This window comes from Enoplosus armatus, chromosome 6, assembly GCF_043641665.1.
Source record: "Enoplosus armatus isolate fEnoArm2 chromosome 6, fEnoArm2.hap1, whole genome shotgun sequence".
Classification (NCBI taxonomy): Eukaryota; Metazoa; Chordata; class Actinopteri; order Centrarchiformes; family Enoplosidae; genus Enoplosus; species Enoplosus armatus.
Genome location: NC_092185.1, coordinates 18,325,348 through 18,386,295, shown reverse-complemented (window position 1 = coordinate 18,386,295; position 60,948 = coordinate 18,325,348). Strand labels below are relative to the sequence as shown.

At 42.1% G+C, this 60,948-nt stretch overlaps 4 protein-coding genes across 8 annotated transcripts; 2 read left to right on the top strand and 2 right to left on the bottom strand.

Annotated features, from left to right (window-relative positions):
• Window positions 1-5,832: 5,832 nt before the first annotated feature.
• phlda2 (pleckstrin homology-like domain, family A, member 2) lies at window positions 5,833-6,850 on the bottom strand. The gene is made up of 2 exons (XM_070907302.1): window positions 6,306-6,850; window positions 5,833-6,179 (listed from the first exon to the last, which is right to left on the bottom strand). Exon 1 carries the CDS (start codon window positions 6,754-6,756, stop codon window positions 6,340-6,342), a length of 417 nt encoding a protein of 138 aa, XP_070763403.1. The 5' UTR covers window positions 6,757-6,850; the 3' UTR covers window positions 5,833-6,179; window positions 6,306-6,339.
• A 10,134-nt stretch (window positions 6,851-16,984) lies between these two features.
• On the bottom strand, window positions 16,985-28,688 carry nap1l4a (nucleosome assembly protein 1-like 4a). Of its 4 annotated transcripts, XM_070906806.1 has the most exons (15): window positions 28,645-28,678; window positions 27,656-27,693; window positions 27,436-27,508; window positions 26,309-26,453; window positions 25,644-25,730; window positions 25,010-25,144; window positions 24,835-24,906; window positions 24,583-24,722; window positions 24,198-24,343; window positions 21,804-21,823; window positions 21,563-21,682; window positions 20,795-20,830; window positions 20,638-20,691; window positions 19,186-19,220; window positions 16,985-18,787 (listed from the first exon to the last, which is right to left on the bottom strand). In XM_070906806.1, exons 2-14 carry the CDS (start codon window positions 27,669-27,671, stop codon window positions 19,215-19,217), a joined length of 1,050 nt encoding a protein of 349 aa, XP_070762907.1. In that variant the 5' UTR covers window positions 27,672-27,693; window positions 28,645-28,678; the 3' UTR covers window positions 16,985-18,787; window positions 19,186-19,214. The 4 variants fall into 4 exon arrangements, with proteins under 4 accessions (XP_070762907.1, XP_070762904.1, XP_070762905.1 ...); XM_070906803.1 differs by lacking the exon at window positions 19,186-19,220; XM_070906804.1 differs by lacking the exon at window positions 19,186-19,220 and having other exon boundaries at window positions 20,638-20,688.
• Window positions 28,689-40,755: 12,067 nt separating this feature from the next.
• th (tyrosine hydroxylase) lies at window positions 40,756-46,633 on the top strand. Of its 2 annotated transcripts, XM_070906751.1 has the most exons (14): window positions 40,756-40,839; window positions 41,100-41,183; window positions 41,297-41,500; window positions 42,392-42,566; window positions 42,674-42,762; window positions 42,896-42,963; window positions 43,054-43,104; window positions 43,695-43,840; window positions 43,997-44,132; window positions 44,678-44,747; window positions 44,841-44,897; window positions 45,562-45,657; window positions 45,774-45,907; window positions 46,474-46,633. In XM_070906751.1, exons 1-14 carry the CDS (start codon window positions 40,756-40,758, stop codon window positions 46,631-46,633), a joined length of 1,554 nt encoding a protein of 517 aa, XP_070762852.1. The 2 variants fall into 2 exon arrangements, with proteins under 2 accessions (XP_070762852.1, XP_070762853.1); XM_070906752.1 differs by lacking the exon at window positions 41,100-41,183.
• A 2,259-nt stretch (window positions 46,634-48,892) lies between these two features.
• igf2b (insulin-like growth factor 2b) lies at window positions 48,893-54,168 on the top strand. The gene is made up of 4 exons (XM_070908010.1): window positions 48,893-49,031; window positions 49,927-50,081; window positions 51,732-51,909; window positions 53,356-54,168. Exons 1-4 carry the CDS (start codon window positions 48,957-48,959, stop codon window positions 53,593-53,595), a joined length of 648 nt encoding a protein of 215 aa, XP_070764111.1. The 5' UTR covers window positions 48,893-48,956; the 3' UTR covers window positions 53,596-54,168.
• The last annotated feature ends 6,780 nt before the right edge of the window (window positions 54,169-60,948 follow it).

The window sequence follows — 60,948 nt, the reverse complement described above, 5'->3', positions numbered from 1 at the left end:
TTGAACCTCCTGCATGATTGAGATTAAACTTCACACACACACACAAACACACACACACACACACACACACACACACACACTGATGATCAAAACAGACATTTACTAGTATAGAAAATGTTGAGGATTTTAAGTTCTGAGTCTTACATTAGACTTCCAGGCTGGGAAACGTAATGTTATTGTAATCTGCTCTTGGTCATCTCTTCACACACCCACTCAGGCAGGTGCTGGTAACTAAACCCCCCCCAGGAGCCCAGTTACAGTAGGCCGTGATCAGACTCCTGAACCCCAGCTGCTCTGCTCCACTGCTCACAGTCCCATCATCCACTGTGATCCACATCCCTCTGTTACTGACCAGTTAAAGGATGGCCATTACATTTGCTACAGATATTCATGTCCCCCTTAGGATGAATTGGAATAACTTCTGTGATGCCAACTTTTCATCTCGGGCCATCATCCTTTAAATTTGATTTGTCCAATATTTTGGTTTATGACCAAAACTAATGACATTCCCATTAGCCTCAGCTGTTGATTATTCTGAGAATTTACAAGAATGTTTTTGCTTTCAAGTCCAAGTCAAAGCTGAAGTCCTCAAGTCCTTACTTACAGCAACTACAAGGAGCTTTCATTTTGTGTTGATTTTGGCAGCCCCTGTGGACAAAAGCAGTAGTGTTTCACCGCCTCAATTCGTAAAGCTCTTGATCTGGCCAGCGCATGCATTTGTTATCGAAGCGAGTGAAAGAAAGATGCAAAACAACCCTTTCATTAGACTACTTTGCAACAACCAAAACGCAATATGCAATCAATGTGACCGTAGCTTAATTACCTAGTACCTACCAACTAAAGCCAAACATAGCTTTTAACTGGCTCTACTCATTAGCGAAACTTTGCCGTAGATTGTCTCATCTGATTTCACGGGGAATCTGACCTGGAGACATTTATTATTGATTACTATATAGCCAAACTTCTCACTGAAGTTCTTCATTTGCTTTGTAGGTCATATAGAGTGCATCAGTATTAAATTGAGACTGCTCATAACCGGTTAAGAACTCCTGGTTGCTTTAGTCCAACTCGAGTCAGAGTCCAAAGTTTTAAGTCTACCCCGTGTGATACTAATCTTTCGTCCTCAGGCCACAGAGTGCATGTGGAGCTTCCTCGTCCTCGGCCGTCCGCCCCCTCGCTGTCTTGTAGACATTCCTGACAGCGTCTCCTCTCTCTGTCTGAGGCCTCTCTCCGGACAGCTGGGTCTTAAGCAACATGATCCCTGCTCAGCAGTGCAGCCCCTGCCGACACTTTGTATGTATATATACAGCATGTGTGTGTGTGGTTGTGTATATCCAATACACGCATGTCTTAGATATGAGAGGTGCCACATTCATAAGATTCTCGTTGAAAAACAGGCCTACAAATAGAGAGACTCTGTCTATATTTGGGAAAATATCTTCTTACTCTGACAAATGTTGAGTTTGCTTGTTTTGCAGACTTTTCTATATTTATGGAGGAGTGGATGTGGTCTAGACGTAGAGAGCTATTAGGTCACATCCAGGGAATGTCTCACAAACAGAAAACATGGAGTCACCGCTCTGCTGATGTTTTGGTGTCGTAATCTACAAAAAGTGCCACTGATTGATCACTGACTGGCCTGATGTCCCAGCGTATGTGACCTCGTAAATCCCCCTGTTGTTATCTCCATCCAGTGTTGTGTCTGTGCGCCTGAGGTTAATTGAGGTACACGTTTGTGACAATCAGAGAGTGGGCAGATAGAGCTGAAGATGTGGATCTGGGGAGTTCTTTCCCTGTGACTCAGCAGACAGAAATGGATGTCCGATTAAAAAACAAACACTGTTGTCATGGCTACGGACGATCAGGAGAATGACGCCTTTGTGGATATCGGGGGGGGGAGGGGGGATTCGTCCAATTTATCCGTAAGACCAGATCTGGGAATCAGATGACCTTCATTTGGATGGAGGAATGATAAATGAGAAACAGCAGTGAACCACGGAGAGCTGGATTTTGGTCAAGCCCTCTGAGGGTGTGTCTGTCTCCGTGTTTGCTAAGCTATGTGCTGAGATATGCACTCACCTGAGCCATGCGTCACAAAGTGAAATACCTGCCGAGGTTCTTTCCAGTAAAACGAGCCAGTGAATAGCTCTTCTCTGAGGTAATCCCATTCCTATGTTGTGAAAGAAACAAAAGACCAGGTACAGCACTGCCAGCTCTTTTAGACAGCGCCAATGTTTGTCACTCATCAGAGGAAAAATAACAGCAGGTCACCGTGTAACAAAATTAATAGATCATGTATGACACAGATGTTGGAGGTTGTTAGTAATCAGACTATCCCCAGAGGCCTTGCCTAATAACTGCTGTTTGGGTTTTAGGAGGTTTTTATTTACACGAAGCACTAGTGTTGTGTCCTGCTGGCGTCAGATTGGACTCTGACGTGAAGAGCGAGTGAGGAAATGACACAGCAGGTGGAAGTGAAACAAATTCCTACATAGTATTGGTTTACAGGGAGCAGAGTGATACCCTCATTCAGCGCGGGGAGCCGCACTGAGCCGTGACGCATACCTGAGCAAACCTGTAAATTATGCTGCGAAGTGGTGTTAACGTGTCATCAACCTACCAAACCTGAAGTTCTCTCTCTTTGGGATGCCCAGACAAGCTCTTTATGAGTTGTAAGACCACACAAGGTATGACTTTCTGTGAAAGTAGACTCGTGATTACAGTCTGACTCACAACTTCTCTATATTTAAACCTCCCAGATACCAAATTAAGACCCTTTCAATATCCAATTAAAGAAAGATGATTCCACCGTGATTAGATCTTTGCCTCTTTCATCCTTCTGCTTTAAAGTAAATTGATCATGTTTGACAAACTTTTCTAAGCTCAAGGGACCTCTTTTTAGCTTCTCCGAGCTTTCAACTGCATCTTAAAATCTTCTTCAACGTATGGGGCTGGTAGGTGTCATCACTTCAATCAGGAGAGACTTAAATGAGTGAACAAATATTTTACTGACACGTGCATAATAAAGATGAGAAATGTGAAAGTCTTTGGCGATTAGACCCCATCGTGAAGGCATCATATTTTAAGGGAGTAGTGAAGCCTTGAGTTGTATAGCTCTGAAAAGTTAGTAAGTGGACCTTTGAGCCAAAACAGGGCTGTTTCTTTTAGATTTTAGAAATATTGAGGTTATAATTCCAAACACCCCCAACCCCTGAAGAAATGTCTGACTAGCCACCAAAAAATGTCATTTAAATTTTTTATTTTTATTCATTTGTTTAACTGCCCAATTATATTTCTGTACTCCGATTATCTACATAAATGCTGTTTCAAAGCCTTCTCCTCATTATCAGAATATAAATGTGGCAGCAGAAACACTAAATCCATTCATTATATTTAGACTTTTTGTCTAAAAACAATCAAATGTAATGATATTTAGTATTATCAACATTTAAAACCCACAAAGTGTATTTTGTGTGCATCATGTTGAGGCAAACTACTCCACGAAGAGGTCAGAATGAAAGACTTATATCTGCCTCATCAATACAGATTAAAGTCTTGAGATGCTGCTGTTGAAGATGTGCGAGGTGTTTGTGTGGGAGAGCTGTGAGGTATCTCCAGATGACGAAATGGGGTGAGACATGTTTCTTCTGGCCACCAACCTTCACCTCACAGCACCCTGCTCAGCTGTTACTCCATACACACGGCCTCAGCCTGTCAGCACTACGCCTCGTGTTTACGATAAAAACGCCTCTGAATCAGACATTTGTGTCCTGCTCAGTTTAAAAACTGAAGATGTGTATACGGGTCCAGGCCCTGCACACACTTGTCCCACATCCTCTCTATTTACTGCTTTTATTTTTTCCTCAAGAATATAACAATGCATTCCCTGTTGCCCTGTCCACATAATGACGGCCTATGGAGCGATGACGCCAAGGCTTCAAGTATGGCCTGAGTGTGTGCCAGTGCTGCGTCAGAGGATGTTTATACAGCCTGAGATCAGTGTGTGAGTCCCTCTGGTTGGTGGTGGTGGTGTGTGTGTGTGTGTGTGTGTCCAGATGAGCTGAGGAAGTAAAGACAACAACCTTACATTTTGTGGCCAGATGTACATGTGGATTATGACGTCTTTTATCAGCCTCTGAAAACACTGCGTGGAGTCATGTCAGATTCAGGAGTTGGTTAAACAAGAAGCACTTTTTCCTACGTCAGATTGTTTAGGAAAGAATAACACACACTGGTGATGAAACCCCTGGTGTGTATGTGTGTGTGAGATTAAAGTGGTGCCAATTTGTGAAGCAGTATTTTTAGAGAGGAGGTCCGTCCGCTCCGGTAATACTCCTCAGATCAGTATAACCCTTTGATGCGTTCATTGTAGTGTGATCCTACTTCAAAGCTGCGCACAGGGGCGGGATGAGGCGGGGAGGGTGGTGTGACTCTACTATACACTTCATTACTGCAGGCCAGAGAGATTCGGCTTTCTGTCACCTCTGACCTCTGGGCATTTGTGCTCATAACACACTTCCCCTCCACCAGATCCACAACTGGAGGTATTTATGTGCAGGAGGGCTCAGGGCAGAGAGGACCCCTTTTTTTAATGTCCACAAAGTGTTCAGGAAAAACATGTTAGTTCATTTTCCACAGTTTTTGCTCCAACACTGTGTCAGCTGCTTAGACTGACATTTGACTTCTTACTGCAGTGGTTTTATGTTGCTCTTTTTATTTTGTTCCCTTTTTATTCCCAGAAATACTTCATGGTATTGTATCGTATGTGCACCTGTAAAGCACCTCGTAACTCTTGTTTTCAAAGGTGCTATAGAAATAAAGTTAACCTATACTTACTTAACACAACTGTATATTTTAAGGGGCTCCTATCAGTCATGACTGTGTGATTATCGTGGCTGAATGAAATGTTGAGTGTTCTGTCTTCTTCATAGACTATCTATGTAGTTATAAGCATAAGAAACCCCATGTTTTAAAGTGTATGTATCTACTACTGTCAGAAATTACAACACGTACTGTAAGGTACATACACACAAAGCACCTGACTTATTAAATGTGCCTTACCAACATCTAGCTAACATCAGCTACTTTAAGATAACTAATTGTTTCACAACACCTTTTAAACCTGCATTTTGTTATCTACTCTTTCGAAGACCTTATAAGGTCTTCTGAATATGACTAAAGGCCATGCTCACTGGGTTTATAACAGTAATTAAATAGGTGTGGACCAGACCTGGACATTATATCCATTCAAACAGCCTTTATTTCATGATGACAGGGCAGTAGGGTGGACTTCCTGTGTGTTGTCTCGGCGTTGTAAAGAACAGAGGCGTCTGATAAGGAGGCTGAGAGGGATCTATCGTCTGAAAACATTTTTCACAGCTGCCTGAGTAATCAACTCAAACTAGTCGGAAACACCACAAATAACGAATTAAAATGTCAAGTTTTAAATGTAACGTTTTGGCATTTCCATCCCAACAGTGTCTACCTATAACCTACCACACCCTGGAAGCAGTTAAGGTGTGTTCAAAGTGAGGCACTGCTGAGTCTTTCAAGTGTCCCGTGCTGGTTATCAGTCATGACTCAAGCCTGAAACCCTCCCAGTGACAATAAAGAGTCACATTCCACCTGACAGCAGAGAGGAAAGGGACTTTCCTGTCCTCCACCTCCTTTCTACTGTTGCATGTGGCATTTACTAAGACATGCTGCTGGTGAAACGTGTCAAATACACTGTTACAGACGCTATAATGTTGTAATGAGATACTAAACAGACTTTGACAGCAGGTAGAAATGTTTCTAGTAGAGAAATGAAAAATAAAAACGTAGAGGAAAGAGTTATGTCAAAAAATGCAAATTTATTTAAATAAATACACTCAACACACATTGAAATAGTGAATAATTTAAAACAACTCAAGCTGTTTGCCAGTAACAACATATCCTGGAAACAAATAAATTAACGTGATTTTAGGAGTCATTCCTCCCAGGAGAGCGAACTTGAAATAGTTTTTGACAGTTCAAGGGGTTCAGTCCTGAAAAGCATCTGAAATCCCTCCGCCTGCCGGTTTAGATCAGTTGCCCCCTCTCCCCGAGAGCTCAGTCCCGCACAATCCTTCATCTCTGGACCGGATGACCTCGTCTTCCTTTTTGGTCCGCGTATTATTTCTCTATGGTCCACATTGACACTAGAAAGAGAATTAAAAAAAAAACATGGCATTAATTTAAAGATTCTCCCAGTGCGTTCAGCTACAGATAGTGTTTATTTCTTATTAATATATCATGTCAGCTGTATGTCATGGTGCGTCCCTCACCATATTAGGAGGGGTTAAGAGTCCCTGCTGCGGCTCAGGGCGCCCTCGCCATGCGCCGCTCCTGCTGTCCGGGCGACGCGCTCTCATTGTCCTGCCGCGTCTTAAAGTCCTGGATGGCCTTTCTGTTCTGGTAATCGATCAGGGCCATGGTGATCACCGCGTTCCAGCAGTTCTCCTCTCCGGGGCACCGGAAATCGATCTCCTTATTGTCTGTGGTCACGATGGTGAAGTAGACGAACTTGCCGGTGCGCTCCACGCAGTCCACCTTCTTGATGGACTGCAGCTTCAGCTCCTTGCCCTTGGAGCGCTTCTGCGTGTCGGCGTAAATGTTGAGGCTGTCCGTGGTCAGGACGCACGTCTTCCTCTTCCAGAACTGGAGCAGGTTGTCGCTCCTCTTCTCCAGCTCTCCCTCCTTGAGGACCTGGCAGATCTCCTCCGCTGACATTTTCATTGTTGGTGGCGGGCAGTCTCGTGAGCTCCCTGCGTCCCTGCTGTGTCGTCCGAGGAGCCCGAGGAAGGAGCTTCTCTACAGAGGCTTTGGTAATCCAGAGTGGCGTTGTGAATGAACCAAGGTAGCAGGGGACTCTTTATAGTAGCTCTGGCCGGAGCCCTTCCCACTTGACGTCAGATGATTTGAGAATGCATCAACAGTTGCCAGTGGAGTAATTCAAGGCTGCGTGGGCGGAAGCTGTGGCGCTGTGCAGGCGGGGGAGAGGGCAGAGGAAGTCCTAACGTGGACCTAATTACACTGCCAACATGTTAATTACTAATCCACATCCTGCTGCGGAGATTAATCCAAATATTTGCCCACTCTGCAGCGAGTGATTCAGTCTAATATGCTTCATAACCAGATGTGCACTCAGTGAGCTGAGCACATGCGTAAAAAGAAATCAGTCTGCCTTGTAAACTATTATTTTTTTATTCACTTTTTCAAGCCTGGTAATTCATTCCCTTTATAACCCTTCACTGTGCCAAGTAGGTGCTGTGCCACCCAGCTCTCCAGTGATTCTTTGAAAAGGTACTTCAGACTAAACCATGTCTCCCCTCAGTGCTGTTTTACATAAACTCTGCTTTTCCTGTCTGTGGACATAATGCAACCAAACGGCCCACAAGCACAGGGTTCATCAGACTGTGTGCCAGGCAGCTACAGAGACAGAAGGGGTAAAAAGGCATTCATGAAATTATAGAGCCCCAAACAGGCAGAAAGTGTGTTTTTAATGCCCTGTTAAACATTTTAAGTTTCCCTGCTGCCTTAAAAATGCGAGTTAACTGAATTAAACTTGATTATTTAGTTTGAAAGTCGTCTCATGAGAAGAAACAACCCTGACTTATCGTAACCTGTACAAACACCAAGTCTTTCGATAGTTTTAACTCTCAAACTGTGCATGCTAGAATGGCTAGAATTATATTTATTAAAAATGTAATTTATAAAATAAAAAGTATAGGGAGCTCTCAGCATTGTCTTGTGTTTAAACATGCTTGTGATTAAGTAAGTAGCAGAGAAATGCCTCATGTTTGCCAAATTTCGCTCCTTTATATGATAGTACATTAGCTGTCCTAACCCCCCCCCCCCCCCCCCCAAGGTTGTACAGCTTAGTTTAGTGTGCTAGCATGCTAACATTTGCCCCCCCCCCCCCCCCCTTGCTTCTGTGAATCAGCAGGAGGAGGTGGTAAAAAGGCAGATGTCATCGACTCTTCCCCTGCAGCCTGTCCTGTCCTGCTGGGGGATCATCACCCACAACCCTGACCCCAGTGTCCAGTTCAGATACAGTGGCGAACGTGCATCGAGCACCCACTTCAGGCTCTCCTGTCTGCCTTGCTATCAGTCTCCTCTCACAGACGTTTCGGAAACACCCCCCCCCTCAAGTCTCCCTCAGGAAGTTAAACGTCTTTGTGGACTCTCCAGTACTTCTGCAAGTAGCTGGGTGACCTTTTGGGAATCAAACCCCTCAGTGCCCCCGTGAGTTAGAGAGAACCACCCATAAGACTTCACACATCAACACCACTATGATCGTACAGACATTTGACGGCACTAAAGTCGTATCCATGGTGAATCACTTTAAACGGCTCGTCGAGCAGTCTGCTAAGCAACCCCTGCATGTGTGCTGACACTGAGGCGGGATGTGGCAGCCAGTTTAATCCTCCGGTCTCAAAGAAAAGGAAACCACATGTGTGTACTGAGGCAAACAGCATGCCGGCTTCGGTTGAGTGAAGAGGTGCACCGCCACCTCTTCACCACCCCCTTTTGTTTCGGGGGCTTTTCTCTTTGTTGCCTGGCAGTAGGCCTGTGTGTGTGTGTGATGTGTACATGTGTGCAGATATAGGTTTTTGTTTGAGGGAGTATTGTGGTGGAGACTCGCAGACATGCCCAGGCAGTGACTCAGCGTGTGGTGGAGCGACTGACTTTGGAGGAGTTTGCTTGCCAAAGGAGGGCCAGGTGTGTGGACCAATATGTTGTGTCTATCCATGTGTCTAAGGGTCGGCATTCATCTTCCCTATGACGAGGGTTGGAGAATAATGTATTATATGCAGCAGCTTCTGAGAAACGATACAGAAAAAATAAAGAAAAGACTCTTTCTGGACCAACTAAAGTCTGAAGAAGCAGTAATGGTTAACATGCAGAAAGTAGTCCTTACCAGTTATATATAAGAATAAATATGATCCATGTTCAGTCAGCATACCCTCAAATCAAAGAGTTTTGTCATATGCCTTTAATAGGCTCTCCACACATCACACACTGTTGACAGTGGAAGTGGTGGCTGAGCTGAAGAGCTCAAAACTTCACGAACCACATAGTGTGACTGCTGAGTTACAGCGGCGGTACAACTCCGATGTGTCACCGTTTTCCCTGTTTTTCAGGCTTGTGGGAAAGTACAATTATTCCTGGAGGGGGTCAGACAGTGTGATGGATCTCAGGAGGTGTGTTGTGACAGCCTCGGGTTCAAATCAGCGCCCTCCGGTTCTCACTGTCTCCACACAGACAAAACAACCCCTCCTGTAGACACACCGAGAGAGGAAGTAAGATAAAGTGTCATCTGCAACAACTGAGGAGGGTTTTGATTCTAAAATTACAAAAAAAGATCAAATGTGAGTTACTGAACACAAAAACAAATACATGTTTGTTGTTCTTTTCGCTGTGTTTACTTGAGTGGGATTTTCAGCCGTGGGCACATGGGTGTGACGAGACAGGAGGTGGAAGGACCTGAAGGGCCCAGAGTTTGGTAGTCGTGTTGGGGCACGAAGCTGCTGAGTGTTTACTGTGACTCACAGCACACTAAACACCTAAAATACAGAGGAAGTCAACTGACTGCTGGAATTCATTTGTTTAGGTTAAAAATAAGTTAGAGATTAATATTCTATTTATACTCTGATAGAGAGGAAATAAATCCTTGTTTTAAAGATTTGATGATTAATTATTGGACACTTGGAATGCTTTATTATTTCTGCAATAACAGATTCTTTTGGCCACTTGGCTTTGGAAACAGATTGAACAACACTGACATATCATCACCTTTTAAGTTGATATGGCAGACTTGTTAACAAACATACTGCAGAAAAGGAGCAACATTATTTGGAGTTGTGTCCAATATTCACACACCTTTTAGCTCTGTTTTACTCTCCACCAACTCCTGTGAGAAATATCTGGCTCTTTGGCCGTTAAATACTCGCTGACTTTGTCTGTCAGGCAGTGTACAGTCAGTCTATCAGAGCTTTTTCCTGAAAACGAAGCTATGAGAACAGTGAGACTGACAGCAAAACAGTATAGTTGCAGGCTGAAAAAAAAAACAAAACAACGACTTGAAACAAGCTAAAACACTCTGTAGAGTTGAGAGGAGCCACAGCGTCGGGTGATAATAAGGACAGCAGCAGTAAAGGTGTGGACTGTTAACCATTAACTAACTGTCACACCCAGCAATTACATCATCATGAAGACTGTAATGAACTGTAATATCCTGGGTGCAAATGTTTGCCATAACCTCACATTGCCAAACACTAGATGGTAATTACTATAGAGGGTAATCAGTGTTTAAATTCTAATGTGCTATCCATTTCATTTAAAAGGGTGCTGGTTTTGTTGATGCACATTATGTTTGTGTACATTGCCAGTGAAGCCTCCCTCAGATGGTGAACTATACATAGTCAGCCTAACAATGGGGAGCAGTATGGATGAGCTCGCTGTGATGAGCCGCTGACAAGTACAGCAGAGCCCGCAGGTAACAGCTGCATACTGTGACACGTTTATGACTTTGGCCTGCCTCTCTCTCTCTCTCTCTCTCTCTCTCTCTCTCTCTCTCACACACACACACACACACACACACACACACACACACACACACACACACACATCCTCTGCTGCTCTTCTGCTCTTTGGTGACATGTCCTTGTGATGAGACTCCGGAGCTATTTGAGGCATTGTTCTGATAAGCCCTGTGTGTGTGTGTCTGTGGCAGCGTTGGCATTCAGCAGCGTGGGAAAAAGAACAAATGGCTGATGAGGGCAGCGCACAGTCAAATACAATGCTGCAGGAGGAACTGCTGGAGAACAATGCAAACAGACATGGCTGCTGTCGTACACTGCTGCACTGTCTCATGGCCTGTGTGATGGCGAAGAGTTAAGGACGGCAAAGAGGCTCAAATCTACATTCTTTACAATCAATCAGCCGGTTGTCTTGTTATGTTACAGCCAGAGATTTATTTAGTGATGGTAGAACTATTAAGATCCTTTAACTTCAATAACAGTAGCAATACAGGAATGTAAAATACTCAATTACAAGCCGAATTCCTGATTTTTTTCTACCATTCATTATGTAGAATGGCCACTTTCAGAGAATTACATGTTTTAATGGATTATTATTGCATTGGCATATAAGTAGCCGGTTGAGATAGGGTTAATTTCAACTCATTCAAATGCATCATATTTTATAAAATGATCATATATTTTTATTTGAAATAGTAACCTGCAAAATAAATAGTAACTACAGATGTCAGATTCATGTAGTGGAATGAAAAGAACAATGTTTCTCTCTAAGATGTGATGATACTGAAGCACAAAGTGGAAATACTGAAGTACAAGTGTAATTGTATTTAGTGGCATTCCTTCGCTGGCGTTATTACTCCGGTATGTATTCCCAGAATGCTGTTCAGGCAGAGAAAATGTCTCATGAATGTCATTGCATATTAAACACTCTAATTGATGTGTCCCACTATCATTAGCACATACTTCAACACAAAGGTGTGTGAGCCATGCAGCGTGTGATAACCACACCACACGAGCCGTGTGAAGAGACTCAGGTGAGAGTTATGAGATCTAGCGAGTGGCTTGGAGAGCCCGGCACCTCATTCTTGCCAATTTGACTCTGCAAAGAATGGCAGGTATGCAGGTCTGCAATCTCCCTTCCTTGCCAGGAATGTAGCTTCACTGCAGCTTACATGATAAACCTCGAGTCTTTCCATAGAACCGGAACAAATCTGTGGTGGGAGCAGGACCAGTGGACTGGACTTTCAGGCTTGATGGTTTAACCTCTTTTAGGTCTGTGCCGTCCAACTCCACAGCTAAAAGGTTTGCTTTATCTGTGGTTTATCCATCACGTTGTGCAGAAACAATGTGGACTTGTAGTAGAACATTCATTGTTGGATAATCCACATCAAGCCAAGAGGTACAGCGAAAAGATGATGAATGAGTCGGGAAATTCTGCTGAATGTTTGCTCATTTATGCATCAGTGATTCAACAAGTGTGGATTTAACTGGAGGTCATCAATCAAAGTCAAAGGCATCAGATTCATTTAACCTTGAATTACCTTCTTCCTCTCAGGAGTCTTCCCGCAAGACTTAACTAGAAATATGTGATGCAATATTTTGGAGCCAGCCAAGCACAACTCTCTATAATAACAAAAAAATGATTTAACTTGTCACTTTCTGTCATGGCCGTCAGTGTTTACCTGAGCAAAGCTGAGCGTGGCGCAGCATGCAACATTTACATAAATTCAAACCCTCCTGGCCTCTGGTTTTCTTTTCTGTGCCCACTTCTTTGTAACCTATTACATGTTCACACAGCCCAGGTCTGAATGACAGCTCTATCTGTGCTCAGAAGTCAAGCTGCGTGATTCAGGTGAAGCCACACCTAGTTCCCTGTTCATTCACTGAATCATTCATAAATCCAGACGAAGGTGTGCTGCCCTGTCGCCGCGCTGCGATTGGGTGTGAAGCTTTGCTTTCCCACACATACCAGGCAGAAAGGTACCTGGTGATAATGCAGTAAAGCCAATAAGATTAGCTCGATCACAGAGAGCTTTGTTAATAGTCATTCATGTTAAGCACACACAGATAAACATAAAGGAACAAAGTGTGCCGGGTTGACAAGTCACTTAAATGTAACAGATTGTGGAGGACGTTCTGATAACTCTGGTTACATTTAATTTTTTCTGCAATGCCCTTTTTCTTTTCTCCCACAGTAACTCACACCAGCTCCTTCTAATGTTTCCTCAAATGTAGTTTTAGTGCATTTGTGACTCGCCCTCGTCTTTTCTACAAAGAGTTTACACATTCTCCCCATACCGCCATACTGCTTTCCCTCCCACCGTCCAAAGACATGCCAGTCAGGTAGACAAAAAATGTAAAAAGGAATACATGGATTGTGTTTTGGCCAACAGCTGTCAAAATCCCTCCATATTTCCAGCAGTGGAAGGACTGGAGGGATTTGAGAGAGCACTGGCCTGAGACGATATTGAAAAGATATTGTGAAACACACGCTGAAGTTTTAGTCACAGCCTTGTTTGGTCTTACTCCTGGAGCACCGCTCTCCCCAAGGACGCCGCCCTTCCTCAACAGAGTTTCCCATGAGCCCTCTGCAGTGTGTGGCAGGTCATGTTTATGCATGGCAGGTGCTGTCAGGAGAGTTAAGGTGACAGCTGAACTGTCTCCTCTGCATGTTTACCACTCATTCATTGGCTGACCTTCTGATTTAGTACTACGCAGCATCGTTTCCCTAAAGTTTTGCCTTCACTTCCAAATTGTTTTTAGTTTACTTCAAAAGTAAATATCAATCTTTACCCGCTCACCATTACTGCAAAACCTCCACTGGAGTTTGAAGGACTTTTTACTTAAAACTAAAGCGCATAAAATGTCCATTAGAAATTTGCAGGTATTGGTCATCAACCAAAGCATTTGACAAATTAAAATTTTGACTTGATGATGGAGCTAGATGAAAAGCTAAGGGATCACCAAAGTTATCACCATGACTCCTGAGGGGGACACGAATGTCTGCACCAAATTTTATGGAAATCTATTCAATAGTTGTCGAGACATTTCACTCAAAATTACAAATGTCAACCTCATGGTGGCGCTAGAGGAAGAGGTCAGGGGATCACCAAAGTCATTGGGATTCATCCTCTGGGGACCATGAATGTCTGCAGAAAATTTGATGTCGACTGGCTGACGTTGCCATCCATAGAGCCGTGTTGCCAGCGTAGCTAAAAAAAGAAAATAAGGAGACAATAACTTTTTCAGTTTTCGTTCCTCATGCAAGTATCAAAATGTGTGCAAAGCTGTGAGTTCTTGTGTCAACGCCATCAGTAACATTATCAGATCTAAGAGGTAATGGACTCTTTATCAGGCTGCCCGTTCATCTCATTCAGTTCTGCACACCGACCCGGCGTCAGAAGCATAAAGCGCCTCTCTATCCTCGTCTTTCTCTGGAACTCAATCTGGCTCACATCACTTCCGACTGGGAGATGACGATACAAAAGACCCCACACTGACAAACCTAGAGGCTCTGCCAAAAGCACCTTGGGGCCAAGAATGGGACATTGGGTGCAGCTGCAGCTGGGAGGAAGATCGGAGGAAGACTGCACCCTTACACTCCTGCTGGATGAGGATGAGACGATGGCAGACGTTTAGGGATAATCCCAGCAGTCTGAATACTTTCCTTTGTTCTGCTGCACAGCTCAGAGATCATCTCCCCTTGAGTCCACGCTGAATTCTTCTATATGTGCTGTCGATACGTGTTGAACATCCTCTCTGTCCGTCTGTCCACGCACATACACACTTGACAAAACATCAAACGGCTGAGGAGAAGTGTACAGAGGACGTCAAAAAGAGCACAGAAGAGAAAGCCTCACTGTAGTTTCTCTCTTTTCATTCTCCCGTCATTCAACAGGACCAAAGGAGTTGACTTGACATTTGTCTTATGAACAGAGATCCCTCTCACTCTCTGGATCTTAAGAAGATGTCAGTGACTGGTGCTACACCTGCGTTAACTTGAATGTCTAAATACTAAAATAGGCAGAAGCCAGTCTAATGTAGCTTCAGGGGGCAGAAAGACACACTGCTTTACTGACCTACTTCTCTAAATATGGATTCATCTATAAAAATCTGCAGCGGTGGAAGAAGGACTCATATATTTTAGTTAAGTAAAAGTAGCATTACCACAGTACTACTCTGTTACAAGTAAATGTCCTGCATTCATAAAAGTAAAAAAGTATTAGCATCAAAATATATTGAAAGTACCAAAAGTAAAAGTATTCATTCTGCAGAATGGTTCATTTCAGAATTACATATATTATATTATTGGATTATAATTATTGATGCATTGTGTTCATCACATGGGGCTAATTCTAATTACTTTATATACTGCTGGGTAACTTTTGAATTTCAGATCAATGATGTATTTTCTTGTCTTAAACTTTAATAATATATACATATATATTTGTTGGTTATGTTTTGTTTTATTACTCTGAATCTGCAAAGTAAAGTAACTTAAGTTATCAAATAAATGAGTGGAATAAAAAGTACAATATCTCTGAGTTGTAGTGGAGTAGAAGTATCAAGTAGCAGAAAATGGAATTACTCAAGTAAAGTACAAGTACCTCAAAACGTCTTAAGTACAGTACTTGAGTAAATGTACTTAATAACTTTCCAACGCTGGTAATTTGAACATCCAGCAGTCTGACTGTTATCTAAAAAAGCATTAATCTGAGACTGAGGCTGTAAAAACGTTGAGCATTGTCGAGTGTGTTGTGTATTAGCGCTTAATTACTGAATTAGTCTCTGACGTTCTGTTGGCACGCTGCAGGTTTACATAGCAAACTGACTCCTCAGATATGAGTTTCCAGTCCAACACCACTGTGCAGTTCCTGGCCGTGTTACAGAAAGCACAAAAATGAGTGTTAAGACACAATTGGACTCCTTGTTACAGTGAAGCAATCCTCAAACCCCCCACACAGCAGCCACAGCATGAATAGTGTCTTGTTCACAAGTCTGTAGAGCAAAATCCCCAAAAGACAGAAAGAGACTGGAGAGAGATTTCAGTTTGTGGTTTGTCTGCTGCGGAGGATTCGCTGCCGCCTAATTATTCCCTCCAAATCGTCTTTTATTATTGAACAACATTCATCGTGGACTCCGTGTTGACAGTGGTCCTTATTATGAACTTGATCTAATCCAGACTTCTGTTTTCACATGTCACATGTTGTCACCTCTGTTCCCATGAAGATAGACGCATAAACACACACGGCTGAAGTGATGCTGGACGAGGTGACAGGATAAGAAAGCACCTGTCCATCAGCACATAGCAAAGAACCTGGGTTGCTAGGACACAGTGTCGCCATCCTCCTCCAGAAACTTGAGAGCACTCAGCCACTATCTCCCACAATGCATTACAAGAGTCTCTCAGAGGAGCAAGCCCGCTTTCTCTATCTGCAAGGCAGAATTCCAAACATTCTGCTTGCTTTGCCTGATGCTGAGCAGACCGTAAGCAAATTCCCCCGGCCTGGATACCGCCGTGCTGTTACAAAGTCACCATGGTGTCCGTGAGGAAGAAAAGGGTCAGTTCTTGCACTCTGAGGCCGTCAAGTTGAGGCCGTGACCGCATGCTTTGCTCCAAGCTCCTGCTAATCATTTGCAAATCATCACCTGATGCCTAATAGTGAAGTCAGTGTGTGTGGCTACTGAGAGTCCAGTCACATTGTGCTGTCAACAGCATGAGCATTCAGCCGGCAAAGTTATCCGAGCACACAATCTCTCTACAGCAAGAGAGATGTTGTAAAGTAAGGCAAATCTTACGGACTGGTCTTACTGTTACCAGTAACAGACCAGTAAGACCAGTCTGTTACTGGTGACTACTGAGCAGCTCCACAGGAGCAGCTGATGACTGGGTACCTGTTCAACAGTCCTTTTTCCATTGAAGACATTTTGACATGTCACAGCAGGAAAAGCACAGGTGTAAATAATAAAATTAATGCTGGCTGAATTCCATTTAGCTGCTTCAGTTTCAGGGTCCTGCTATTGTGGATGCTATCTCACTGTCATGTCACAACCCTCTACCTCTTAACTATGGATTTAAATCACTGATCAAATCTGTACACCAGTTATTTCAAACCTGGGGGTCGAGACCCCTCCAAGAGGTCACAAGATTAATCTCAGGGTTTTTTTTCCAAATGTATCACTAATCTTTACTTACGTTCATTTATTTTAATTTATTTAACGAGACAGTCACTCTTTCGATGAACTGCTCACAATTCAGACATGTGGAACCTGTGATGGCGGGTTGCCAGTAAGACATTGTTTAATTCAAAGGGTCACAAGCCAAAATGTTTGTGAACAGCTGCTCTACACTGCAGGTAAATCCACAAATGGCGCACACACACACATCTCATACATAAAAGGACAGAGGACACAAAGACACATTTCCATGTCGCACAACTTTAATAGAATATTTTAACTAACTCTGTACAAATTGAAAAGAAATATTGCGCAAGTAACAAATTGTGAATAAGAACCAGTTAAGGCCATTGCTAGCACACGGTCCAATGTGGTAGATTTGAAGATGTCAACCGTGGCTCGGAGAGATCTGTCCAACAAGATCTACAATCGTTCTTTTTAAAAAGAGAGACGGGGTGGGCATTATTCTCGCTGTAACCGCTATCGCTGACCAGTCACCAGGCAAAGGTGTCCAACCCAACGGCCAAAATCCACATGCAGTATATAAAATACATTGGCAACCTCATCGCTTTCCACAGACATTCTACTGAATCATTAGACAAAAACAGAAATATTTATATATTCTTAAACAACTTTAAACGTTGAATTAGATTACACTGTGTTAATGACAATTGGCAAACAACTGAATAAAAGAGGACGGTGTGTTTTGTCTTTTTGGCTTGTTGGCAACAGAATTTACATTTGATCAAAATGTCCTGCACACTGTCCCATTACTTTTGACTTGAAATGACATTTGTTAAGAACTAGATTTATATCAGAAGTAATATCTTATAAACGACCACAAAAGGTTGCAGGTCAGCCACTGTGTCTGCTTAACTATCTGCTTAACTAATCTTTTAGGTAAATATTCACCAGACTGGATGTGATGCTTGGACTGGGGAAATCCAACAAGCTGAAATCAACCTGCGTGGAGAGAACTTTCTACTTTCCAAATGTCTTCGTCATAAATTGTTCTTATTATCCTTGTTAACACGAGTTCAAAGAGCCTTTCAGGGGTGATGGGGCAAACAGGGAAGAGCAATAGATGACAGTTTAGAGGTACCACATGCCTGCCATATGATCTGAATTGGTGTTATGTGTCCACTCGAGTGCTCGGTTTAAATGCTTGTTAAGCCCAATACACCTGGGCAGAGTGAGCAGTATTAATGTAGAACACAATTAATTCATCAATGTTTGAAATTCATTTTGATGATTAAAAAAAAAAAAACATGACTTGGCAGTATTCACGTTTTGTTGACCTGCTAAGCCCAAATTAAGATTTGAGCCAATGAGAATGAGCCTATCGCTGCAGCTGGGCCTTAAGAGTTCCCAAAATGCACCATTTCATACAGCTGCATGACACCAGAATAAATAGTCCAATGACATGACAATGAACATTTAAAAAAGTAAATTAAATTCAAAATGATACATTGCATGTCTCTTTAAAAAACACCATAACAAAAGAAAAACACTGCAGCAACCCCAGTGAAAGATTAAGTCAAACTTGTTCAGCAGTTTCCTGGTAAACTTACACTTTTCTTGTTGGCATTAAAAAACCCTGAGTAACTGATTTATCTCCATGAAAACTAAAGTTGGGACCCATTCCTTTCCTATCTTTTTTTTTTCTCCGTATGATGATGTTCTGAGGTTCTTGGCAGTAGTAACCTACTCCACCTTACCAAAGAAGAAGACTGTCCCTACGTGACACCATGGTATTCTAATTAGAGTCAAGTCACTTCCCGCTTTGAGTTCAAATGAGCCAAATAAAAAAGGGTGAGATGGGCGCAAGACAAAAGAAAAAGAAGTCATGCACATAGTAAAAACGCAGTTGGGTTTGCGTTCTATTGCCTTCTATTGCGTTCGGATGAGAGTTCATAAAAGGGCGGAGCCTACAAGAGTAGGAGGACTTGCTGATTGGCTAAGAACTGATTTGACGGGCAGCAGGTCTCCACCTCCCCTGATCACCACGGTTACTGCTGTTTGCATTCGGCAGGCTGGGGCTGTTCTTTCTGTGGAGAAAAGACAGAGAGAAACTAGATTAGAAGACAAGACGTCAGACAGCTACTGAAGCCACTGGGCATTAACTACCAACTAGGAGAGGCTAAGAAAGCAGACGCTAGAGATAGAAACTTTTTTTAACCTGGTTTGTTACAGCAAAGGGAACAATGTTAGAAACCTGGGATGGGACTACAGGAGGAAAAACAAAATAGATGGAAAGAGCAAAGACAGGACAGGGAGAACAGAAGTCTTATCTATCCAAGATGTGAGTTGAGGGTCCTAAACCCCTCGGACTACTGGAAGAATCAAGGATGTAGTGAAAGAGAGAGGCAGCCAGAATAATAAACCAAAGCCAGTGGACGAGACAGTGTATAATGTATGTAGGACGCCATCCTTATTTCTCCCTTACCTAGAAATGCATGGGGTGAGAATGATTGATTATGCCTGTAACGGAGGGGAATCCAGGGGAGGGAGAGACAACAATATGCACAAGTTTAATCGTCACATTCAGAAATGACACAGCGAGCACAGTGAAACATTGCTGAAGCAAAATGAATAGCTGACAAGCTGACAGCAGGTACCACGAGAGAAAAACTCAACGCAGTAAGCTACTAAAGGAACACATTCACAGACAAACAGCATTGTTGGACCCTCCTGTTAAAACTGCTTACAGGCCACATTATGCACTTACTCACTATCAGACTGGAATAGCTCATAATGGATCCATAGTCATCTCAACTAAACCACAAAATAAATGGCCCTTTCACCGACTGCCATTACATAATAACTTGTAGCCGTTAGCCTTAAGAGAGGTAAGTGCAGAAAAAGAAATCTCCCCTTAAAAAGTCTGCCATATGCAGGATGCACTGCATGTCTGATGGTGGAAATTAGGATACAATAAAATAACTGAATATGTGAAGGAACTACTCACACTCTCCTCACAGGGTTTGTACAGCTTTTTAAGAGTAAAATTCAAGCACTTTCAAGGTACCTAGACTTTGTACGAACCCTGGCATCATCATGGGTCTCTAGTGAAAGAGAGAGCTTAAAATTGAGCTAAAATATTACTCTGTAGTTTCAGCTTAACACAGGACATTGTACAACGGCTACTCCAGATATTGAGATGAGTCTTTTACGTCTCTAACAGTCAAATTACAGATTATGTCTCCACTTTGTTTTAGCTAAACCAGCTAAATTGGTGCAGAAACTCCCGTATTTGTTTTGACCCTGTGTTATATAATGTGCGTTGAACCAGTTAATTAGCAAGCAGCACTGGACAAGGAGTGGTGCATCAGATAAAAAACTGTGTGTCAACTTTGTTCAGACCATGTCAGACAATGTTTGTAATGGCATCTCCTGAGTGCATCCATTACCAGAACGGGGCTAAAAAAACTTTCTCCCCATGGCACTCAAGGCTAAACAACAACAAACATTATAGGAGCATTGATCTCTGCAGATATATGACCATACTCAGTCATTAAGAACACTAAGTGCTTGAGCATCAAAAGGACGTTACTTTATGTGAGCGTAAGTTTGTAATTAAGTTACAATACTGACATATTGTCTTTAGTAAAATGCATTAAGATGTCATGTTTACACTGTATACGATTGTGTAAACTTAAAACGAGTGCAAAGAGTAGTTTTTGTTTTTGTGTATGTGATGTTAAGAAACAATTAAGAACATTTCCCATTTTTAAGAAGCCTTCTCTGACCATAACATCTATATTGCTGCAAAGCACTGCGCTGTCCCAGGGGGCTCTGTTAAATGCTCACTGAGCCACCACTAACACTGCAACATATTATGAGCAGGTGTACAGTCAATACTCAAATCAGAAAAAAAAAGTCAAAAATTCATACTGACCTTGGGGTCAAAGTCTCCCTCATCATCGTCATCATCACCCTCCTCATCTTGCTCCTGATACACAAAGACAAGAAGATAGTGAGATATTCAAAGAACCCCTGCTTCAGATCAGATCAGATCAAATTCAGTGTTGGAGAGTCAATGTGGCATTACTAACCTCTTCATCTCCCTCTTCCAGCTCCTCCTCTTCAAACTGCAAAAAAATATAAAATTGACAATGAAAACACGCCCACATGTAGTACAAACAAGCCCAGCTTATACAGTGCATTCAGAAAGTATTCAGAACCCTTCACTTTACACATTTTGTTATGTTGCAGCCTTATGCTAAAACTGTTTTAATTCATTTTTCCCTCATCAATCTACACTCAGCCTTGATAAGAGAGAACCCATTTGTCTGGCTGGGCTCCAGAGATCCTGGGAGAAGCAGCCTGACGGACAACAATCACTGCAACTCTCTGGTCTGATGAAACGGAGATTGAACTGTTTGACCTCAATTCTATGCATCACGTCTGACGGAAACCAGGCACCGCTCATCACCTGCTCACTACCATCCGGTGAAAGATCCCTTGCAACCCCATCCAACCTGACAGAGCTTGAGGATCTGCAGAGAAGAATGGCGTAATACCCAAGAAGACTGTAATTGCTGCCAAAGGTGTCTCAACTAAGTACTGAGTGGAAGGCCTCAATGCTTATGTCAATGTGATATTACATTTTTTTTCTTTTTAATACATTTGCTAAAAATACTAAAATCCTGTTTTCCCTTTGACATTGTGGAGTATTGAGAGTAGATAAGACTGCAACATAACGAAATATGAAAAAAGTGAAGTGGTCTGAATACTAATAATACTTTCTGAATGCACTGTATGTCCTCGAAACATTTTTTCAGTCTGCATTTTTTGTTTAAGTGTAACAGAAAAACACTCACACTCTCGTCATCTTCCAGGGCCTCTCCGGTGAAATACAGCACTGCTCTGGGAACTATTCTCTCACGGAAGAAATGACCAATCTCAAAGTCTGTGGCTAGGGTGAACTCAGAGTCTTCGTCCTATAAAACAAGAACACAAAGAGGCCATTTTAACACAGCCACAGCCACATAGATTGACGGTAATGGAAGAAGCAATAAAATGGGTGGTGATTTTATGAAGAATAAGCTACGTTTTACTCACCATTTCTCCCTCTGGTGAAGCTGTAAGGGAAAGGACATATATAATTTAATCAATAAGCACCTCAACACACTGCTTTACAATGACTATAAACGGTAATTAAAGGTATGATGAAAGGGGAAAATGGGATTTTAAATGTCACGACCAGATAAGCAAACAGTCACAAGTGTATGTTACATTTGTTTCATAACAGCTCTCATAGAGAAGCTTTGGGATTACCTTTAATTCAACGAACATCTGAAAGCCCATTTAAGGCAACAACTATGCTTATTATCAATGACATCACAACATGAGGTCACATCATCCACAGAAAGTGAGAGGGCGTTAAGTAACAGCTGTGCTCCACCAGCCTGGCACTAAACTGACTAAAAGGTGATATCATCCAATTCTTCCTCTTCTTTCAACAACGTCAGGGGAAATGGCTTTGTTACACTTACAAGGTTTTGTACACACTCTACAGTATGCGCGTCAGAATTTCATCATGTACTTCAACTACAGTACGATTTAAAAAACAGGCTCGATATGACTCATGCTTTCCCAGTATGGTGACTGGCAGTGCAAATGAATTAAATTACCTGGTGAGAGGAAGCTGAGCATTGCCTTATGAGCATTACAGTCAATTTTCACAATTACAAACAATATCTAAAACTATAAATGTTTGGACAAAATTTGTTTTTATTGAGTAGCTGCAAACTCTTGCCCTGAACTGTCTGCTTAGCTGGCATTACACTGCACGGCGGTCTCCATTCATCTGGTCAACTGGTGTACATTTTGGCTGTTAGCTTGCTACCTATACTCTACAACTACAGTAATTCTCACAAAACACTGGCAGTTGTATTATTAGATGCCATTTCCCAATAAAACACTAGTTTTGTGTGCATTTCTAAAGTAATTCTGCCTGTGCAAGAGCACACTTTTAAAACAAAGTATGAGCATCAACTGACTTCATACATTCCTGTAAGTTAAATGCAAACTACCAAAAGTCAGCCAACACACACACACACACACACACACACACACACACAAGCGCTCTCTGATAGACAAACTATGCACTACCGACACCATTTCTAAAAAACAACACTTGTTGTCGCATCTACTCTCTAATTCAATGTAATAACGACTCTTCTGTTCAATGACGAAATATACAATAAATCTTGTTCACACATTCATGGACTGCACAGCGGTCAAGTCACATGTACTCCTGGTGTGTGTTCAGATGATCAGCGAGTGATGGTTTACTCACTAATGAACATCCCAAACCCCAGAACTGCACACCTGAGCACACTTGACAAAGAGCTGTTTATATTCACCAGTCATACCTAGAGGTAAGACAAACATTTGCTCAGCCAATGAGCAATCAGGTCAACTCCACAAAGTCAAAATAAGTCCAGGCATGTCTGACAGGTAAGCTGACTATACAGGAAAGACGATACAGTCATTAAATAAAGGTGTATGCTGCCTTACCGATCCTTTGAGAGAGAATGCTTCCTTTCAAGATATGTGATTTACTCACCAACTGTTTATTCAACTGAACAAAAGTAATCAAACTGAAACAAAAGACTGCTGACTTCTAGACTCACCTCCCTCACCATTGATGGGGGCAATTGCGCCAGTAAGGTTACCCAATGTCCAAGGACAAATGTAACAGGGCCTTTTCTTTTTAACCAAACCGTTCCCTCCACTGTTGTCTTCTTTATTTTATTTTATTTATTTATCTTTTGAAGCTCTTTGAGAGGTTTACTCTCAAAAGATGCGCTATATATACTTAACACACTTAACGCACAACAGTAATTTATAAAATGTTTTAGGAACTAGCAAGATAAACTTATCTTATCCGTGATCTCACAACTTTGCCTCAAATTTTAGGTTTGTCATTTATTTGTCAGTCATTAACTGGTTGTTTAGCACCACAAAAACTTAAGCTGGAAAATAATAGTAAAACCAAAGTTGAAGTAAAAGTTTGATGGTCCAGTGAGCACAGGCCACATTATGAAGTTCAACATCAGTGAGCAACAGACATGCTGACTGTTCCACACAGTAGCACAATCTGACACAGTTTAAGAGTATGGCGCCACCTGTTGTTGAATTTAACTTAATGCAGCAACCAATGGTAAAACCACATGACATGCATGCCAACGTGTTGCCACATCACCTGCAGATGAACACAGACATGCTGACCGTTAAGCAGGTGTATTTATGTGTGGCTCTCCCTCTCAAAGCTTTCAGTGATTCAGGGTTTGCTCAAGGAGTTCACAGCTAACCGAGCAAAGCTTCGAATATGTGAGATACATACATAAGTTGTTGGAAAGAAGTCAGAGTAATTGCTTTGAATGTTACATTTAGAGCTCTTCAGAAATCCACTACATTTTGTGTGTCTATTTCTGTGTGTGTTCTCACCTTTGACAGGGTTAAAGAAGTTGAAGAAAGAGTCATTGGGGACCTGTTTGGTAACAGTGCGAACAGTGCCACGGCCTTTATGCTTCTGTTTCTTCTTAATAGTTTTCACTGTCACATCCTTCCCCTTGTGCCAGTCTATCTGACAGCTAGAGAGAGGAAATGTGCAGAAAAGTGAGAGGCGGCAGAAAGCAAGGACCCAAAAAAGGTAAAAGTCGGAATATGTGCCAAGAGGAGGCTGATATGTGGGATGTAAAGTCGAGAGAGATTAATATAGAGTGAAAAGAAATGTTTTACAAACCACACAATCTATTTTTTCCTGACATCTCACCAGCATGTGTGTCAAATCCACAGTTTAACAAGCATGTTTGTGTGCTCTGGCTCTTACCCTTCACAGTCAATGATCTCTGGCCCCTCGAATGAGAAAGGGTCTGAGGCATCAGGCTCTGACTTCATCTTGTAGACTTTAGTCAGGACTGCATTGTTGAAGTAACCATTGGGCTCAAAGTGGAACTCTAATGTGAAACTCTGTGGGAGAAAGATGGATAGATAATTTCACTCAGCATTTTAATTCCATTTAGTTAATTAATTTGTAATGATATCAATTCAACATTACAACATAATGCATAATGATACTGACCATTGGCTGTCCTGGCTCAGAAAATTTGACTTGAATATCTTTCAGGTGCTTAAGGATGGCCTCATCGTGTTCCTGGTGGTAGATAAACAGTCAGATCAGAGACACATAATGCTGTTCAGAAATGGGGTGAAATGTGTATAAAGACACAAGTGAGAGATCTGTTGTTTAAATGTACCTGTAGCATGTCACTGAGCATGTCCACACTCTTGAATATGGTAAGCCAGAACTCAGGGATGCCTTTTGGGTCTTCTTCTGGCATGGCTTCCTCTTTCTTTGCATCCTCAATAGCAGCTTTTTCCTTGACCTCCTCCTACACGCAGAGGGGCAGAGCACTCATCAAAATTCACTGTTCACAAAAATCTATTTAGTTTATTAAGCTTTTAAAAAGCCAGGATCAGGATCTTTTACAAGACACATCTTGTGTGTAAAATAAAAATTTGTTTTCCCTGTTTGCTTTACTTAATAGGCGTTGAAAATTATGCACTCTTGCACCCATCCTTTCATCCTTTTTATTTTATTAAAGTAATTTGGCAGATTTTCCGCAAGATCAAAAACAAACTTGGCAATAGTCTCATCAGTCTAATATAATTAAAGTAATGCAAATTCACTCTGTAATGACATGTTGATAGTTTGATAACATGATATATATCCACTACTCAAGACTTTATTCTATGGTAGACAATTTCCGCAGACTTCTGTGTCATTTACGAGATTAAGGCGTCCTGTGTAGACAAATCTCTTTTCCAGAAGTAGGATTAGGCAAAGTGATCAACAACAAATCAACAACAACAAATCAAAGCTGTACTTACAGCTAGCTCCTCCTCTTCCTCTCTGTCACTGTGCCACTCACACTCCTCGTCTGTGGGTTCCACTGTTCCTGTAACAATATCTCGTCTCTGCGACACACACACACACAACAGTTAATCATTTTAGAGAGGAATTTGTAAATATTAGTGTGAAATATCTGGACATGGACAAGCATTAATTTGATAAAGCTGAATTATTTTCAGATAGCACACTGAAATCAACACCATTTGACAGAGAGACACACACACACACACACACACACTGACTTATATATATACACACACATACAACATACACTCAGCACAAACAGGTGCAGCAGGATTACAGCTGCCAGTCTTCAGTGCAACTAAGAATGGCTGAGTTCTTGTCACTAGCTCTGGAAATAGCCTTGACTGACAAAAGAACAGTTGACTACTCGTTGTGGCAGTTTTCAATTTAGCACCAAGGATGGGCCCTCACTGATCTCAGATCGGATCAGAGAGACATACTTCACCACCCATTAGTGCAGGGAACAAGACACGTGATTCTTAAATATTTGGTTTCTTAAGAAATAAGATTTTTTTTCCCTAGGCTTTTCTCGCTTTAACAAAATGAGCAAAGAAAATTCTCTCTGGTGTTAGAGTGAAGTAAAGAAAAAGTTCTGTTGGAAACACATTATTTACTGTACCTTCTCAAACAGCGGCTGATAGAGGGCAGCATACTTCCTCTCTAGCTCATGGACCTCCTCGTAGAACTTAGCCTCTATGTTGGCACACTGCACCTGTAGCCTTTTCAAGGCATGCACTCGCCTCTTCACTGCTTTGGGAAGCATGCTATGAGAGAAGAGAAACATGAGAATTGATGAAAATTTCAATCATTTACAGCAAAAGAAATATTATGATTCTTGTTTTAGAAGTAAAACCGTTATCCTGAACCAATTCTTACACAATCTTTAATCCTTTAAACTGGTGAGTCTTCAAGCTAGAAGGCTGGGAACCACCAAAGGATCTCAAGATGGTTTTATGAGATTGAAAGATGATTTTGTTTGTGTTTGGGTGTGTTAGTGTGGCAGGTGTCTACAGTGATACTGTATAATTTACCAACAATAATTAAATAGTTCATCAACTTTTATGTTGACCAGATAAAGTAATAATAATAAGAACAGTCAATAATCTATCAAACAGGTATTGTTTTTATGTGTGAAAAGTTTTGTCTAATCTTAAACATAACAGCAGAATAGTTCACTGTGTAGAACCTCAATTGGGTAAGTTTATTTGTGATTTTGGAGCCCAATTAAGTAAATATTATGTATTTCAAACAAGTTAACACAAAAACTACCAGATGATATCAAGCTCACAATCCTAAACGTACATTAACAATGAGATCATAAGTCCACCTCACCACAATTACCACCTCGGGTAATACTGCACCATGTTTAAGTCATGTGGAAAGTTACTGTAATTGCCATCTTTTGGCTGGCAAGTGCAAATTATATCAATAAGCAATTGACAATTGTGACCAAAACTTTGGCATTTTCAAATAGCTGATATATTTGCACAGGCAGTAACTAATAATAAAGTGTCTGAGGAACATACAAACATGAAAGCTGTATGCTACTAATTGTTGTTTAATAGGTTTTTAATCAAAAACAGTCACACTGTCATATAGGATGAGAAGCAAAAGCAGTTACCATCATGCCATCCTGAGTTGTCTGGCAACTTATGTGAACAATAGCATGTTGTAACCATGACAATGTTTCCATTTTTATCTTCTATCTCACATAACACAAACACAGTATAAACCATTTGCACTGACCTTTCCAAGAAGTGGAAGCTGACAGGTCTGTCCATCTGCCCACCTGGATTTTGCATCCCTTGTTCCCCTTTACCTGCCAAACATTATAGAACAATAGAGAAGAACATTAATGCACGAGTACCTGTCACATTATCATTACACAAAATGCTACGAAAATTTTCTCACACTGAATAACTTAGGTTAGTAAGGTAAGTTAACTAAAAACGATGTTAGTCTTTACCTTTAATGGCGTCCATTACAGAGTGGCAGCTCCTTCCTCTGATAGAAACAGATCAATTATATTAACGTTGGACATATCCTCATCATGAGTCACAGACAGTGATTGAGACTGAATAGGGGAGCGCGTGCTTGCGCCTGTCATTTAATAATTCTTCTACATGTGAGATGTTTTTCATTATTACATTGTCACAAAGTCTGAAATGTAAAACCTATGATTTCACGAGCTACTAATTGAAGAGTGTCAGCAAGGAAAACAGAGGGACAGACAGACCAGCTGAGCTAACTTCGACTCATCAACAGCAACACTGGTGTTGAGCAAGCGCAAGCCGATGACGCATTGACATGGTAATGGCAGCTGGGCTAGGCTATGACAACCAAAGTTAGCATCTCACCATTTACACTACGTAAAATGACTATCGATGCCTGTGACAGTCACGGAGGATCACTGATAAAACAATATAAAATTAATCTACACGCTTGCATCGGCTTACCAACAAGCACATGCAAATAACCATATAGTATGGGCGGTGCCAAAGATCTGACAGCAGCTAACAGGGCTAGCTAGCTAGCACGGAACTACGAGCCAACGTGCTATGAACAATGCTGTAGCTAACAGCAAGTGCGAAGGTTAACACTTTACATTAAGCCCCCCCTCCCCCCATTAGTAGAAGACAATTAGGATAAAGTCTGCCGACGAGTGGCTGAAGCAATAATGCTATTCTTTTCCTTTATGTCGATAAAACTAGATGTTAAGGTTACAGCTACTAGCCTACTGTTAGCCTCATTGAAAGCTAATATCAGCTAGCTATCGTTAGCTCGCGGGTTAATAAAAGCACCAAGAGTGAGAGCAAAGTGTCTTGAAGACAGTTCACCAGCGGTCTGTCAAAACAGTGATCTCACTCATACCGATGATGATTAATATCCTAACATGGGAGAAAATGTTCGTATTAATGAAATGTTTTAGCTTGCTAGCTGCTTTAGCAGTCTTACCTCTAGATGAGCGGAATTCTAGCTGGTCGCGTCGCTCACGCGTCTTCGCTTCAACCCCCACGCGCGAGCAACACACGCGCTCCAGCATCCTGGATTCTCATTGGACAGCTGGTGAAGGAGGGCATGGTGCTGCATTCAAGTGCTGCGTTGCGAAAATCTCAATCATCTCCACTCAAATTCAGGATAAACATTCAGTATTTACACAAATAAAGTATAATTCTAATCTCAAAGGTTTTGCAATAATCCTACAAAACATCTGATCCAGGGGAAAATAAAGCACTTTTATTGAACATATCTAAATTATTTGAGATTCAAGATTGCACTTTTGTCAAGTTAAGTGTTTTTTTCTTTTCTGACATTGCAGAAAGATCACATATAGACCACACATACATGTAAATGTTTTGATTAAATATAGGATCAACAAAAGTTACAATTAGGAGTGTCTGTAAGAAAATCAGTGATGTATGCAATGCCTATGTGAGTGTGTATATGTGAAATAAAAGCATCGACAAAGAGCAAACAGTGTCAGTTGGCAGGTCAGGGGAAGAGGGTGAGATGATCTTGCAGGTCTGCATATCCTGAGCCGACCCTGTTCAGGTGGACGGCATCACTGACAAGAGCTCAAATTCACCCACTGACTTCCTGGGAGAAGAAGAGCTTAGCCAACCAGAAAAGATGAACAAAGATAGGGCCGACCTTGGGGGTGTCACACTCCCTCCCATTTGACAGAGAGTTTACATTTGAAATGCTTACTTAACATATTCTCAGCCATAATGTCTCACCAGAGGTCAACCCAAGTGCCGTTCAAGTGCCAGGATGGTCATCCCAAGTGGCCCTCTAGTTGACTAATGTGCCCTTTTGGTAAGACCAAGTGCCATTGTGTGTACGGTCGTGGTCTACTTCAGCTTGCACGTACACATCACCCAACATAGGTAGGAACCACAGTAGTGCATGCTTTCAGAGGTGCCCTTTTTAATTTTGAGCTCTTTAGAGACCATGTGCCCTCCACAGCACAAACCACAGCACTCTCCCTCCTATAGTGACTGGCACATTTCAGATAACAGCTTTATCGAATTACATGGCCATACATGTATTTATTTCAAAGCTGCAACTAAAAACTTCATATGAATTCAGAAGTCTTAACTTGTGATCAATATTTTACAAGTGCTTGTGGTTGTATGAATACAAAATTCCATTTTACAGCATCTTAAGCTTTATAAAATGTAGGAGGACTCTTGAAATAAGAGAAAAATCATGCGGCACTTTTGTCAAACTACAAACAGCTTGAAATTGATTTTAGTCTATTGATGCATGTCGTGAGTGCTTATCCAGATCATTTACAGCTACAATTATTCATTTGGCAGATGCGTTTTGTGCAAAACCTTAAGAATCAGACAGATTATGTTTAGACCACAAGAGGGCTTCATACACCCGTGCTTCATAGGAAACAGTGACTCTATTAGTGTACACTGAATGAGGCTCTCATATTGTTTAAATGTATCAATAAGTCACCTGTCGTGTCATGTTTTGTATTCCAACTGGCACCCGTGAAAGACTCTTGTTGCACTTGCTTTCACGCCTCTCAGAGATATTTAACAAGCCCAGACAGTGTTTTTTTGTCTGCCAAATTTTGCATTACTACTGTTAAACAGGAACAAATAAGATGTACACATTTAGGTGAGCTGACCTAGCTCTTTGTTTCTTGACATGGCTGTAAGAGATGGTCAGACGGGCTGGTTGATGAAGTTCAAATCTCTTTAGAAATACAACATATGGAAAAGTAAGGTTAAAGAAAAATATTCTCCCTTGTCTTCTGTAGAAGTGATCAAAGCAAGACACATAACCCCAACAGCATCTCAGGTCGCTTCAGAAACAGCAGAGTATTTGTGCTCATTTGTGGTTAACTACTAATTGGGAAATACTTAAGTAATCCTTTATTGATCCACATAGGGAAATTCATTCCTGCATATAACCCAACGTAAGTGTTAGGAGCAGTGGGCTGCCGCCCGGGGACCAACTCCAGTTCTAAACAAGTGCCTTGGTCAAGGGTATCCTATCCTAATGTTTTCGGAAACCAGAGCACCCGGAGGAAACTTGGAGAGAACATGCAAACTCCACACAGAAAGGCTCTGCCCCAGCTGGGATTCAAACCCATGACCTTGTTGCAGTGAGGCAACAGTGGTAAGCATGCTGAGCGTCACTCTATGAATGTGAAGCTGATGATGATTATTGTCGATGGGAGAAATGCTATGTTTACCTTTTATTCTTACACAGAAAACTGTGCTATGAAACAACACTGAACAAAAATCATATTTGAGAAAAGGCTTCAACAAGTGCTGATAGTTATATTTTACATGAATGAGGCAGTAAGATGTGAGGGAGATTTTAAGTATGTATGACAGAGAGGTTTCAAAGTGGGAAGTCGTAACTGCTTTGAGTCATTTTCTGTCAGCTTCCACAAATGAACAGACATATTTGCTTTTCTCGTCTTGTCATTAGAAATTACATCTCAAATTAGAAAATTCACAGCCTTTTCACATCATGTTTATTTAGAAATATGGTGTTTACATGAAAATGTTTTGTCATAAGTGCACAAAACGTGTCAGTACTCAGCAGTGATCATCTCTTCATATAGCTTTTTTTCCCCTTTCCAAATGTGCTTTTTGTGGAAATAGCCCATTGGGTAACAGACATAAAACCACTAAAATCCGGCCTTCTCTCTGTTTGCTATCAACCACTGAGTAGTCTACACACTTGAGAGGAAGTGACAGCACCGGGGCCCCTCAGGGTACGGTTGTGGTGACCAGGCTTTGGGCCTGTCACAGTGTGACATTTACCAGCAGGGTCTGTACTCAGCGAAGAAATCAAATGTGATTGTGTAGCATTTGGGACGAGCCAGGGATCTAGAAACAGAAATCGCTAATTTTGGAAATGTAGGGTTATAGGTTGACGTAGGGTAATGTCTTTTGAAATGGAAACTGTGGCTGAATGTACGGTGGAGCTCATTGTGCACTATCACCTCAGTGTAATGTGGATCTTTGAGTTGCCCCCCAAAAAACAAAAATGACTGTGATACTGTTAAGACAATAGTAACACCTGCAGCTCTCGCACAAAGCTGTACTTTACAGCTTCAACCCGTCAGTAAATCCCCGACTCCCAGATTACACCCTCTCTCAGTCTTTTGTACCCTGCCCCACTGAGTGGGCAGAGGTGCACACCTGGCTGTTCAAATGTTCTGTTTGCTGGTGCATCTCCACTTGTCTTGTCAAAGGGCCATGCCCAGCTGTGTGTACACACATTTCATTGTGTGATAGCACAAGATGATGCAAGATAAACTCTTATCTTATTCTGTCAGATTGTCTGGCAGCAGCCAGACTTTCAAGCACTGTATATACAACGGATTTCATGTCTGTGAATTGTGAAAGAAGCACTACAAGGTGAAATTCACAACTTCCACGACTCCACTGCTTTGATGATGTAATAATAAGTGTAGCCCAAAGGCAGATGTGCCCTCTCCCTGACCCAAACCTGTACGGGTCAAATGCATGTTATCTGTCACTAAGAGAAGTACGGACTGTCTGCTCTCTCTTTATCTCGCTTTTTCCTTCCCTCTTTCTTGTCTTCTCTTTTCAACTTAGCAATACAGCACAGTACACAACCTACGCTCAAACAACATGTGAGCAAGTTTTTCTGTTCCTTGATATTTACTTAATATTATATGTTTTATACTTCTGTCTCCTCTGTACATACGCCACTTTGTATAGCATGTCTGTCCTGCCTGGAAAAGGTGTTTGTTCCCACAACCTCAAACATACAAGTTAGCTGAACAGAGACTCGACAGATGCGAATGTGTTTGTCAGCTTCTTTGTAACCAACAGGTGACAAAGTTGTCTCTGGCTCCCGTGACCATGAATAGAAATAAGTGGGTTAAAATAATAAATGAATGATTGAACCTTTGCATGTAATTGTCTTTACTTTTTCATACATTGATTGGTCAATTCCTCAGCATTGATTGGTTGAATGTGGAAATGAATGACGCATCGTGACAGATCTTGAGAATGATCTGTAAAAGCTCTCTAATCAATATCTTTTTACCTTTGAGTACACATTCTGTTGCCTATATTGGTCATGGTCTGGAATAAGAGTGGTCTGGGCTAAGCCAAGGTGGTCTGGTCAATGCCCCTGTTGTAATTCATTGTTCTCCGTCTTTCTTTTTTGTGGTTTTGTTTCTTACTCGCACAAACACATGGAGACGCAAAAAAAGAAGAAAATAATTGACATCCTCCTGAAAGTGGATGTCATGATAGCCCTGGTCTTTTCCCACTGATTGAGCACGTAGCAGCAGCGTCTACGTCGGCCCATCTCATCCCACTGGGGTATTGGTTTTGTGAATGAAGTGGTCAAACTCCCAGATGGCAGTATTGATATGGCCGGGAGGACAGGGCAGTGTTTACGAGCCATCCTGCCCCTGCATCCCCTGTCGTCCATTAAGCCCCTCTCCTCCTAACGCATGGGTAATGGCCTATCTGTACACCATAATCAGACAGACACACACACACACACACACACACACACTGACTGTAAAAAGCCATCAAAATAAGACAAGTGCACCCACGGCTAGCAGCCACATTGACACAGCTGCAGTCATTATTCACAGGAGGAGGCCTTGGGTGGGGGGTGGGGGATGAAAAATGGCAAGCGGAACTACTATATCTCCTCTGAGGTGGCTGCGTCAGAAGGCCCTGCATGCGTAACAAATTCAGCAGAGCCATTGATCCAACTTATGACAGGCTGAGTTCTCCACTCGCGCTTTATACATGCAAAGTGCAATTTACCTTCATCTGCACCGATAAGCAATTTCAATCGTGACATTGTTTGTTTGCTTTTTCCTATTTGTTGTCCTCTGCTGTCTCCGTCGTTCTGATTCTGCAACGACAGTTAAACCTTTTAGCCACCAACGAAAACAAATTGTAACACCTACTATCACACGCGCAGGCACACACACAATGACAATTTGTGAATTGACAAAATGTAAATGACGAGTGCCTGTTTTTTTCCCCCTGTGATTTCAGCATCAACACTTTGACAACAAAACAGGGTTTATTCAAATTCTGACAGTTAAGGATTTTCTGTCAAGGGCACACTTACTTTCATAAGTTTCATTATGAATGGAATTACTCTGGAAATATACTCTTTTTTTAAGAAAGGAGGTTTGTTTGAGTGGGTTTTGTGTCCATACCTAACTATAATAGCATGTTTCAGTGTAATGTTTATTCTTGACCTTGGAGAGTCATTTGACAAAATAATCTTAACACAAGGCTCAGAGCTCATGGCCTGCAAACTGCAACTCCATCCTCAAACTGAGCAAACTCCACCATTTAAGCAAAAATAGAAAAAAACATATTTTGTCGAAGTGAAAATTCTTTCTAGCATCACCCTATGCTTTCAGCTGACAGATCAACAGACCAACTGCACCCATCACATCTTTCTGCACTCATTTGGCAGCCTATGTAAATTGTTTATGTGTAGATTTTGAATTTTGAAATTTGCCTCTGTGGCAGACAGCAATGCACCTAATGCCTCTAATTTAGTGCGGGCATGAAGACAATCTTTTGCAGATCTATGGACATATTATGCACTTTGACATTTTGATATGTTGTGTTCTGCTCACATGATGCTAAGGTGAGAAGAAGTGAGGTATTAATACTGTGTTTTGGGTCTTTTTGAATCATTAACCAACACCAGACAGACTGGCAGAACAAGCAGTAGTAACACTACAGGTGGGGTTTATCTGAGGCTCCAGCTGCTTGATTTTCGTCATGAGCTGCGGTAGCTTGGCCCTCCAGGCAGCTGGATGACAGGGACCCATTAAGGATAGGTAAATCTAATCAGGAGTCTCTCCAGCCACAGAGCTGTGTGCCACTGCTGGAGGGGGAATGGACAATGATACAACGTCATTATGCTGCTTCTGTGACCCCGGCATAGGGCAAATGGTTGGATAAGACTTTAACGCGGTGCGTAGACCACTTATCTACAAGCAGGTGTATGTTTCTGGGCACGCTGGTCAGAGATTAGAAGTGCTGAGTCGTAGGAGAGGTTTCTCTTTAAGCTTAGCTTTAAAGAAATGCAGGACAAGTCCATGTAACAAATCGTGTGCGCGTATGTGTGTGTTTATGGGAGCACACTGTTCTCAAAACAAACATGCAAATAGTTTTGTATTTGAATAGATCCTGACATTAAATCTGGATTCTTCCCATCACTCCTTGTATCCTGTAAGCCAGAAATAAACTTATTCGTGCTATTTGTGACCAGTGAGATCTCAGACCACATATAGTGATTGATGGAAATCATTGTTGAATGACTTATAACTCCTCATGTGAATTTTTGTCCTGCTGGGCATATCCGACATGACACACACACATTGGATATGTGGATGCATCCGGACCACAATCAGGCTTATCAGATATGACATTTAGAAAAGCACAGGCTGCTTGAGAAACAAAGAGCAAGAGAGAGGCGCAACACATGTAGCCTAAAGCACTGATAATAGTTGGAAAGCATTAACTAATCGCCTAAGAAGTTGAAGCCACTGCTTCCCTTTAACTGTGCTTGTGATGAACTGGTGGGAAATTTTAAATGTATAATCCTTCATAAATTTGATGTCTCAACTGTCCTTGTATTTTTTTTCATCATCACAACCTGCTGTTCCTTTTCTAAATGGAGAAATGGAAAAGTGCAACACTTGACAGGGATGATGATGATTTGTTTTCCTCAAGTACAAAAGGAGATCAGTTTAGTCATTGTCCTCGATTTAGAAATCTTTAATCAGCTTTCCCTGTTCGGTTAAAATGGGATCATGTTGAATTACATTTGCACATCGTGTGTATGTTCGTACCGCTCTGTGTGCCAAGACGGCTGAAAACCAGGTTGATTAAAAGTATGAATGGGAAGACTCTACTTTGGTTCCTGAACCGTGATGGGGTCACAGCAGCTGCTGGTGGTGTTGGTAATGCGTGCGGTCGTGTCACAGCCACAGCTGTAGTTACCGGCCGCCGTGGCACCAGCGTGATGACGGCAGTCGACATGGACCATTGAGCATCAGTCCCTCAACCGCTCGCCCACCCCAGGAACACTTTATGCCACTGCTGTCAAATTACACATGTAGACAGAGGCACTGGAGGAGCACTCTGTGTGATTAGTCATTCCACTTGGCAGCTGTATTTTGACACATGCAAAAACAATCACAGTCATCGCCAGACACAGATGCTCAGATTAAAAGAGAGTGTTAAAAAGAGAGAGAGAGGGCAAGAGAGGGCAAGAGAAAGACTTACATGGAATAAAGATACCTAAAACAACCAAGTTATACTGTGTTTCAGATTTTTTTCACTGAATAAAATTATTTTGGTCAGGACTTCTCATATTTGTAATTACACAAAATGTCTTATTTTCTTATTCAAAATGATCACACTTTGGTTTGGAGTTCACATTTGATCACATTATAATCTTTCAATCATAAACACGGCATCATTTTGGTTTGACAAACACCGACCAGCTACAGATTGGTGGTAAAGTAAAGGAAAAACCAACATAAATGGTCTAAGTAAGGTGTCGGGACACCACAAATGAAAAAAAATGCTCCTTGTTCTCCAAATTTCAAAACTCTACTGGAGGGATGCACACCGTTCTTCCAAAAGATATTCCCTCATTTGGTGTGTTGATGATGGTATTGGTGAATGTTGTCTAACATGTCAGTCCAAAAATGTCCCATCAATGTTCAACTGGTTCTGGTTCTGGTGAAGTCCATAGTATATGATTCATATTATATCATATTCAGCAACCCCTCATGCCCTGTATAGATGAAGGCATCCATTTTGTCACCTGTCCACATATACCAGTACAGCATTTAAAGGTACTCTTTTGAGTTTTTGACCACCAGTCGCTCTGTGGAGTGGGTCCCCACTTTATTTGACCGGTGCATGTGAACGTGCATGTGCAGGTGACACAACGCGCATTCTTGCCAATGGTTTCACATTATTCCACTGATCAAATGGTAATGCACCAAGAAAAGCAGCAATGTGTCAGAAAGGCAGGGAAGAAGAATACTGCTAGTGTGTCAACAATGCAGGTGTCCTAATGCTTGCTAATGTTTTATTAGAATGAAAATGAATTTAACACCTTTGACCAATCTCAAAGATGTATTTTGGTGAGTAACATTAAAGTTTAAGAATGACAGCATGTCATTATGTTTCAATCTGATTAAACTTCAATTATAATACATTATTTTTAAACTGTACAAGTAAACGAGCAATCATATTTCTGACTTGCAAAGCAAACAAGACATTTATCAGTCTTAATCTAGATGCATATGTACCGTATGTGCTAAGAGCGCAGTGCAATTTGATGTTAATCACAGGAGACAATCAATCACACTTAATCAGACATCATATAGATGGGTCAAGCATCACTGTTTAAAAACCTCCCCTTTCTTTAACATGAGCTCCTCTGAACTTCATTTTTTTTATTAAGGTTTAAATCTCAAATATCATCGAAACAAACCTCTTGTGACAGTTATGTGGTTGTGACCTGACAGGTAAGAGCATTCACTCTCAATATGTAGACAGACTAGCCATAATGCATTTTAATACATATGTAACACACGTATATATACACACACACTCAGTTCATAAGGGTATAGTCATGCACCAAGCACCACAAGCTGATATGCTCATTTTGAGGCTGTTTACCCAACAATATAGCGATTAATAGGACATTTATTTTGTGTTTCCTCTTCTCTTCATCAACTGGATGAGTCTAATGACCCCCACAAAGGTGAGCAGCATTGTTCAGAAGCGAGAGAAAGAAAAGAAATGTGGAGGATGATGAATAATAGCCCAGCTGGCCACGTTAGCTGCAATTAGCCCGTCTGAAGTCCCACAATTATGCAGGGAAAAGCTGACACTCACAATGCCACAATGCTGCCGCTGAATCAATACATAATTGTAATAATTATCATCCATTTGTGGACACGTCCGACACTTCCAGAAAAGAAGATGGAATTGGATAAACACAGAGGGATGAATGGCAGAGAGATATCACCTCTTCAAGTGCAACATTTCTAACAAAAGGTAACCTCCATACCAGGTATGAGCAATGATGGGGGTTGACAGCCAGAAAGGACTTTGCAACCCCTCTGCTGCCGAGCTACTGTAGACGAGTCAAGTAGGAGAGGGTGCATGTCACGATCCACTAAACCTTAAAATCTGGTAATTTATCAAGGTAATTCACATCCACAATTTCTGTCATGTCCCTTGTGCGTGTAACTTCAATTTGAAAAGTTTGTATGTGTAACAACCACAGCGAGGGAAAAAAAGGCTCACATACACTATCCCTGGCTAGAGAGAGACCAGGGAAAACTACTTGCGCGCTCATAGCAGCCGAGACAGTTGAGAAGATTATGTAAGGATCCCTCATCACTCCTAACTTCTCTTGGGACTGCTACTTGGACAGCATCTTCACCGTTGTCCCATTCAGAGCTCATGTCGTCTGAGATAGCTTCATCATTCTCATGCTCCATTTCAGCTTTTAAATGATCTGATTCATAAATGGCACAAAAATATTATCCTCATCATGAGTAGCCTCGGGTACATCTTCCTTTTCAGAGCCACTGTCATCAAAACCCTCCAATATCAAAGGAAATGCTCCTCTGCACTGAACCTGACACCCAGGTGCTGCACCATCATGTCACTGTGACAGTAAGCTATAAACATTATGTGCATCTAGTAGAAAATGAACTCTCTTACATATCTTTTACGTACCTTACGTACCAGATCATTGTTAAAAACAAATAGTTTGAGGAAAAACAGAGAGTTGAGAGTTTAACTGAGTGAAATTAATGAATGAGACAGGGTGTAATATAGTCCTGGGTCGCTAAAGACCCAAGGTATGCATTTAAGGGTTAATTATTAATACCTCTATGCTTTTAATGAAAAAGATGACCACAAACTGCCAGGTTGGGTGTAATTATGTCTGCAATTGCAATAACTCTATATGACAGGTCCAGAATAAACTCTGTCCTGCATGGCCTCTCATGGAACAAAGCATAAACTCGACATTGGAAAGCATTCTTATTCAAGCATCATCTTTGTCTGGCATAGATAGCAATAAAAGGGAAGAGCAGGAAAAAATGGGAAAGCTTTCTCTCTGGGTGATTTCAAATAGCCAGTAATAGGCTGTGGTCTTGATAAAGTGCGCCGACACAGGAAAGCAGACATTTGGAGGGAGGAGAAGGAGCGATATCAGTTTATCTTGATCCTGATTCAGCCTGTAGCTCTGCTGCTCTTCCTCAAACACACACAATCTGGTTGAAGTTCAATAAAACTGAGCTACTGTACAATCATGAAGTCTCTTGTGGCTTAGAATACAATTGTTTTTTATTTATTCTTTTTTATTCCTGGACTCACGTAGTAAAGAAACTCAATTTTGTAACAAATGGATGTTATTGTTGTTAGTCACAGATGTATTTTTAAATGCCAATTGTTTTCTGGCTATTTCAGCATGTTTTTCTTGGGGGAGCCTCAATATTGCGTGAATTACTATGGCAGCAAGTAATCTAAATTTTCTTATCATCTACATCAACCAGAGGAGTTATTAACAACATTTCTGATTGCTTTAAAAAAATTAACTGCTTGAAAGACGTGGATAGAACAAACCATAAAATTGATAATTGCTCCTATCTCTGAATAAATGTCAAGCTTCTGCCTGCAGCTCAGTCTTTTATGTCATACCACTTTCAAAAAAAGATCACAATAAAGACAAGAAACATAATAAAAAAACACAAGAAAGCTTTGTTTCTAAAGATACACCAATTTACTCTGTTTCCATGCAGAAAATAGGCTTAAACAAGGTGGAAAGGTGCTTTCTATCTTATTGTCTGTTTGCTTTATCTTTGTTTCTTCATACTCACTCTGTCGTCCCCCAGTCAAGGACAGAACCGCCGTTGTCTGTGCCCGGGGCTACATCAGTGCTCTTTAGCATTTTCAGCCTGTGTGTCCAGGTTGGGGGAAGAGTCACACTGGGGCCTATTTGCCTTCCCTGCACCCATGCAAGGTTGCTGCTGTGGCAGCATGTGGCCAGAGGTCCACAGATAATCGCTTTTACCTCTGCTCGCCTGTGGGCACCATACATCACTTCACAATCATGTTAACCACCGAAGTCCTCAGCCAAAAGCGGTACAAATTCACTTGATGTGGTTGTTGCCAAGGTAAGAAACAGAGTGTCCCAAACAGGAAAACAACGTCTTGTTCTCTCTTTCCTTGTTGTGTGTGTGTGCGTGTGTGTGTGCGTGTGTGTGTGTGTGTGTGTGTGTGTGTGTGCGTGTGTGTGTGTTTTTGCACAATCAAATCTAATTTGTGAAGAGCTGTGGAGATTGGATTGAGCTGATAAAGTGACTTAATTTTCCACAGTTGACTTTTCTCTAGTCTAACCTTTATGCAGAGCCCTGAGGTCAAAGCTTTGATTATAGCCTAAAGATGACTACAGTGGATCCAACTGGTGGTTGTAAGCACACAACTCCACCTCACTTATGTAAACGTTCATCAAATAAACAGGAATTAAGATACAAAAACAAAAAAAAGATATAGATATACAGTATATTGTTTTAGAAATATACAGAATCAAAGACTTGTGCAGGTTCATTTTTATTTTAAAATGTAATCGTTTATTTAGAAATCAGAACTAAAGTAATAACTTGAAATTGTTCAAAAGAAATGTTATAAATTCAACACTCGTTACCTTTTTTTTGAAGACCACTGAAACGTGCCAAACATTAGGAAAATGCTAAAAGTCCTGTGGGTGTGTGTAGGCTTTACAAAAGGTCACATATACTGTATATAGACTGCTCCAGGTTCCGATGTGTCTGACAGATTCTGCGCATTGATTGATAGGGATTAGCGTGTTTGACGTCAGAAACTGCAAACAAATGACCCCATAAAAAGAGGGAACCTGTCTGAAAAAAAGAAAAGGCTCTGGGCGCACAGCACAGCCGGAGACGTCTAGAGAGCGCCGCAACTACGCTGTCACTTCAGTCCCAACAGAAGACTTCTGCGCCTAAAGATGCCCCTTTCAAGCAGCTCCACATCCTCCACCAAGAGCATCCGCAGAGCAGCATCCGAGCTGGAGAGGTCTGACTCCATCACGGTAAGACACATCAACAAGTGTGTTTTGTTCTTTTTACATTCACTTATAATTGTGTCCCCAGTGATGTGTCTACATTATATTCAGAGGACCGCTAAAAAACGGTTGTATTACGCGCAAAGAGCTTGGCGAGGTGGCCATTACGCAGCGGCGACGCCTGATGACTAGATCATATCCATACAGAAAAAAGCTTGTAGCAATTAACAAGTAACATCAGTTCAAATGTGTGCTGTGGCAGCTACTCAGTCTTAGCTATGTCGTAGGTTTACCTTGACTGCACTGCTGTTCTAATGCGCATTTGGAGATGTAAAGCGCTCCCATCAAATATCCAAAGAGATGTGCAAAAGGTAAGAACATCCCAGCAGTTACCCCCGCTCTGTCGTTGTGTCTGTGTGCTCTGACAGTGGGTTAAATAAAGACCTCTGCAGTACGAAAGACTCTGGTTTCTCTTTTGGAACAGTCTCAAAGGTACCTCGGTAGACGGCAAAGCTTGATCGAGGACGCGCGCAAGGAGAGGGAAGCCGCCGCTGCAGCGGCAGAGGCTGCAGAGGCCAGCGAGCAGATCGTGTTTGAGGAGGACGATGGAAAAGCGCTGCTCAACATCTTCTTCACTTTAAGAAGCTCCAAGACACCTGCACTGTCGCGCACACTCAAAGTTTTCGAGGTATCACAATGGTATTTTTCAGGTTACAAAAGTGTATAAACCTGTGTATTTGAGAGTAAAATTTTGTGAATGAGGGTACCACTTTCTAATAAGGCAGCCTTTATAAAGTTGTATCTGATGGCTTAATTAAAGGCTAATTGAAAATTTACTCATTCTTTAAAGATCTTTTTTTTTTTTTAAATTCGATTAGATTAATGAGACATCATTTTGGGGTTGCTAGGTTGTGAAAAATCGCCCTGGTTGTTGTTATTTCTGTCCATTTATAAAAGAAAATGCAGTATATAAATGTATATTAATATATGAATATGCTCATTGGTGTCTCACTCTCTGATATGCCATCAAGTCTGGAGTTATAAATGTCAAGTTCAGTTCAATGGATTTTGGTCCAGACCGTCTGCAGACCTTTTCCATGGGGCAAGCAGTCAAACGGATTTTTCACGAACTGGCACCCCAAAACATGTTCCTATTAACGACTTATAGCCTGATCTGTAAATTATTTATTAACCAATTGCAACTCATTAGTTATGAATTAATGTCCCTTTATAAAGGGTACTTTTTTAGAAAGTAGGTCCAAAAAAGGTTTTGGAAGATAAAGCTTTTTAGGCTGCATCCCACATGCTGTGTCATTTGTCAACATATATACTGTAGGAAAGTGCATCTCATTTACTGCACAGTGAAAAAATTAATGGAGCCTCTTTTTTAAGTATGACCAAATTGAAAAATAATTTTCAACTCCTCAGTTCTATGTTAGATATCTCTGTACTACTGTTGAATGTTTTTTTAGTGAACTGTTTAGATTGCAATTATACAAAACTGTGCATGTCCTTGTCATTTGGCTGAAAACCATGTTCGAGGCAGAAGTTACATTTCAGTGTGTTGACTGTATTTCAGACGTTTGAAGCTAAGATTCACCATTTGGAGACGCGGCCATGCCGGAAGCTCAAGGACAGCCTGGAAGGCCTGGAGTACTTTGTTCGCTGTGAGGTGCACCTCTCAGACGTCGGTACTCTTATCAGCTCCATCAAGAGAAACGCGGAGGATGTTAAAACCACCAAAGAAGTCAAATGTAACACCCTTTTTTATAAAATAATTTGAAACATGTTCAATATTTTGCCAAAAAGAAAAAACAGCAGTGAAGTGAATTTGGTGATTTGTTTCCCTTTTCTCTATCAGTTCATTGGTTCCCAAAGAAAATAGCAGATTTGGACAAATGTCATCATCTGGTCACAAAATTTGATCCAGACTTGGATCAAGACCATCCCGTAAGTACCGACTTTTCCAGTACAGTAGCGCATACGATGAGAAAAACAGTTCTCATTACTGGGCTGGTTATGTTGTTGGACCAATATGTCATGACACAGAAAATGCGATCAGTGATTTATTTGATTTGAACAGGGCTACACAGACCCTGCTTACAGACAGAGGAGGAGAATGATTGGAGACATCGCCTTCAGATACAGACAGTGAGATACAGTCTGAATACTGCACAGACATCACATAAGAAAAAAATACTTGATTATTCCTGATACATCTGTACGTATGTTTGTCCTCAGCGGGCAGTCGATTCCCAGAGTGGAATACACAGCGGAGGAGATTGGCACATGGTAAGGGCTGCCGCACACTCCTTTATAATGCTGTTGATATATGATGTGCGTGTGAAGGCTGAAGACTTACACACAATTTACACTCAATACAAATTTCAAACAAGCGCTTTGACCTTCTTACTGTTTCACTATCAGAACATCGTGTGTTCATTCACCCCCGACTGACTCCGTTTCAACTCGTTTCTAAGACAGTTGGATGTCATTTGTCTTTCATTGGTATTTTTGGAAGATTTGTTACAGATGGAGGGCGCTAGATGTGGTAGCTTGAGTTTATCTGAGCACAAAATACATCAGGCAGCAGGAAACAAATGGTTTGACAGGAATAGTTTACAAGTCAGTGGATTTCCACTTGCGTCGTTCATTTTGCTTGGACAGTTTGAGCCAAAAGGAAAGTCATCTCTAAAGATTCATGATTCCTCCAAGAATTATTAGACAGGTTATTAGTCCATGGGATTTAATGGTTTATAAGGAAGGAGAAAGGTTACAAAAGAGGCAATAAAAAGACACATATGAATAGGTTTCAAAACTAATACAATCAAATAGAAAATGAGAAGAAATCTGAATTATCATGCAATTATATCCCTAATTAGGAGGGAAGTCTACTCAACTCTGAGGGACTTGTATACCACCCATGCCTGCAATGAATACCTCGAGGCTTTCCATCTGCTGGAAAGGCATTGTGGGTACAGTCCAGACAACATCCCTCAGCTGGAGGACGTGTCACACTTCCTCAAAGGTAAAGACGGGATAAGTAAACACCCACAGAGGAACAAATGTGAACTCAGGGTTTGACTCTCTCTCTCTCTCTCTGTCTCCCTCTGTCTCTTTATCCGCCACCTCATGAACACACACACACACACACACACACACACACACACACACACACACACAGAGCGTACAGGGTTCCAGCTGCGTCCAGTGGCAGGTCTGCTCTCAGCCAGAGATTTCCTGGCCAGTTTGGCATTCCGGGTGTTCCAGTGCACCCAGTACATCCGACACTCCTCCTCCCCAACGCATTCCCCAGAGCCGTGAGTACGACTGTGACTCCTGTTCAGTGAACATCCATAAGCCAAAACTATATTGGAATGTCATTTTGATCAAAAACATGTAGCCAAAGCATAAACACAAACAAAGCAAATAAATACAATGAAAATATGAAAAAAAAAAAAAAGCAGAATGAAACAACCAGTTAGTGATAGCAAATCATGTATCAAGTGAGAAATACTGCAGTGAAAAATTCTAATGAATTCAAATTAAAAAGCTATCCAAGTTTTCAGTTTAAATAAGCTCATTTCTTGAGGCATAAAAGGAAAGTCTGGATTTTTGGGACAAATTTAAGTTGGGTCTTTGGACAGTCTGTAAGAAAACAAACTTCTGTCTTCACTTATCTTGTTTCACACTGGGCACATTTTTGTTTTTCACTCTGCAACCATTGTTTTGTAATGCGACCAGATTGAATTGCCCGTTTGTGATGACAAAGTCTGTATTTAGTTAAACTGATCTGTGCAGGGTTTTTTTCAGATTTGATTCAAATATGGGTCCCAGTTGAATCTCTCTTTGTCTTCCTCCTCAGCGACTGTGTCCATGAGCTGCTGGGCCACGTCCCCATGCTGGCCGACCGCACCTTTGCTCAGTTTTCACAGGTGAGAGGGAGAGGCTCCAGCAGTCTTACAGATGATTGTTTCCCATGCTATGCTATTATGTTTTGGTAACTATTTATTGATTATTTGCTGCAGAACCTTGGTCTGGCATCACTCGGGGCATCAGATGAAGATATTGAGAAACTGTCCACAGTAAGACTCTAGTCCTCCAACACCGACAGTTCTTTGGTAACATTATTAAGGTGGGGAGAGGGGTTGAACCTTGACTTTTTAAAAAGCAAGACCCTACCTTAGTATTTGCTTTAAACTCTTCCCTTGACATAGAAAGAAATGAGAACATCCTCACTAGTATCTCAAATCAGCCCTGATATCCCCAATAATAATTTTTGACTTAGCCCAAACTGCACATTAGGAGTGGGATTAGCAATGGGCAAAATTATGAAAAACACAACAAATGATGGTCTTTATTCTTATTGGCTTGTGAAAAAGCGCCCTTCAAAAAGAAAACGTCTACTCCTGCTTCTCAAAACTGAAATTATGACTCTACCATCTGCTACATAATAAAGTGTAACATATCCCCGACAGTCAGTCTTTTTTTCCCCCAGTAAATTTCACAAGAAGAAGATTTAATAAGATTGAAATCCAGGGCAAGAAATAACTGAAGACCTTCCCCTGCTCTTGTCTCCCTTCAGCCAAAAGAAAAAATACATAACCCTCCCTCTTTTCTGACCCTACCTCCCTCCCTGATCATTTTTGTACAGGCTCTTGTCTAAAATGTGACACATAGATAATGAATTGATGTCCATCCCAGTATCCCTCTTTTTCTCAGTGGCTCTCTTTGTGGTTTTCCCATCAGCTATACTGGTTCACCGTCGAGTACGGCTTATGTAAACAGAATGGCGAGGTGAAGGCTTACGGTGCCGGACTGCTCTCCTCTTATGGAGAGCTTGTGGTGCGTTCCAGTTTTCTCTGCTCCCTTCTTCATGTTTTGAGTAAAAGGCAACAATCACAGCCAACTGGGCTATCAGCTAATTCTCCATCTTTTTTTATTTTCTCACTTTAATCCAGCACTCGCTGTCTGATGAACCAGAGACGAGGGAGTTTGATCCAGAGGCTGCGGCAGTGCAGCCCTATCAAGACCAGACATACCAGCCTGTCTACTTTATTTCTGAGAGTTTTTCAGATGCCAAGGAGAAATTCAGGTACTCATCCACAAAATGCTCCCCTCACACACTCATGCAAATACACAAGAACATACAGAGACAGAGAGAGGAGGGAAAAAAACAAAAATAGAGAGGGGTTATGTGAGGACAAGGTCAGAGAACAGCCAGCCAACCCCTGAGGCCACAAACTTTTGTAGGTCAGCCATAGCAGCCAGAAGACAGCTGTTACTAATGTAGTCTTTCTTACCAAGGCAAAACGCTGGAGTTTTATTTGGCAAACAGATCAAATGTTGCCCTGCAAAACAAGTAGCTTTAGTGAGTGTTTTGACAGTATTTGGTCTTCAGCAGAATATAGCACATGACATCTCTGCTGCCACACTGGAGGAGAAAACACCAGCATGGGAATGTTTGTAAAAGATGAAATAGAGTACATTATGAGTGTCTTCATAATGTATTTCTTATGTGGTACAAGCAGGATATTCTAGCCTCCGTTACGTGTATGTATGCATATATCGCAGGCCACATTACAGCTGGGGAAAATCTAAGCTCCGAGACAACCTCATTTTTGACTTCTTTAAGTCTGATCTCTCTCTGTCTTTGACAAGGGGGTACGTGTCTGGTATCAAGCGCCCCTTCTCGGTGAGGTTCGACCCGTACACCAGCAGCATCGAGGTGCTGGACAATCCGCTGAAGATCCAAGGAGGCCTGGAGGGTGTGAAGGATGAGCTCAAGATGCTGACAGACGCCCTCAGTGTTTTGTCCTGATGATGCCCCCCCCCCCCCCCCCCCCCCCGGCCTGCGACCGCCCTGCTGTTGTCTGCTCCCTCTCTGCTGCGCTCTGACCAATGTGTTCATCTTTCTGTGCTGTGCCTCCAGTATGATGCTGTCTCTGACAAGTTGTTGCTTGTTGTCGCCGGCAGGTAAGCCGACAAGGTTGCAACCATTAAAACCTCAATGTGCAGTGTGGGAAAAAAGTTTCCAAAGATGTGTAACGCCTCGCTGGGTGTGGATCCATTTGTGAAATGATGGTGGGGCCATTCATCCTGTTAAAGCAAAGTGTGTTGGAATATGTCAAAATCTCAACCAAAATCAAAGGGAACTGTGATGATGAATGTATTAAAAGAAAACTAAATGGGTATGGTATAATTATTTTAAAATTAAAGAAACATAACAGCAAAATAAATATTTAAGTGTATATTTAAATCATATTTATTTTATTTAGGGAGAAAAAGACCTCTGCTGTGTTAAAGGCTCTATTTGTTTTCCAGATATGTGAGTTCAGTATTTGAGTATTACCTCTAAATCTGCTTATTCATTTAGTTTTATGCTATTTTTGTCTTGCAGTGTAAATGCATAACAAAAGAAATAATAAAACACACTTTCCATGTAACGTACTGTTGATTACTGCTTGAGTAAAACTGATGTGTCCAATAATAAAGAATTGCAAATGAACTTCTTGATGTCATGTTTACAGAATTTATAAATGTTTTAGTCCTGCAACTCTTTAGGGGAAAAAAGTATATATATATATAATTCTGTTCCTCTCATGTCTGACCAGACAAACAGAAATCACAAGTCATTCAGACCAATATTTAATACATGATCGTTTACCACTATCTGCCACAAGAGGGGGCAGTCCAGCCGGGCGTACCTGCCTGATCTTAAAATCACAGCAGATTCTTATTGAGCCAATTAAAGGAGTAAATCTTCTTCATACTCTCCTCCTGCCTTGGGCTATTCTGCTACCTTATTAGGTGATAAAAACGAGCTGCTAAACATTTGAATGATAAAATAAACTTATGGACAAATAGATGGAATAAGGCTTTAGAAATACAGACATTTAAATCAAATATATGATTTTATTTATCTATTTTATTTAAATAACGTTGCATTATTCATTTTGAAAGAACAAACTTTTCTTTGTCCGGGCAGAGCTCCTAGTGGTCAGGTCAGAGGTTGTGAATCAGGATCCTTGGCACACTGAAGCCCTCCAACCTGCTGATAGCTGCGGGACAAACAAACGGAGGTTCGCTACCCGGACCACTAGGTGTCAGTCTGAGTCTGAAGACGCGTCCAGATCCTTACCTTCTGCAGAGGCCACACTTATATAAGCGGACCCTCACACTGTTTCATAAAGAAAAAAAGAAAAGCTTATTTATATGTATAATCACATTTTCGAGCTGGGTGTATGCATTTTCTCTGTCGTGGAGTTCCCTATGCAACATCTGGATGAGGTTTCTCTGCTGGACTTTTAACAGAGCGAGTCCAGTATCTGTCATCCCCACTGTGCGAGTGATGCATTGATAAACTGTTTTTATTAACATTATTTGTCTTGGAGCAACCAAATGTCACCTTTTTCTTCATCACCTCATCATGCCTCTTCATCATGTGATGCAGAATTTACATTGACCAAAAGGTATTTCTGCAGCAATCAGTCACTGCTGCTGCATCCTCCTCCTCCTCCTCTGTATCAACCCCAGTTCATGCTCTCTCCAGGTAGGATAACCTCAGTGATAAACCTTCACTCCACTGTCAGACACGTCTGACCCCGGTGACTACATCTACACCTGAATCAGAGGACAGCCGGAGACCTCGGCCACGCCGCTTCCACTCTGAATGTTAATCTTAATTACAGCAGGGCGGAGACATTGACATTTTTCTTGGAGTCTGAGTCTATTCTTGTTCAGTCTGCGTCCCGTGTGTAAACATTGTGATTGTAGGTTACGGTGCGTAAACGTGGAAAATGCCTATGGAATTGTTCCATATTTTGTGACTCTCACTCTCACTCTCTCTTTTCTCTTTTTGCTTTTTTCTCCCTTTAAGCACTTTTCCATAAAACGTCTCTGGACCGTTTTTTTTTTTTTTTTTTTTTTTACCAGCCGTGAAGAGGAGGAGCGAGGGGGTGGGGTGTGGGTGTAGGGGCGTGTTTTGGTATATAATACTTCTCCCTGAGAAGTTTTGTCTGTCGCCTGGTCTTTGGGACAGCCTCTCACACATCATCTCTATAGCCGCACCAACTGGGAAACTAACTCACCTGCAATCTCTGCAACCAAATAACCCCCCAACGTTTTGACTACTGCCATCTGACATGGAGACCCAGCAAAGACACGGAGCTCACTCACTTTGCCACACCTGCCGGAGAACGGAGAGCAGCAGAATGAAGGTAACCAGATGGAACAAATAGTTGTATACTCTCCGGTTGTGCTGTGCGGGTATTGGCAGACCTCTGGCGGGGTTATAACGATGTTTTCTTGGCTTTACGCGTGAGAAAAGCGCTTCGGGCTGAGCAGATGCATTGATCGCATCATTATTTTTTTTTTTTTGTGCAATGTGAGCAACCGGACATCTCTTAATTTGCATGCAACAGAGAAAGTTCAAGGTGCATAAATGACATGGAGTGCGGCTGAAGCTTTGAAGCCTTTGTGCAACAGGTTACCTGGTAGGATAGAAGAGAAAGAGTTTGAGAGGTATTTTATTCTTCCCTCCTCGCCTGGATGGTGCGCTGGACTCGGAGCACAGCTGGTCTTTTTGTCGGCAGATAGGGGGCGGTAGGTCTGAGGGTCAGTGAGCTCACCGCAGGGTGAGCAAGGGGAAAATATATGCTGAGTCTGGCTTTTCGGATAGTTAACTATCGAGCAGCCGGTCTTGCAACTTTTGGAGAGTTGTGTAAGAGCGTGGAAGCCAGAGATACTGTCTACATTTTCCTCCAGAATAAGCACTTCTCTCAGGTGCGACACGGTGACAGCGGCTGATAACAGTCTGGAGGAGGAGGAGGAGGAGGAGGAGGGTGGGGGGTGGTATCATATCATTGGTCTCGCGTAATAGTTAGTAGGTCAATACATAGAAACAGCATCTGGAAGTCGCAGGCTACATCTTGTACAAGCATGCAGATGTGAGTGCGCAAAGAGGACCCTCTTATATCACCCTGAAAGGCAACATCTGGCTGTCATCTGGGCTTTTTTTCCCCCTAATATTTTTTAATGTCATCCCTTCTGAAATGTGTGGCTGCCTCTTTTGATCCGGCGCTTTATTCTGCAATGTGTGCTTTTGTCCTGCAGGTCAAGAAGATGTCTTCGTCCAGTCGCGCGCTGCTGTTTGCACTGGCCCTGACGCTCTACGTTGTGGAAATAGCCTCGGCAGAGACGCTGTGTGGGGGAGAGCTGGTGGATGCGCTGCAGTTTGTCTGCGAAGACAGAGGCTTCTATTTCAGTAGGTTTCAAGCCGTTGCAAGGTCTCACAATTGGGCTGCACACAATGTTTCGCCTTCTTTTTTTTTTTTTTGTGCTCCTCTGTTGAGTCTCTCTGCTGCTCACATCTGTTTGGATAGCTGAGACTATCGCTCTGTCTGTGGCTGTGTGGTATGCGTGTTTGGTATTTGTCTTTCTCACGCACTCACACTCACACACACACACACACACACACACGCACACACACATTGACTGAGAGGCAGAAAGAGTGAGAGAGAGATTATAGCCAGCTGTGTGTCTCAAGACCTCGTCCAGGCTGCTCTGCTGAGTGTGCGCATTCTGCCTTCAGCCCATACCTCTCATTGCATATGAAAGGCCGGCGAGCTGTGAAGGCACACACGACTCAGCGCGACACAATGGACCGCTTGTTTACCAGTAAAGTAATAGCACCCCAAGAGGCATACCAGTCACCTCAGCACCAGTGTTCCCAGGCCGGGCGACCACACTGATGAGTAGGAGGGGGGTGGGGAGAGAGGAGGAGGAGAAGGAGGAGGGGGGTGTTTTTGATGTCAGGTTAAGAGGACGGATCATTAACATCAATTCTGATTATTGCTTCCATTGTAGTGATGATGGGAATAGCTGTAAAGCATTATGTGAATGCATTGTGCTGGGTGTTAATCCTCCAATGGATAAGCTTCTGTTTGCACAGTCTGCAGTGTTTTCCACATGCAGAACTTATACCTTCCTCAGACATATGCAGCTGAGGAAACACTTTGTTATTCCTAAAAGATATTAGCTATGTCCCACCCACCGCCTTTTTCGCCTTTGACAGACAGACAGTTTCTTTGTGCGCTGCTTGCCACAGAAGCTCTTCTCTCCAATCAGAAAAGATCATTATCCAATTTAGGCCAACATATATGTGCTCCCTCCTCCTCCTCTTTCGCCTTCTCCTCCCCCCTGGATCACCCTCTCTTTTCTCTCTCATGTTCTCTCTTCCTGCAATCAAATCTAGCCTCCCCTCTCATGAGATTTCTCCAACAGTCTGTGTGGCGCAGGACTTCAAACAAGGCCTTTATTGGATGTGGATAATGTTCCCCTGTGCAACATGCTAACCCTCCACCCCTTTACCTTATTCTTCTACACCTTTATCTCTCCTTTGCTCTCTTCCTCTTTTGTTTTCTTTCCCTCTGTTCTCTCTCTCTCCCTCTCTGCACTGATCCCTTCTCTCCTGTTGTCTCTACCTCTCTCTGCCCCTCCTCTCCTCTCTCCCTCCTCATCCTCTTTATCTCTGCTGACTTGACAAAGGACAAGGTCATAAAAGAGTTTCCATTTTATGTATTTGCTCACCCAAAGGTCTGTCTGAGAGCTTAGCTGTCTGTCTCCATCACTCTCCTTTTGGTGTCTAGAGTACAGGGTGTTTACTTGAGTGTATTCACTCATTAAAGGACTTCCAGATAGCCCTAATCAGATTATCCTCTACAAACAAAAAGATTTGTTGCAGTTGGTCATAGATTTCCTTTTATCCTCTTTGCTCCATGGACTGCTATGATTGTTGAAGTAATCCTGCAAAAAACAACCCCAGATTCATTTGCTGATGCCAGTGTTGTGTTCTCAGGCCTCAACCTCACCCTCCTCATGGCCTTTCTTCATCTCTTGTTGTGTTTCTCCTCAGGTAGGCCAACCAGCAGGGGTAACAACCGGCGCACCCAGAACCGTGGGATCGTAGAGGAGTGTTGTTTCCGTAGCTGTGACCTCAACCTGCTGGAGCAGTACTGTGCCAAACCCGCCAAGTCCGAAAGGGACGTGTCGGCCACCTCTCTACAGGTCATACCTGTGATGCCCGCACTAAAACAGGTACGTCTCAACAGCAACAACAACAACATGCCAGTATGGGAAACAATGCTAATCTTCGTGTCTATCTGTCCTCCCATCTCCTGTGCCTCTATTCACCTATGAGCCTCACCCCTATGTCCCTGACACCGAGTGCAGACTGAAACCCACGCAAAGACAGGTTTATCTTGTTAAATGGTCATTGGTAAGCAGTTACCTCCCGTGCAAAGTGCTGACCATTGTGGAAAACATCAAGACAGGACATTATATTCAGGAAAAGGCAGAGTCATACTCACAGACTGTGTGTGTGTGAGAGAGAGAAAGTCTGTGAGATGGTGGAGACTGCTGGTCCGTAACAAAACAGTGTGTTCTGAGTGTGTGATTATTAGTCACGGAACAGCAAGCTCTCTCCGAAACTGGCATGCGTTTTGATCTGCGCGGTCAGAGACACCTGACCTGGCCTGTGGAGCTTCTCTGAAACATGTCACAAGCATGCAGAGAATCGTCAAAGCGTTTCAGGTCTTTTCACTGCGGTCACAAGACTGGGCCGTGGCTGCTCTCCAGACCTCTTAAAATCCCTCGAACCTTCCCTTTGGACAGGACTGGAAAGATGTTTATAATGTTTCTGCTTTGAGTTGTTAGAAAAGCAGCACCAGTGGCATGAGATCGCTAGTGATGTAAACAACAACAGCAACAAAAAAAGAAATGTCAGGAGGAAAATAATGTACCTTCTGTCTGAAATGCAAAAAAAAAAAAAAAGAGAGACTGCAAAGGAATTAGTTTGGACATGTCCCTAGTTTGTCTGGGCAGGGAGAGTTGATGGGTACAGCCTGCTCTGAGGGCCAGCTGTTCTTAGGCTATTGAGCAGGCCTGCAGTGAATGAAGGGGGATAAACACTCCTCAAGTGGCAGGACCAAAACAAGCCATTCAGATGGAGCACTGGCTACTCGCGCATAAATTCTAGCTTCGCTGCTACCACTCCCACTTTGTCTCGACCTCTGGTGCTCAGCACAACACCTAACGCTGTTTAAAAGAGTTTGCTGTGTTAGAATGGAGGTTTTTGAAATGACAATGCATTTATGTGTTGTTTCATTCGGTCTGTGGAGGTTAGTCGGTTCATCGGGTCGTTGGGTGACCGACGACGTGCTCCTCATATGTATATGAGGCGAGTGACCGCCCTTCCCTTTGACAGTATGTTAAAGAGGCTGAACTAAGCACTTGCTGACAGCTTCTCTCAGTCGAGGGAAGCAAAACAAGGGCAAGTCAGAGGCAAGGCGAGTCTGTTATGACGCTCTGTGCTATAAGAATGACATTTGATTTCCATTTGACTGGCCCAACAATGAGTGTTTTCACAAAATAAACAAGGCTTTCCTCCATTGTAATAAGCACTTGCACAGTATCTTATCACCCCTAATGAACTGACTCCATCTTTTCCCTTTTTCCCCTATTTTCGCCTGCACGCCACAATAGGAAGTCCCAAGGAAGCAGCATGTGACCGTGAAGTATTCCAAATACGAGGTGTGGCAGAGGAAGGCGGCCCAGCGGCTCCGGAGGGGTGTCCCCGCCATCCTGAGGGCCAAAAAGTTTCGGAGGCAGGCGGAGAAGATCAAAGCCCAGGAGCAGGCAATCTTCCACAGGCCCCTGATCAGCCTGCCCAGCAAACTGCCTCCTGTCTTGCTCGCCACGGACAACTATGTCAATCACAAATGAGCCCGCTGCCAGCCCTTTGCACAGACAAGAGTTTGGAGGGAGAAAAAAAGACTAGGGGATTATAGCTTTGTCTCTGACGTCATTTCTGTGGCAGTCCTCTCTGATCTCCCCTGCCCTGTCCGAGCCCACCAATCCCCCCACCCCCCCACCCAACCCCTTCTGCTCTCATCCACTACTTCTTGACCCCGTGGCCCTTTTCTAATGCCCCCCTCAACCCCACCCGCCCACCCTCCTCCGGCACACAAACATGCCTACACATTCTTCCTGTCTGAACTCCTTCGCTCCCTCTCTCTTTCAGTCACTGACACAAAAGGCACAAACACAAATGATGAACAAAAAGTTAACAATTCGGCTGAATGCAATTCAGGTGGATCCTTAAGCAAAAGAGAAAAGGGAAGGGAGAAAAGAAGATGAAAGAGATCGGTGGTTTGCAAGTGTCAAGAGGACACCCAGCGGAATGTTTTTTTGTCCTTGTGGAAGACAACTGAGAGTGAAGAGCAGCTTGCATGAAAGAATCCATTCCACATCATTTTTCCTGAGGCAAAAAGAAAATCTCTGTTAGTTCTTTTTCTTATTAGTTTGCACCTCTACCTATAAAGGGACTTCCACACTGTAAGGAATTATTTTGTAAAATTAGATTCCTGTTCCAGCACCTTTTGATCACAAACAAAAAGCAGAAAAGAGTCTGCAAAATTGCACATTGCCACGGATTACGTCAAAGTAAAGAAAAAAATGGCACTATTTTTTTATGAACAATGAACGTGTAGCTTAAAAAAATGTCATGGTGCTAGCTTTGGGAATGGACTCAAAGAAGAGGTTGAAAAGCACGTTTTTTTTTTCTTTGAATGAATATTAAAACTTTCCGTTTTAAGGAAAGTGTGACTTTTAAAAAAAGGAAAATAAAGGATATGGGGGAGCTCCAGGCAGTGGCAATGTCAAGGGGGAAGTGTCACTGAAAAAAGATATGGGCTGTGTTGGCATCTAGGCTCACAGCGAGTGCTAGCGGCTGCTCATCACTAGCTTGTCAGCGTAAGCGGCAAGGAGGACCTGAGACCCAGTCCCTGTTCCTCCTGTCCCTCTGAGGCTGCTAGACACAGGGAGCAGTGTGGGGACACATAATGGGACACCGTGGACCGCCTGGATTGGGACAGTACTACAGTTCTGGGACAGTACTTCCTGTTTGCCATGGCTTTGCAGACTGCTCTGACAGGAAGTAACATGGCATGGACAAAGAGCAAGTGGGATAATGATGATTCTATTTTATTTTGTCTTTTTTTTTCTGTTTTTCTTTTCATATCAATGTTTCAATGAAAAAAAAGGAAAACCCCGTCAGTTTCTGGTACCGTGACATTCCTGTTTTTCCAAGTTAGGCCTTTTTTTGTTTCCATGGTTATTGTTATGATGTTATTTTACAGTTCTAAAGAAAGGCACAAAATTTCAATTCAAAGGGAAAAAAACAGCAATAATGTCAACTAACATTTTATTTTTATTGTATATCCGTAGTATTCACATGCTTTTGCCTGAAAACAAATACTTGAATATATATATATACATCTATATATATATATAAATATAGATATATAATTAGTTTCCAGGGACGTTGTGTTATTTTCCTTTAGTCTGAGCTGTATCTTGCGTAATGAGCCGCCAAGCTTTTTTGTTTGTTTGTTGAAATACAAATAAGGGCACTGTATAAAGGCATTATTTATTTTGTTATAAAATATATTTGAAAAATTGGTCCAAATAATATACGTAGCACTGATGCTCAACTGACGGATTTATTTTGTATGATCTCTGTTTTCCAATTGGAGTTGTAAGGCTTTTTTGTAGATGCTTTGTACCAAAAATAATGTCTTCTTTTTCCTTTTTTTTGTTTTGCCATAGTTACATTAAATTAATATTTTAACAGCAGCATAGCCTGGATTGCTTAGGCATGTTATGTCACACAAATAGGCACATACTCTGAATACGTTGGTCTGCATGGATTTCCAGAAGCCTGTCAGGGTGATCTGTGAAAAGGAAAGCATCAATGAGTGACTTTATTATTGGAAAAATAACTGTTCAACATTGATTGTACTCAAACCCACTATGTTTTGAAGCCACTTTAGTATTGATGGCGGGGGGAAATGATCAGTCCTTCATTAAATCATGTCTTTGTAATTGTGCATGGTGTCCTATGATCTTCTAAGGAGCATCTTGCTTATGTGCCAGTGCCACTGATGTTGTCGTGTGTTGGTTTGGGTCATGAGGCCATAAATGTCCTCTCAGTTGTAGATTTAGGGTTTAGCTTACATATGACTTAACACGAGTCATTGTGTCGATGCCTTAATTGGAGTTAACGATGTTGCTATGATGCTAGTAACCATCTAAGGTCACCTAAAGGTCATTGTCTATCAAGAAGAGAGCATATCATCACTCAACACCTCACTGTTCTCCTCTGTCTACCTATCTATATATCTATCTGTCCATCTGTCCTTTGTTCTCTGTTTTATAGAAGACAATGCCCCCTGATCTTATGCATCAACAGTATGTATCTGTATTTGCATGGCGAGGAGGGGGTGGGGTGGTGGTGGGGGGGGGGGGGCAGGGTTGTTAGCCTGCCATTCACCCCTCACCAATCTTCCAATCATCCATCCATTATGCATTTGATGAAGGGCTATCACGCTGAACCATTTCTGAAGCACTCAGGAAAAAAAAACTATCTATGCTCTCCGAGGGAAAAGTGGAGTAGTTGCTGAGTGTAAGTGATAATCTTGTTGTGGAAGGGCAGCTGAGGTTGTTACCCATACCTGGCCACAATGATACAGCTCTCTGTGACAAACCACTGAAGCCCATGTCAGAAACAAGGTCATTCTGTGCCACATTGTAGTTTCCTCCTCTGTCGTGTCATGCATCACCCATGAAATGGAGACTTAATGGATACTTGTCCTGCTGTGGCGAAGAGTCAAGCCAATACTTTCTATCTTCTTTCTGTCAGAGAGATCTCAATTATCAAGGCTGCGTCCTGTCTCTAATTATATTCTACTTCAGTTGTGCAACAAAGCAGGCAGTGCAATTATTATTATTATTATATTACTATTGTTAATAATAATATTATTATTATATTTTCTATTTTTATTCTATATTTTCCTGCTAGGACTGCATTCATTCACTATTGTAATGTTCAAACAGGCTACTCTAGTGTTCTTATGAATGGCGTGAAAGACAACCACTTCTTTTCGCTGAATATGAAGAGATACCTTGCCGAGCAATGGCAACTTTTTCTGTGTCAGTAGCTCACTCAGCCTGTGTGTATTTTATTGATTTAACCTCTGCACGCTAGAACGTCCGAAATGCACAATTCATGTACTTTCATTTTTAATATCAATAAAAAAAACATTTTATCAAACATACAATGTCTAAAAGATTCACTTGCTTTGTTCAGTGTATTTGCCTGTCTCGGTGTGTGTTGAGCTCGAGGGCCATTTTTGAAATCTTGAAATTTTTTAAACCTTGTGTACCCTGTAAATGATTTATTGCATCTTAAGGCCTTGCAAAGAATCTCCAGCTGCTTTTAGCACCCTCTCCCTCCCCCATCTCCCTCTCTTCTCTCGCCCTCTCTCCAGTCCATGTCTGTCTCTGTCTGTCTGTCTCCTGCACTGTGACAGGGCAAAATGTGCCAAAGTGGAAATCAGCACTCACAGAGTGGCGAGCAGGCTGGCCACAACTCCTCAGTCCTCCCTCTGCTGCATGCCACACTAAACCTGACCTGTTCTCACTGCCTCTGACACACCCATCCGTACATCCATCCCTCCATCCTCCAGCGGCTTGCTAACTACTGGAGCAAACTCCACTTCAGTGGCTAAGTTTAGTAACCGACATGTCTCAAATTATCACATGCATATTCTGAAAATGGCACAACCTTTCATTGTTGACATGCATGCACATATCCACCCATGGGACGTCTGTTACCGGGCAGATTTACAGTTTAGTATCTTTGTTCCCAGAATGGAACAGTTTTGGGCACTGGGGTTATCTTGGTGCAGCAGAGTTTACTGTAGCTCTCAGTTCTGTTTTAGGTTGGCATCAAAGAGCTCGAGAGGCAGAAATCTCCTTTCCTTTGGCTTTAGTGCAAAGTTCTGCCTTACAGTGATGAGATGCACATGTGTTGCTTCTGGGAAAGTGGAGAAGCTGGTCGCTATCATTGTAAAGGAGCTCGTGTTTTGGTTTTTATGGTCATAAATCGCTCAATTAAATCACCTTTGCCTGTCTCATGAAACCTTATTGCCCTACTAAGGAGTCCATCCCCCTGCAGGAAAGAGCTCAGCTGGAAGTGCACGCTGTCACTGAAGAAAATAATTTCTGAAGAAGAGAGGCTGCACAAGTTCACACACAATCATGCACATACTGAACTTGCATGCATGCAACACATGCACATTTTCACATATTTTCACCTCTTTCAGCAAGTTAATTCTACACCATTACTCAATTTCCTTTATTGATAAATGCATTATGAGCGCAGTGTCATTCCCAGTAAAACGCTTTACTCTCACTCACTTTTTGGAAGCTACTGGCAGGTGTGTGTGTGTGTGTGTGTGTGTGTTCTCCAGCAGCCACTCTGGGACTGAGCCTGTTCCCTGCAGGTGTTTATACATAGTATGACTCTCTAGAGCTTGGTAATGAGATCAGGGACTCTCTGGTCCTCAGGGCTCGTCACATCACCGCTGTGCCTGATGGGGCCACGTCTGGCACAACGTAAGTCAACCATAACAAGCCAAACCGGATCACAGTGTGCCAAGACACATACTTGTTTTCCCGATTGTTGAGTTTGATGGTTATGTTGGTTAGATCTTGTCAAGATCGTTAAAGCTGATACCGCAGTGGTGTGGCATAGTCTAAAAAATAAGAGCTGTCAATGTAGTTAGACAGAGGGACATTATATTCCCATTAACTGTCTAGATTACAGTGTATTAATGACTTAGTTTTACAAAAACCTTAACGGACCTGAACAACGTGGAACGCTGAGAAGTATTTTTCTCGTGTCCAAGGTATGTATGTAATTTGGGTAGGTGCATTTTTAACTTGTTGTCAAATTTAAATTCACATCGGCCTCTAAATCTGGAGGCCAGGCATAAAATCACTATAACATTATCCTAAATAAGTAAACAATAGAAAGAGCGCAGAAACGCCACCTCAACCTAAACTGGTGGAGCCAAATAAACCACAAACCCAAACCCACGCATCCATCCCCCTCTGAGAGCCCTCCTGAACTGTGGAGCGGAGTGTAGATGTGGGTGGCACAACTCTCCCAGGCCTGACATTGGAAACTGCCAAAGAGCACACTAGAGTTAGTTGTGGTTGGCCGGATGCACGGGATGCATGTAAGGCCAGGCCAACTATTGAGGCACAGGGTTTGGCAAGCCCAGACCATCACAGCCCAGCGTGGCCACACAGGCCAATTAAGACAGGCCTTCTCCTCTCCTTTCTTCTCCTCCCCTCCTCTGTGTCTCTCTCATCTCTCTCTCTCTCTCTTTATCTCTCACTTTCTCTCTTGTACTCCCTCTCTCTTTCTCCCAATCCTCACAAAGCATGCTCACACATTCCTCTTTTCCCACTTTGCCTCTCTAATTGCTGTGGACTGAAAAGAGGGATGGAGAGAGGGGAATGAGATTGAGAGAAAGCGACAGAGAGAGGGAGAATCAGAGGGAAAAGGGGTCATACCACAGAACCTCTATGGCCAGGACAAACTGTTCTGGCCCCCTGGAATAGTCAAAACTCCTGTGTGTGGTGTGTATGGGCTTGAGCATCCACCTCTCTCTCATTAACCACACTGAAACATAATCATTTGGCTAATTTCACAATGTAAAATATAATTCAGTCTACCTCCTTGCATGGGCTCTGAGGTGGTTACAGCAGAGCCAGCATATAAAGAGGGGATTGTGTTTCTTCAGCGCCCCACAAAACTATCTAATTGTTGATTCCTAATCAACCAGGAGCTGCGAGGAGGCTCTCCTAATTATGTAACCGTAGGTTCTGACATATTAACAATGAAGTGGAAGTTTTAGTGGATTTCGTACAAAGTAAAACTGTGTGAGGAGAAGAGAAGAAGGCCGGGGGTATTGAATTTTCTTCTTGATCAAATCTATGTTTATATATGTTGTTTACATGGCTTAAATTGTCATAATCATAATTCTTGTATTCTGTTTACAAATTTGCAAAACTTAAATATATATATATATATATATATCACAGTGAATTCAAGAGTGTGTAGGGTGGCATGAGACAAAAAAAACAACAACTATTTGGGCTCAAAAACACAACTGTACAATGTCAGTGTTTGTCTTTGGTCTATGTCTGATCGTCTCCTGAAAAGCATGAGAAGGATCCATAAGGCCCACTCACACACTAAACCTGGAGCGCTTTGGACGCTACAGTTTTGCAATTTTGAGGCTTTTGGTGTCTTTGTCAACATACCATTGAAAGGTCAGAGATGGCAGAAACAGCAGAGCAATGTGGATGTGACAAGATGTGTGGGGTAGACTGTATTCTGGAGGGCCAGCACGAGGGAAATGAGGTGGTTAAGCCATACAAAATCATAACAAAAGGGGAAGTGGTTTCCAGTGTGGTCACTGGGTCATTGCATGACAATTTCCTCTTACTGGAAAACAAGGGGGTCACAGCTTTACACTGAAATATACTCTGTGTGTGGTGCAGAGACTGCCTGGGCTATACTTATTCACAGGGGTCAAATGTTACGCTCTGTGGCCACTCAGGTTTAAGGTTTAAAACGATCTGCACTTTCTTCAAAAGGAAAGATGAAAACATCAGTTTACTATCTACTCTAGCTACATGCTCCAACAGAGAGAGGACCTTTATCACGTTTGGCATTTCTGAAATATTCATGGATTTGTTTAAGGCAAAACTTAATTGAAGGTGTTGCAGGAAGGGTGAAGTGGGTGGCAGTAAATGTTTAAAAGCTGAACGCTGCACTTAATTAAACAAGGAGGTCAGCATCTTGTAACGTTTAAAGTTTCTAAGTTTTTAACTTTAACATTATCCAGGTGTGTCCTTACTTCACTCTATCAGGGCATTCATCATTGTTGCACGTCAGTGTCACTATGTGGAGGTCACCGGGGCACTACCTGGGACTGCACACACACACACACAGGCACTGCCTTCCTGCCACGATCCATTAGACACATTAGAGGCAAGACAGTGAAGGGTGCAAAACTGTGGCAGATAAATGAATCTGCTGGATACAAACACTTTATTGTTAATGAAAAAGTAAAGAAAGAATTGAAACTTTAAAACCAAAGGCAGACAATCAGTGATGCTGGCACTTGTTGTGGTGGTAAGGCAGGCTGCACAATAACC

Coding starts and splice junctions, on each gene's coding strand:
- phlda2 (XM_070907302.1), bottom strand. CDS start 6,756: ATGAAAATGTCAGCGGAGGAGATCTGCCAGGTCCTCAAGGAGGGAGAG.
- nap1l4a (XM_070906803.1), bottom strand. Junction 24,344..24,582: donor GAGATCATTGACTGTGAAGG/GTAAGAGCCAGA, acceptor TCCTCTCTCTAG/CTGTCAGATAGACTGGCACA. Junction 18,788..20,637: donor AGGGAGACTTTGACCCCAAG/GTCAGTATGAAT, acceptor TTTTCTCCACAG/AAAGAACAGCCCCAGCCTGC.
- th (XM_070906751.1), top strand. CDS start 40,756: ATGCCCCTTTCAAGCAGCTCCACATCCTCCACCAAGAGCATCCGCAGA. Junction 40,840..41,099: donor AGAGGTCTGACTCCATCACG/GTAAGACACATC, acceptor GCTATGTCGTAG/GTTTACCTTGACTGCACTGC. Junction 45,908..46,473: donor GATGCCAAGGAGAAATTCAG/GTACTCATCCAC, acceptor GTCTTTGACAAG/GGGGTACGTGTCTGGTATCA.
- igf2b (XM_070908010.1), top strand. CDS start 48,957: ATGGAGACCCAGCAAAGACACGGAGCTCACTCACTTTGCCACACCTGC. Junction 49,032..49,926: donor CGGAGAGCAGCAGAATGAAG/GTAACCAGATGG, acceptor TTTGTCCTGCAG/GTCAAGAAGATGTCTTCGTC. Junction 50,082..51,731: donor AGAGGCTTCTATTTCAGTAG/GTTTCAAGCCGT, acceptor CTCCTCAGGTAG/GCCAACCAGCAGGGGTAACA.